The 72,089-nt window shown below is 40.2% G+C and overlaps 1 protein-coding gene across 2 annotated transcripts; it reads right to left on the bottom strand.

Moving 5' to 3' along the window:
• Positions 1-20,268: 20,268 nt before the first annotated feature.
• insyn1 (inhibitory synaptic factor 1) lies at positions 20,269-67,371 on the bottom strand. Of its 2 annotated transcripts, XM_019278909.2 has the most exons (4): positions 66,570-67,371; positions 65,441-66,076; positions 64,434-64,809; positions 20,269-23,077 (listed from the first exon to the last, which is right to left on the bottom strand). In XM_019278909.2, the coding sequence occupies exons 3-4, from the start codon at positions 64,575-64,577 to the stop codon at positions 22,256-22,258; spliced, it is 966 nt and encodes a 321-aa protein (XP_019134454.1). In that variant the 5' UTR covers positions 64,578-64,809; positions 65,441-66,076; positions 66,570-67,371; the 3' UTR covers positions 20,269-22,255. The 2 variants fall into 2 exon arrangements, with proteins under 2 accessions (XP_019134454.1, XP_019134453.1); XM_019278908.2 differs by lacking the exon at positions 66,570-67,371 and adding an exon at positions 66,338-66,534 and having other exon boundaries at positions 64,434-66,076.
• Positions 67,372-72,089: the final 4,718 nt, after the last annotated feature.

Here is a 72,089-nt window from a genome sequence, read left to right as displayed (position 1 = left end):
GCCATTATTTTAATGCACACTTTGTGTTGAGAGCCAAAGACATATGATCATATTTAATGATATTTTGAAGCTGAAGATTTACTCTTTGTTTTATTAATGGGATGCTTCTTTCACCTGGGATTTTCTATAGGGGTGTAGTGATAATTGATGAAGGTCTAATGTACTTATTTATTTGTCCAGTCCCCTCGGAGGAGGTAAAAGCTATGCCTAGGATACAAGTGTATTGTCGGGAGAAGCAAAGCCCTGCCTAATCCCTGTCAACATCACACAGAACTGTATTCTTCTATTAATCCCTGCACCTAGAACACATCAAAATGTAATGTCAGCTGCATTACATTTTGAGCTTAATTTAAAGTGTGGCGATGCTGAACTGATTACCTGTAACCTTCCTGAACACTGTCAAAGAATTTGCAATGATATTAATTCTGATTATTGTAATATTTGTTGAATAATTTTGGTGTATATGATGTAGGTTGTGCATATGAACATGGGCACACAGTTGTGTTGTTTCTCCCTTAGCCTCCTTTCTGAAATAGCAGGCAATAAATGTGTCACTCTGAGACCAAGGCATGACTCTAAGAGGAATCCAAGAGACAGTGTAGATCCCTCTCAACTCATCCGTTACAGACAAAGAGAGACAGAGAGAGGCCATTGAATACACACCTTTTTTTTTTTGCCTGCCCCTCACTTACCTACATTCATCTGCCCAATGGCCCAGCCCACTTAACCCAAACTAAAAGGCTCTAGGAGGAGGGGTGGGCCCCCAAGTTGTAGGGGTCAAGCTGAGGCCTTTTAGTATTATCAAGAGCCCTTTGGTTTTATTGCCAACTTGTGATTCTCAGCTGAGGGATGGGCTCAGATTCTTCATCTATGATACTCCCTTCATGTAAAAAAAAAAGTACTTCTGTAACACGGGACTCACACAGAAGGCGGAACGGCAGCGGAGCGGTCCTTTGCCCGGCGCTAACTCACACCGGACGCGGATCAGCCGTGGAACGGCAGCGGAGCGAGTTGGCTGTATTCACGCGAGATCACGAGAGAATCCTGGACATACCCAAGACCCCGCGATAAACAGTGTATAAAGAAAACAACAACAACAACAGCTGACTTTGCTTCTCCGACGTGGAGGAGATTATAAAAAACATCTGTTGTGTCATAAATGATTGTGTGTTGTTCCACGTCAACAATTAGTCTCTCGTTGAGACCCTTTGATCGATCTTTGATCACCTGGTGCCACCGGTCATGGCGCAACGTTGATGTGAAGTTGTAAAAAGCTACATGAACTGCGTATTGTGTTTTATTTTGAAAGGGGGCGGAAGTTTATTACGTTGATTCTGTGTCGGATTTCCTGTCTGGTGCACAGTGCTCTGTTGAAATTTACGAGGTTTAGCCGCGGCTTGCGGAAAAAATAGAAATCCTGCGGAAAGCTCGCGCCATGGCGCGGAGAGCCGCTTCTGGGACGCTTTTGAGCCGCGCCTGAGCCGCGCCCTGTGTGAGTGCTCTCATTGATTAGACTGGCTTCTATTTGCTACGGTGACCGCGGCGGTGCCGTTCCGCTTCTGTTCCGCGGCCGGTGTGAGTTGGCCTTAACATTGCAAGACTGTCAATGGACAGTTTAAACAAAAAAGGATGCAGCAGGACTAAAAATATTGTCTCCACATTCTTCTTTGTTGTGGAAGCCTGCCGCATATATTCCCCATAATGCTACTTGACCACCAAAAGTTTGGAGATTTGGTGTGTTATGCCAAAAGCAACATATGTAGCCTTGAGCTGCCAGCCACGACGAAAGATGAGGAATCACACATTTAAAAAAAAAAAAATTCCAGTTTACCTTATCTGAGTCACCTCTTTGAATGGGAAGCCTGGGATTGACTACTTACTGCTAAAAAGTCCAAAATGCGGTGTGGTGTTTAGCTCAGTTGGTAGAGCAGTCGCCCCGTGTGTGAAGACTCAGTCTTTGCTGCGGAAACCCAGGGTTCAAATCCAACCGGTGGCTCTTCCCCACATTTCATTCCCCGTCTCTCTCTCCCCACATTTCATGTCACTCTTCAGATGTCTCTATCAAAATAAAGCTTGAAAAGGCCAAAAATAATCTTAAAAAAAAAAAAAAACATATCCAGAAAGCTCTGAGACTACATGCTTTCTCCAAGACTACAGAATCTGAATTTATTTTAATATTTGGTGTTCAAAAGTTTCATCATCTAGCTGGATATATATGTCACAAAATACAAACAGTAGCAAACATTTCTGGATATATATGTCACAAAATACAAACAGTAGCAAACATTTCTGTAATAAAAGTTAAAATAAAAGGCAAATAAACACATCAAATTGTGATATTTGAGCTGGAACTATCAGTTAATTTACTAAAATTATTAATTGACCATCAAAATAGTTGCTGATTTTGATTTTTCTGTGGATTGACTTATTGTTTAATCAACTAATTATTGTAGCTCTAACACTGGGAGGGGGGTGTAACATTCAGCCTGTTGTAAATGAAAGCTCACTGATGTCTTTCTACAAACAAAGTCTGAATTTTGCCTTTGGGTACTTGGCATAATTAAGTCAATACCTCATATCAGCATTCACATGACATTTCACAACCAATACGAGGCAGTTCAGTAAACACCAATTATTGGCTGTAGCTTTTGTTTGATTACAATCACCTACAGTGTGATTACAGACATCTTTTTGTTTGCCACACAACATTTGCATGACGAGGTAATCAAATCCAATAAACAAGAAATAATATGAAAATGTCTAAGATAGGTCTTTATGATTTTTAAAGCTTTGTTTTGCCAGGATGCCAGGGAATTTGTGGCACTTAGTTTTGCTCTCAGGTCTCGCTTCAAAGGGCACCAGGTCTCTGAGATCCAAGTCTGTCTGAATGTTGGGCCACGTGGGTCATGACAAATGCACCCTTCTGGAACACACTGAAATAGCAACACATATGTCGTACACGGCTCCCGCTACATTGTAGCTTGTCTGGCTCAGGCCCAGTCCTGTCAGCCCATACGACTCAAATGTATTTGCTTCATTTCCCACCGTTTTGATTTGGTTCCATCTGTTCACACTCAGCGTGGGGCTGCAGATATTGCTGGACACCCAAGGTTGAAGAAGCAAGCAGGCTGGCGACCTTTGTAAAATGCTGGATGTGTGTCTTCCAAATATCAAAAGCGAAAATGCAGGAGATTTAACAACAAAAGCAGATTAAAGACTGGAGTAGTTTAGAGAAATGGTAAGCTTCAGTTTCCTACAGGCTCCTTAAAAGAAGGGTTACAAGAAAGCTTATGACTTTGAATCCAAATTTAATGATATTTGCCAGGGCGGTGTACCAGATAAGGCTGTGTTCTTTGTTGTTACATGTTATTACTGCCATGAAGGCCTATGATATCAAATATTCAAGATGATCAAATGGCTCTTTCAAGATAACAACCTCTAATGCTTCACAAACAAGATAATCACAAGTGTTTCACTGAAAACACATCAAAGTAAGTGGCAATCCCTTGATGAGTTGGAGTTGGAGTTCAGAATGTCAAGAAACGACATAGTACTTTGTAAATATATATCAGTGGGTGCACAATACCTGCAATCTGCTCATCTCTTATTACCAGGTTGGTGGGAAGGTAATCACAGTTGATGATGCAAGTAAAATGCACCACTTATTGGACTTCTGTGTCAAAGTGGTGTCCAATCAGACAGGATAATGAGCAGCACGATTTCCAGAGGGATCTCCCCCCCATGCTGTGCCGATGTGTGTTCAAAGGAAACATCTGGCCTTTATCAACGCTCAGACCCCCTGCGAGACTGTCGCTTCACACACCCTCGTGTCACTAAATGGGAGGAATATCGCAGCAGAAATCAAAGCGCTCTCGGGAATCCATTTTGCGCTTGTAAACGCGCATCAAGAAAGCCTGGAAGAGCAATATTTTAACTTTGTTTACTAAAGTGTGTAGGCACATGATTCTCTAATATCAAAAGCCCTGAAAAGCTCAGTACAAAAGTGAGACGTGTTGTAAATCCACTGAACTGAAGGGAAATCATAAAATAAACTAAGCAGGCGGTGGGGTTACTACTGCATTCAGAGTCTAAGGGCTTAAGTCCTGAAGAATTAAGAGATAAAAGTTTTCATTTGACAGCAGAAGAATGCCTCTGGCCTCTCATGCCATTCTGCGCATTAGCTCCGTGGTGAAACGAAACAGCGAAATCAAAACGGTGTCTTTATGTGAAGGCACGACTTGGGATTCCATAATCGTAAGTTTTTCTCTCTCTCTCTCTCTCTCTCTCTCTCTCTTTTTTTTTTTTTTTTTTTCTCCGGCTCCCAGTCTTCTACAAAATACATGTTGACAAACAAAAATGGAGCTGCTACACTGGGACACTGGGAGGAAACATGATGCATGATGAAGACCTTGAAAAGAAGTAAATATCTACTTAAGTGCTTCCTCCTTGCGTGCCACGCTCTCACTGGCTGTGTAGCTCAGGTGCCGCGAGCAGTTAGTGTCGCTCTGAACAAAGGTTGAAGTGTGTGGGAGAGCCTCCATGAAAGGCTTGTGGATCCATTTTTTTTTTCAGTTTATTCTGGATCTCAGCCAGAAATAGTCCTGTCTCTAATTTCATTAGCAGTCTTTAGTACATCTGTTTATTTAGTGACATCAGCGGCGGAGTTTGCTCACCGTGCAAGCGAGCGATGTCGCCACTAACTGTGATTTTTAATAAGATGTGTACTTAGTTCCTGTTCTAATTAGCATCATGCAGAAGCCGACTAATGCACATCTGAGTCGACATTGCTTATATAATTTAACATTACAGGTTTTAATAAAACACCCTCTTCATGCTTCATTTCCACTGATCACCAGCTGCTGGGTCAATTGAATAATTAAGAATTTAATTAAGCTTCGGTTTGGATCACAATCTTGTAACGCAGACAATCCTTGTACTCTAAGCATCAGTAGCAGAGATCAAATAGGGAAGGGATGATGTGGCAAGCAAGAATTTAGAGATGTGAGCTCTATCATGCGCTGAAATGGAAAGGTCTGAAGTGGCTTATCTATTTGATCTCTGAATCCTCCTGTTCCACTCCACGAAGTGGGGCTGTTATTTTTCTGCTTGCCCATATTATACTGCAGATTCCAGTGCAACCCTCTAAGGTATGCAGCATTTCAGTCTGTATTATCCCTTTGGACTGCTCCCCTCATCATTGCCAGCATGTAATACAATACATTCTATTGACTTCTTGGGAAGCGGCTCTCACAGTGAATTGACTGTGTTGCTATGGCCTAAAGTAGGCTAATTTCACTCAATGGTGCATGAGTAAAGGTTAAATGAAGCTACTGAGCCCTGCAATATGAGAATATTGTTGCCCTCACTGTGTGTCTCCATATGTTTAACACACATGTTTTGATCTGTTTAATCTGTGTGTGTGTGTGTGTGTGTGTGTGTGTGTGTGAATTATAATTGGCTTTACCAGCTGAGTCCCAGCACAGATCTACTGTATGTCCAACTTGAACACCAAGCCATATATCATCCAGTGTTACAAAAAATCAATGCTGCATCTTACAGTTCTGTGTTATTTGAATATATAATCAAAGAGCCGAGCACACAGTGAGTTCTGAGAAGACCTCAAGTGTTGGACAGTGTTAGACTGTATTATGTGACGGTAACTTTGGAGGACTCATATTTGATACAGTATTAGGAACAGTGTGAACTGACATCAGCATCTTAGTGTCTCTATTAAGGCTACATGCTTAAAAGCACTTCATCATCATTATTCTGAAGCCTGTTTATTGGGTAAAAGGCCATAATTAAATTACATTAAAAAAAATATAATATATGAGAGAGCCAAGAATAATTACAGCAGTAATGTGAGGTGTTGTGTTATCAACCGTTCATGTGTCGATAAGGTTTTGTAAATATATGTCTAGTTCAGTGCTTTTGATGAGTAATATGACTCTTCTGTAATAGGATATCTTACTATCTCTATTGGTCACCAATCTATTTACATTGATATTTAAGTAAAGTAATAATGGGTGGATAAGCTCATCAAAACAAATAAATAAATGCCACATTGTGTTATTATTCTAAACTCCATTATACACAAAACAAAAACATAAGCTAATTCATGTGGCTCTTAAGACTTGATTTGTTCACTTAGGAATGGTTTTGGAAGTGCACCCACTTTCTAACCGAATACCATTAACACTCACGAGTGAAGGAAACAACAAAGCAGCGTTTAATCAATCGTAATCGCATTGCCTCTTTCAACTTGATGTCAGCGGTGGCTCCTGTCAGTGCACAGTATGAATACACTCTTCAGACACACGCACACCACACATGCATATATAAAGCCTATCTGATTTACTGCTTTATACACACTGTGCTGACACTGAAAATCACACTAAGCATCACAGCACCTGATGAATAGACCCAGTGTGAAGTTATAGTTGCGTTGTAATCCTATGATATATGCAGGTTACAAAGCCGTATGAAGACTGCTTACGCATAAAGTAGTATTTCTCGAGCATTGATAAAACTTGGGCAACACCAGCTGCTTTAAGCTCTGCTAGTGGTAGCCTGACTCTTCTCAGCATCCATATGCTCAGTATGTTCCAAACCAACACATGGTGCCAAAATGCAGCTACATTTAAAGCTTCTGTTTGTCACACTTAGTAGTTTACATTTGTCCCATGTAACTATTTTGTTTGTGTTGGTCATTGACAACAAAAGTAACATATAATATTTTAGTTAAACGTGCTGTTTGTGCCCCATTTAATTTAAAACATCATAACATACCTAGTCAACATAAGTTAGAATTAGTTAAGTAGTTATTGCTTTGCTGAATTATGGTAGTGCTGTATGAAAAGAAAAACTAAAGTACATTAAAACATAAAAATGTTTTGACAAATTTTCATTGGTTATTTATAACTTGTTAAAAACGATTTATGGAGTAATTAGTTTAGTGTTTGAAATATCACAACAGGCCTGCTTCAGGTGGGTTTCTGCACAACAACAGTATTTGACATTTTGATAATGCATCATTGAATGAAATGAGAATGCCTGAAATGAAAATTAAAAATGGATGTATGGATATATATCACAAAGCCAACATTTAAAGCTTTAAAGTGTAAAAGAGTTAAGTTTCACTGTGTGCTTAAAGAGAAATATAACTGATTATCTATTGAATCATGAACGCACTCAAACGACAAGATTAGAAAATAGCAGTGCATTGCGTACTGCAGAATATTATTAAGATTATCTTTGCAGCGGGGCGTACGCGTCACCTAACTTTCTCTGACAAGCATACTGATCTGTCTTTCTTTCTGTATCTGTCACATACGCACGCACACATATACGCACACATGCTAGCTCTCTTTATCACTTTACATTCTTGTGCACCCATATTCTTTCTCACCTGCAGGTATCCATCTTCTCTTTATCTGTATACTGAAGACAAGCTGAAACAATTTTGGCCACAATTCTGTCAGCCTCTTCCTCAACGTATAGATGCCCTTCAAAGCACAGGTTACAACAACAGCCTTGTTGTTTCCATATCTAACATTATTTCTTGTCCTTATTTATCTCTGTTGATGGTCCACTTAAGTCTGCTAAGACGTTAGTCCAGATTGTGTAAATATGGAACAGGTACTTAATGGCTGTGATAGTGTGTAGCAGTTCAGGAGGTGAAAATGTAGTATCTTGTACTCTGAGCTCAGTTTAAGTCAAAGAATATTACTAAACTAAGAGAAAGGACATGTGGTATAACTAATTTAAAAAGAAAAGGAACTAATAACATTTGTGTATGTCGAGGAGAGGCCATACTCTCTTGTAGCTCCAAAATGTTGGTTTTGTCCCAGTAAATATACATTATTTATTGGGAGGTATGAGTGTGCCTGGCTTCACTTTCCATTTGATTTAACAGATTTCTTTGCAAGCTAGCACCTCGCCAACCTGACTTTGCTTCACTTTTTCAGCCTGCTCATTGTAGCATCGCTTGAAATTATGATCACAAATTGTATCCTACAATTTTTTGATTAAAGAAACATGGTAATAGAAACTATGAAATGGGGTATCAGGCTATACTGTAGCATAATTTAAGAGTGGGGGAGGAAGAACAGGGCGTCTTCCCACTCCTTACTGGAGGATGGCTGTAATGTAAAAATGTGTTGTTGGCTATGTGAAAGAGGAGAAAGCAGTTGTTTTAAATAACTGGTAGGTAAGGCCAGCGCAGCTATTTAATATTTTTAACATGTTTTTTGTGCTCATGGTTTAACTGTGCATCACATTTCTAAGTAATATTGTGGTAGCTCTATTTTCTTGTTCTGAATAACAATGTAAAATTATTGTATTGGCGCAGTCATAGATGGAGAAATTATCCTAGACAAAATTTGCCATCACAAGCTTATTCTGTGTCTTTTAACAAAGCTCGTTGTAATTCCAAACCAAATGTTCCCATTTTCAGATCATTCACACTGTGCATGCATGTTTTTGGATCAATATTAAACTGTCGGCAACACTAACGATAGCTCGGCAGCTGTCTTAAATCCTGAACGAGATGTGTTATTTAAAAAAAACAGTTGATAAGTGATTTCTCTCACATGTCTGAAAGCAAGAACAAATATGCATCAGTATTTTAGATGAGTTAGGACTAATTTCCTACTCAGAGATGCTGTATAAATACAAGCCCTGGTTTTGTTTATTTAGGTGCAGCTGCAAGTTGGAAAACAAGCTGAAATAACACATATCATAACCCATTTCCTCGCGATTAGGCATGCTTCTCAGCTGCTAAAGGGATTTAAGACACGATAATAAAGATAAAAAAGGAGACATTAATAATTTTGTTATGTTAATTAAAGGCAAGAGGATTAACAACAACACAGGAGCCTTGTAAAGCAATAAACAGACAGGGGCTTTGACATTTTTCCAAAACCATTAATAATAAATGTATTCTGTCCCTGTTGCGATCAAACAAATCATATGGGAGGAAAACAAAACACTTTACATTCTCACTTCACTTGAGAGACACTTTGAATTCCAGGGTCTAAAAGATCTAGTAGCAGTGTATACACTCAGGTTTTTGATATATTTTGTCCAGCTTGAGCCCTTGCTGCATCTGTGCCAGTTTACTTCAGGTATTCTACCTTAATGCATATGTATTTGAAAATGCTGTCTCTTTTTCTATTATTATTCTTTCAAATCAACACATTCCGTGTGAAGATGGAAAGCCAGTAAGTTATGGATCTGTGCCATTAAAAAACAGCAGATTAAAAGCACACTGCCATATTTCAAACAGTGTAAACATACAGTAGAAATACATATTACATGGTTGGAGTAGTTCCAGGCAAATCATTCCAGCCTATAAATGAGGCTACTCATACACCGGTTTTACACTTTGTGGAACAACTTGGTTATTTATATCATTTGTTTTGGTCTGCGTGAATGAAGACTGATTTTGAGTTGTGGAGGTTCAGGTTTAGCTTGTACTTTGAAAGATCCCATTGTACTGTAATGTACTTCATCATAATGTACAAATATTCTGTACAAGACGACTTCTGTGTGAAGACCACTGTCCAACCGGTGAATCATCTGATTACCTACTTTTGTTTTTAACACTTATTTTTCGACAGTGGCAATTTTCCTGTTTTTGTTTTGTTTCCTATTTGTCAGATCAATGTAATACTGTTTGTCATTTAATACCATGTTGTTTTTCTCAAATACATAATAATCTAGAAACCGCCTTGACACCTTTGTTGTAAACAGACTTTTCAAATATAAGACATTTTGACACATTCGTTGATGTTTGCTGTTCATTTAGGGGTGTCCATGAGTGTCTTGGTGCTCACTGGCGTGGCTTACTCATTTCGATATCCAGTAACAGAGCCTTCATTAATTCTAATATAATAGTTAGTTACACCTGTGCTATTCCTGCAGGTCAAATTGTCTGCCAAGAGAAAAGGTCTGTTGGGTGTTTAAAGGTTAATGATGAGTGGCGAGTGATGCCTTTGTAGTAATGCCACCTGTGGCTTTTACTGCTGCACACTGCTGGTCATGGTCTCTGATTTTAGACGGATGTCAAAGAGAAATGTGGACAATTTGAAATGCTGGCTGAATTACAGACGTGTGTGTGAAATAGATGGAGCTGTGAGGAATGAACAATATTAGTGTAACTGCTCCAGTCACTGCAGGTGGCACAAAAAGAGATGTGACGTTAGCACCAGTGACACAAGCTTGATACATGAGACTTTCTCATATGATCGGCTAAGAGATGACCTCAGCGTTCTTGGGGTTAATGGCTCAGGATCTGGAGTCAAAGCATTGGCTTGTTTGAAGCTGATTGATATGTTGAGATTGATTTTGCAATAGTTGGCATAATGAAATTGCCTGACTGAAATTATCTTGGGTGGTTTAGTTACTGAGAGTAAAAGACTTTAACAAATGCAGCAATGTTTGCTGACGGCCAGCAGACAGAGGGGGGGATTACATGTGGGTTTTCAAAACCTGTAGCTGGTGACAAAGCTCTTGTCTTGTCATGCAAGAGCCTTATTTATTGAGCAACATGTACATGGTTATATCAGTAAGGTGTAGAGACCTCAGTTTATTTGCCAGTGCTCACACTTACTTTAGATGCTTTTCATTTATTGTTTTTCAGCTACTCGAAAGAAAAAGACTGCTCCAAACCTCAATCACTGAACCGAGGCAGTGTCCATACTTGGTCCTGCCGTTGAAACAGCTGCATCAGGTTGGGGACCCTGCCATTCTGCGGGTATTGTCACCCCGGTAAGCCCACATACACGCTCCTCTTTTTGGTCTAGCCAAATACCCACACGCTGCTTTCCACCACCATCTCATCTTTGTGTGTCTGGTCTGGGCACGTAACACATGTTTTTCATGAATATAGAGTACTTAGCTGATTTAAATTCCCAAACGGATGTTGGAGTTGGCTGCGAAGATGTGGACTTTTTGTTTAATTGATTTTATCTTTAGCCTCTGCTTCTGTAGGCGGTTAAAGCTTATTACCGGGGGCAAGATAAAAGCTATCACTGGTGTGTTCAGCTATTTTAATCTATAGTCTTTCAGAAAAAAAGAATGACATGTGCTGCACCATGTTTTGAATTCAAAATCCTGGCTGTGTGTCTGAACAGCTGTGCTTATTTAGAGAATAGAAAGCATTATTGAAATCATATTTACACCTGGGCAGTGGGCGGCTCTCGCCATTTAAACGATTCTAATTTCCCAACCATTTGAATAAATGTCACAAACGCTGTATTCAGCTCTGGGATTGGCTGCCTGCAACAGCTGGCACCCGCTGCTAGTCAGTGTGCCATAGTTGATTGTGCCCAGCTCCCACTCTCATTTCATTTTTTTTCCTCCCTTTTCATATTGGGGAAAATGCTGTCTACATCACCACATTGTGTCTAGCTGCCCAACATTGAGGAAACACAAGACTGTCTGCAGTGCTATCAGAAGCAGGTGGTCAGATCTGGAAGTAAGGACTACTAAGGTTTGGTTATTTGATCACAGAGCATGACATGTTTAAAGACAAATTGGCTGAGAAGAAAGGAAATTACTTAATCCCGCATGGAGTTGGGAGCTGTGAAAAGGGCGTGGAATAAGTGAGGTGGCTAGTGGGGTGACCCTCCAGGGAGCACACCCCGCCCTGGACATACCCATAAAATGTATGAAAAATGATTAGGCTGTGACTAATTACCCGTTTAGTGTCGCCGAAAGTTGTTAAACAGACCATTGCCTTTTAATACCTAAAGTAAGGAATGGGATTAATTAAGCAGAAATGTATTCTTCTACTCTGCCAAGTCTCTTTCTCACAGTCTCTAAAAACACTGTGTGATGGGGTTTGCACCTCAGGGAAATAGTTGGTAATGGCCTGAGAAAGGAATCTCCTTTTCTTAACTCACTACTTCTTTTTTGGTGGATGAATGAATGAATAAGTACATGAGCAGCTGCCTCTATAAAACTGAAGGCAGAGGCAGGAAAAATGGAAGTGTAGAAGACAAAGGATTTATGACTCTACAACTGTTCGAAAAGCATGATCTTTAAAGGTGAAATCCATAATGGTTTTTAATAAAGATATCATTATTAATATCCATCTGTATGGTAAAGAGTAGTGAAACGCTAAAAATGGGACATATATACTGTAGTTTGGGGACAGTTTTATGTGTTTTGGGACCTTTTTTTTATTCTGCTGCAGAGAAATGTTGATTTTGTTTGTCGGTTTACACCTATCAGGTTGACAGTAGCAATGCTGTCTAACTTTGTCACTTTAGTAAACACCTTCATCAGTCAGTGGCCGCATTCTAACAGAAAAACATTAAAAGTTCACAAACACAAAGCTGGTTGCCTCATCATCCTTCTTGTAGTATGAAATATAAAAAAACAGATTGTAGCTTTAATTACTCCAACATTTCAGGAGATATTGCTTATTTGAAAAATGCAAAAGAAAGAAAAATTACAATGACTCGATACATTTTTTTTTCTAAATTCATAGCATTTTAGAAATATCATTTATATACTACTATTAAGAGCAAATATTTTAGAAAGGAATGAAATTACACTCATTCTGTTTTCTATCAACATAAAGAGGACATTTTGATACTGAACTGTAGCACTTACACTTAGTTTCTTTTTAGTTAGACTGCCTTGTATGTTTGTGTGGAATCCAACTATACATGTCCATATGTGTGACTTTGCTCTACTGAATGATATTTAGATTCCTACCATAATGTGTCAGTGGCCACCTCTCTACAATTTTCAGTTTCTCTGGTCTTTAGTCAACTCATGAACCCAGTTGCCAAATCCCTGCTTTATATTCCGATCCCACATGATCAATAGCTGTACAGTAGGTAGCTTGATTACATGGTTCGCATATACAGTAGCCTTAATAAAAATGGATCAAAAAACGAACTAAAGGAATATTCAATCCAGTTATTCAGGCAGTGGTTGCATTAGGCAACGCTGAACCATGTCAGTATGTGTGTGAAACAGGATCAAAACGAGGACAGTTGTGCTGGTATCATACTGTGAATAATGTGTCTGCCCCTCATTAAAATTGAGTAAAACCTAAGCAGTGACCACACTCATTATTTGACTGTTTCTCCAGCAGTGCCCGGAGCATTGTACTTTTAATTGCAGTACAAATAGGCCGGTGACTATGGCAAATGTGATGTGGTGCAAGAATATCACTGCAATAAATCACTTATCATATAAAATTATGTAAGAAATTCAGTAATTATAGGGAGTATTAAAAAAAAAAAAAAAGAAAAAAAGCTTTAAACCAGATTCAGTACCCAGTGCCTCACAGTCCATATTTAAATTGTAGCTTATATGATGCAGCTTAATCCAACCATGATATGACTGATGGGGGAATGGGTCGCTGTATGTAGTTCAGGGTTTTACACTCATGGTTTACCAACTGTCTTATCACTGGTGACATGTGCATGGAAATGTACTGTAGCCCAATGTGACTAATTGGCCTTTTTCATGGCAGATATTTTGACGTGTCAATGCAGGGAAAGCACAGGTGTGACTAATAACATTAATTATGGTTACAATATATTTAAATCTCCTTATAGGTCATGTCAGAAAGCTAACTTTCACAATACCTGAACCCTGGCTATTTGCACACTTAAATGGGATGTAGCCGTTATTCATGTTATTAGTTACACGTGCGTTCGGCCATTAAAAAATGTCCTCCTTTGTCCTGGATGCATCTAGAAGAACGAGACCAGAGCTACCTCCTGGAGGAAGCTGGTCTGGACCTCCTGCTGCTGTCAGTGTGTATCGCTCACGGCTTTTAGAAGAGAAGGAGATGAAAGGAGCTCAGATCTCCCGTCAACAAAAATATAAACTCAACAATTTTGTTTTTGCTCCCATTTTTTCACGAGTAGAACTGAAATATCTAAGACTTTTTCTAGGTACACAAAAGGTTTATTTTTTGCCCAAATTTTGTTCACAAATTTGTTAAAATACGTGTTCTCCGACCTGCCTCTGATTGGCTTACCCTGATACTCCACATAGACAACAAGTACTAGCCAGTAAAAGACAGCCTCAGTGTCTGGAGCACAGTCCTCTGGTTCCTACGGTGTAAAACACTCTGCAAGTGTATAGCCATAGGTGAACAGTGTAACTGGGTGAAATTAGCAACATTCATTTACCATACATTATCAGTGGGGGTGTTTAGTAGGTGGTACTGTATGTATTGACTGTAGGTAAGGCAATAGCGAGTCCAGACTGGATTTTCCTCAGCACAAATTAATATTATTGTTGAGACAAGAGCATCAATATGAGATGATTCTGCAAAACTTTATTTTATTTCTGCCAACGTTTATAAAATTCTCACTTTCTATAATATCTGCACATTGCAAGTCAGTGAAAAATTGTAATTATAGTTTCCTGCGTGAAAATCATACACACCCAGTCTCTACACCCTTGTTTTCTACTGTACCTTGCAACAAATGGCACACCTCTTTCCCTCTGTTAGCACTATTTAAACAAGCATTCATTAACAGCAGATGGTGGTAAAACTATATACTCGTTTATACATAATGCTTTGATAGCATTATTGTCATAATAGGATCAAAACTGCATCTGTGCAGTTTTTGTACCTATACTGGTCGAGGAATGTACAATCAAATAATACAAAAACAAGCGTGACATATGCCACATGGTTGTGTAGTTTGCAGCTGGGTCTATTATTACTATTATGATGTATAAAAATAAAATTATAGTTTAATAAAAAAATTATAGTTTTGCACCTTTTTCTGCACCAGTTTTCTGTCACCCTGACTCATGCAGGTGAGAAGCCGTCAGCACCAAAACTGCAGTGTATTAATTAAACACACCTACTGCACATACTGATACCAAAATACCAAAAGTAAAGAAAAAATAGCACCACACCTCACAAAGTTCACTGGATGCCTGCTACTGGTAATTGCACTTTTAATGTTACTTTTTTTGTCTTCATGGAATATTTTCATCATGCAAATTATATAGACTCAGGGATTATGAATTGTCACTGTTGTCAGTGTCCATGAAAAGATTTCTGTAATGTGTCCTTTATCCGTATAATAGCATGTTGCTACAGCTGGCCTCTTACAGCTCTGTGCAAGATGGTAAATCCAGAAGGGAGGCAGCAGAGATCAGTCTGTCAGCTGGGAGATTTACACTTTACATGCTCTTAAAGTCCTGGTCTGACACTGAAGGTGCCAGAAACCCTTGCCAGATTGCCAGACACAAGGCTAGCAAAGGGCCCACACAGCCATTTAACGGCTGTGCTTTCCAGGCTTTATAGCCCATGCTGATGCACTGAGGACACAAGCAAAAGAGAACATTGATTGACCACTTGGACAAGGCCAAGATGCTATAACTTAAAACTGTGGTCTGATTGCTTTTTATCCAAGCTACATTACAGGCCTTTTGCTGCCTTTGGATCAATTTTAAAGGAAATGCACTGATGTTTGTTTGTGACACAACTTGGCATCTGAACAACTGTAATATATCCCACACTGAGCACTGCTTAATACCTTTGTTATCTGTAGCAATGGCTTTCATTGAAAATTTAAAAAAATAGTTGCATTCTTAATAAAATGATCATTAATGTGTCTTAATAACACGTATTAATGATGATAATAAATTATAACAATAATATTTCCATTCACAATTGCTGATGGAGGAAACCTAGCATTTAGTCTGAGAGCAAATATGTTGCAAATTAGTATCAAAAGTTAGAGGCCTTCACAGGTTCACTGGGTTCTGGAGAACTAAGCTCCGACACAAGTGACTTTTCTTGTTCATTCAGGAGGTGAAAATTGGACTTTAAATTTTATCATTTGTTGTTGCTTTGGTGTTGCACTGTTCATGCTTTGGTGTCTATGGTGTCTGTTTGTATCTTCGAAGTTTATTTATGCATGCCAGTGGTCGAGCAAAAATTAAGAAATATTTTTTGACCCCTGTATGACTGGATTTAGACAAGCAGACACGTTTTCCAAACATTCATCATGTTTTCCAAACATTTATCATGTTTTCCAAACATTCATCATGTTTTCCAAACATGCATCATGTTTTCCTTTAGTTCATTTCTAGTTCGAATGGTTGGAATGACATTAATTATGAATTACATATAAGTTTTACAGGTCAGGCAAAGTTTGACATTTTTCCGAAATTATTTGTGTTCCATCATTCATGTTGATAGTTTACTGAAAATATTATTTATTAATACATATTATATTATTCATATTCTATTACTGAATATATTATTATTATTATTATTATTATTATTATTATTATTATTATTATTAGTTAAGAAATTAACTGGCATGCTAAGAGTAGTAAAGTGCTACTGTCAGCTGTGATATACACTATATGTGGGCCAGATCAATGCCTGAGCTTATTGACAGATGTATCTTTATCACCTGTGCCTAATTATGGACTAAACAAGGGAATGCACGAAAGTTTGAATGAATTTGTGTTTATCCCTCCTGTTTCTTTCAAGCACCCGACTTAATGAAATCCCACCGCTATTAATCTTTTGACATACCTCTGAGCTACTTTGTCAGCAAGCCACCGTGAGAGCGCAAACCGAGCCTGACATTTGACTAATTGCAGTCATTTGAGAATGATCACTTCTATAATGTATTGGAAATGCACAGCAGCGTAACACAACATTCAGGCACTCCTCTCTGTTTGCTGACCCAATTTATTAAGAATGAGGAAGAAGCTGATGAACCACTAAAAAAAACCCTGACTAATAGGTATTGCAATCAGAGGCACCCCCCCCCCCAGGTCCAGTCTGATTTTTGTCAGAATCACCAAAGACAGGAATCAATCTGTGGCACAATCAATCATCCAGTGCAGCCGCATAGCCAAACTACTGTACAGCTTGTTTCCCTCCCTTCTGTTTCATAGAAGAGTGACTCTTACCTGTCCTTGGCACCTTGCGAATTGCTGTGTGTTTGATGAAGACCTCAGTCACAGCCTCCTGGGCTAGAGTGGAGAGCTCATTATAGCCAGAGGAGACAAGTGCATAGAAAAGAGTGAATAGAGGTGAGAGAGAGAGAGAGAGAGAGAGAGAGAGAGAGAGAGAGAGAGGTGAAGACTGTAGAGAAAGTAGTAAATATGAGCAATGGGGAAAGCCCCTTGTAAGGTGAAATAAGGGGCACTTGGGGACTCGCCTTGTACATTGCACCTGTCTTATCATCATTTAACTCTTATTTGTTGGTCTTACTAAACTGTCAGCAATTCCCTGCCTTCTTGGCCTTTACCTGTAAAATGCCATGGAAATGCTGACAGGCTGCCAAACTAGAGCTGTCTGGAAAAGACTGCTGCTGGCTTTTCTTTGACTTGTACCGTGTATTGTCAGAATTAGAGGTGCCCGCATAGAGCTGCACTTAGCTGAATTTATATTCCACAGTCCACCTTTGAAATACAAATTAATTTAACTACTGTTTCTCCAATTGGTCCTTTCTTTTCACAACTCACCAGTAACTTAGTAATATACATTTCCTGATTGTGATGAAGCATGCTTCACCCAATCCTGCGGTCTGTGTCAGTGATGTTTCGCATAATTGTGTATTTTTCTGGACCGATTCAATTGTCTCTTGATGTATTCCTCGCTCAGCTGAGCATGTCATTACACACATCATTTGTGTGCAATTTAATGTGCTATGCAACAAGGTTACATTTCTATGGTGGTTCAATTTGAGGACTCGCAGCATTTCAGCTGCAATCATTTCTGTGTCTCTTTTTGACACTCTCTCATAAATTGCTTCAACAATGATTATGCTCTCTCCTGCCTTGTTCGGTCATGGCACATTTTAAGTCCACATTGGGAGATATTCCAATTATCAGTCAGGTAATGTGATAAAAATGGTAACTCTCTCTCTTTAGCCTGGGCGTGCTGATCAATTTTTTTTATTTCTCAAGTGGACTGTATTATAAACTTATCTGTCTGTTGATGTACTTTCCACTAGATGTAGCAGTTGTAGGATTTATATGCTCTAATTGGCTCTTAAATGGTGTTTGTATTTAAATGTTTCTGGTAATCTTAAATACTAAGGATTGCAGTTGTGTCTGTGTCAGTTAGTATTAGCCCCTACATTTTCCATTTCCATTATCTGAACTAGCACTAATATAGGTTTCCCTAGCCAATGTCCAGAACAAACACTAAAAATGATTTTGGAGCTTTATTTGATCAAGGCCGTATGGTTGCCTTCTCTTTGACCTATCATAGAATAATTATCACCTCCTATTACCTTTCTTTGTTTTGCTTGGCACACTGTTCAATCACAACGCCACTGTGTATGTGAAAGTGACAGGGTTCTCATTAACTTTAATTACTGTATGCCAAGTCATCTGAAGGCAGTGTTTTGTCCCGGAACCGCCCAGCCCCCCACTTGCAGCGACAGGCCCTGTCCTTCATCACCTGCGAAGGTCTAATCTTATCTGCGGCTGTTGCATGGCTCTTCATTAATCACTCCCCCGGCCCAATCAAACGGTGACTGATGGTTGACGTGGCCTTGTCTGGCCATCCCTCAGGTGCAGGGAGTCTGTCTCGGATTGGCCGGGGCACAATGCATTTGGTGTGTGCATAAATCTGGCAGTGTCCTCTACATGGGGTACGCAGCGTGCCATGTAACCCTGTGCCAACCGTCCAGCGTACCAGAAGTTCAGCACATTGTTCCGCTGCTGCTGACCTTGTCTCGTCAGGAGCAGTGAGCTGTTAGCCTGACTTTGATTTGGAAGAGTTCAAACTGTGATCTGGGTACAGACTGGCTCAATGACACAAAACTTTCTACGTGTTTGCCCCAAACTGAGACATTACATGTTCATCCCATCTCTTGGTGTGTGGTAAGAGAAGGTTGCAGGTAGGAGAAGGAGGAGACGGAATAGAAATAGTTTGTTCTAGTAGTGGCAGGATATAAATAGCACAAAGATGAAACAAATCAACCTTAGGTAGCCCTGGCCGTTAGCTAATCCATAGTAATCAGTGAAACTGCATTGGGCTCTCCGCTTCATGGACTCTTACCAATCAGCAGAGAAACCAGAGATCTGTCATCTGTTTTCCTCTTACTGATAGGGGGCAAGGGGCCGTGAGAGTGAAGTATGGTAATTACATATGAAGGGTAGGTATAGAAGAGGTTGGGGGTGTATGCTTCTCTGTTTTAGTGTCATAATCACCTTTTTCAAAGTGTTTTTTTTTACTCTACACTATTTGTCAGTCACTCAACAGAAAGTTTCCTGCTGGCAGTGATTAGTGGTTTGAGATAATACATGCCCACTGCTGATGTCAAAACACAGATGGCATGACTTACTTTGCAGCCTTCTAAAAGAGATTTTATTTAATCTTGTCTTATGGACAAGTCTGACCAAATGACTTCCAGTGGGATGTGCTGCGTCTATTTGTATTGATCTCCATTAATTGCTGTGACAGTGAAATATGAAATTAAACATGAGGCGATGTATAATTCAGAAAGTGTCACTTATCTCCTCACACATTGTGCAGGCACAAAGGCAGTAAACATACAGACAAGAGACAGACGCACATACTGTATGCACACGTACACAAACACACAACATCTGTTTTGTATGCAGTGGCGTCACAAAATGATCTTCCTGGCAGGCTGATGATTTGGCATCCGTGTGCTCAGGTTTCCATAACCTCTGGATGCCTCCCATCCTTGTCCTACAGAGAACTGAGGACAAAGCTCTGCCCTATTAGAGATGAATAATGAGCCTGTTGGCAAAAGAGACGTTGCTAATGTTTTGTCCAAATATCTCAAATCTGTCCCCAATGATAATGTATTCTGCACCAGCGCCAAACAGCTCTATATTTGAAGAGGTGATTCCATCGCAGATATGACTTATAAAATCTTTAGAGTGGAAAAGGCAAAAAAAAAAAAAATCACCTCACATTGTAATGTCTGGCGGGTGTATAGGCATCACAATAGGGGCTTAGTTTGTTTTCCTGTAATTGATGCTTTGCCTGTGTGGCGGTATAGCTTTGTTTGTTTATGCTAATGGATGTGATGACCTGTTGGTCCCCAATCTAGCAGGGAAATGGCAGCCAATGCTTTGGGGAGTGAGCCATTGATCTCTCTTCAGTGCCTCTTTCTTCACAGGTACTTGGGATTAACTGAGCCAGAGCAAGACAAAAGGAAAACATTACAAAACCAGAAAATAAAGAAAAGAAAAAAAAAACCTCACCAAATTACTTCTGGTATATGTATGTATGTCACATCAGCTTCAGGCTAATTGATGCTTATGCGACTTCTACCAAGCTGCCTGGTGTAAAAGTGCTCACTCTGCCTCCCTTATATCGGTCTCTTGAGGCTTGATGGTGCCTAAACAGCACAGCTGTAATTCCCCTAAGCAGTGCACTATGCAATAAGTGAACACACAAACAAAAACAAAGCGGTGGGCTGTTATGGATGTGCTTCTCCAGAGCACCTGCGAATCTACAGTGTTGAGGTGGCCAGTGGTATAAAACTGGACACATCAGAAACCTTGATCAAATCAGAGATTCACTGAAATACAGCACACGCAGGGTATCAGTGCTGGCATTGGAACATCACAACAGAATTACTATGTAATTAGTTGAATAGTAACCAAGCTTATTTTGAGTTACATTCGCGACTGTTATTGCTTTTTCCAGTTTACCAAAATTGTAAAACCTGCCCTTCTGTGTGCATTGCAAGGAGATTTGAATTATCTGGTTTACAGTAGCATGATATTTTCATTTATACTTTATTAGTCTAGAGTTATGGTTGTTGATTCCAATATATTGCTTTGACCAGCTGTAGATAATTTGAGAACATTTCTGCAGACTAAAATGGTCTAATCTACATGAATTTAGTAAAATATTTTAGTGATAAACTGACTTCTTGGTTCCACTAAAAGGAAAAAACACATCAGAAGTAGGTTCAACAACAAAAATCCTGCGATGTGGAGGTAAAAACAAGATGGCTTGCTTGCACATACATTTCACATGGAAGCATTAAATATATACGTAAATGTCTTTCTACAGTATGTAAATGATTAAGATTGAAACGCACACAAACACAACATTAGGAATGCAAGAGTGAAGGAACCGGGGTAGCAGACTTTCAAAGCCATTCCCCAGGGTAGATTATTGCTCTGTAAAAACACTCTTATCACCATCGGCTCTCACTCCTGGACGCACATTTTTTGAAATGTCAGTTCTTTAGGGCCGCAGTTCTAATTTTTGTTCCACTCAGTGTAAGTAAATAGGTCTGACTGTGAGTTTTTGTTCAGATCCCAAGAGAGTGGCATGCAGGCTCAGCAGAGAGACCTCTCGCTGCAACCTCCCTCTAACATATTGATCAGGAATGGCTATTGGCGTTAGCCCTGTGAATAAAATGCTGTTCTGCTGAGTTCAATTCCCCACTGAGCAACTGAATAGAGAGACAAAACCTTTAGCACTTTTTTTTTTTTGTGGACTGCTATTTAGCTCCTAGGTCCAATGACGTCACGGCCAGTCACGGACAAAGTGAGAAGAAAAGTGTAAATGTCACTTTTGTGGACTGCACATTCTTAAATTAGTTTACGTGTGTGTTTTTCTGCCTGCCGCTGTTATGTTTGAGCTTCTGCAGCGGACCAAGAGGAGATCACATGGAGATGATTTATAAACTCAAGGGCAGGTAAATAGTGTTGTTTTCTGGTTCTTCGCTCGAAGTCGTTTGTTGACATCAAAGAGAGGGAGAGGCTTGACATGTGCATACTAAAAAGGACAATCCCCTTGGCATTTGAAATAACTGGAACATGGAAAAAGACAATGTTTATACAGATTCAGAATACAGAATGTGCAGTGCTTTGGATCCACATTATAGGAACAAGCATGTTCTTTTCTTTTTTGTGTCTTATGCGGAGGGGAAGGAACCTCTTCATACCTCACTCCAATTTTGTACACTTGAAATGTTCTAGTAAAAAGATTGCTTTTATAATTAATTGTTTCAAATGATTAAACATAGGGAATCCATTCAGTGTATCTTAACATTAGAACAGGCACTAACCTTTTGGTCCACCATTAACGTTCATCTTAATGACCTGCTTTGCTTCATTTCATCCTGTTTTCCCTGAGCCTCAGAATAACTTTAGGTAGTCGAGTGATTTCCCATATATCATTTATTTATTTAGTAATTAATTTATTTGTGTATTAATCTATGAGCTATGTATTTAATATTAAATAATGCACAGTCCTCTTCATGAGATTTATGATAAACTTAGGGCTTTCTCAGTGGTCCTTTGTTTTCTGTTTGGTTGGAATATAGGGCAGTACAGTTTGGGTGCTCTTGTCAGAGACAGTTTGTGTGCTGCTATTTCGTAACAGTTTTTTGCGGCAGCCGGGGTTTAAGAGACCTTTCCTGGGTAGTGTATGAGCTCCCGTTGTCCCCTTCACTGGCGACGAGACATAGGAAGGGTCCAGACAGTTATGAAGGAGGGAGTGCTCAGAGGAAGAACGTTTGGGGGTGACTGAGCTTGTGAGGAGACTGGGTTCACTATCACTCTCTGGTGTAGCACAGCCACTCTTGTCCTCCTGTAATTCCTCTTGCTCCTCCTCCTCCTCGTCATCATCACAGCACAATGCATGGTACAGAATTTTATCACTGAAGCGGACTCTTTCTCTTGTGCCAGAGGTACGGGAAGTCTTGTGGCTGTGTGTGGAGCTGCTGGCCTCTTCGCTGGATGAATCTGGAGTAATAATGCGGGGCCCATTAGGAATGGGCAGCCCACCGTTCATCTGGGAGTAGACCGAGGCAGTGGTGGGGGGCGGGGTGGGGGTCTGAGTCTGGGTGGGGATGGTCCCGCGTCCCATCTCCGATCGCAGATCTCCTGGTTGCTCACCAGGCCTGCGGGCGGCTGCGCCAGCTGCCTCCAAGTAGCTGCAAAACTCCCAACTATCAGAAAGCACATCTGCATTGAGAAAGTCCAGCCTGAAGGCCTCTCCCAAGCCTCGCTCACTGCTGGACGTGCTGCTGGCTGTGGCCACTGTCCAGTCATCTGGCTCCAGGTCAAAGTCAAAGTCTGACGTTAGTTTATCGATCTGACCCACCACCTGCAATAGAAAAGGGAGAGCACGAGAGAGAAAACTGATGAGATACTGTATAGATGTAAATTACAGGCCAAAAATGGAATAGAAAGAGATTTCATTCAAACTATAGATCGCCATAATATTTTGCACATTCATGTTTCCCAAAAGATAATTAATTAGAAATATTATTGTAGCTGCTTATCCAGGTACAATTGACATACATTTTCAAGCAGGTATCAGGTAAAGATCAGCCTGAGCCTGAGTGCTGGTATTAGTCTCCAAATCATCTGACAGATTACAGATGTGTGTTACAGCCTGGTGGGATAAGCGCACAAGTAGCTCTGTTTCCTCAGCAGAAAACCGCCCATTTGGCGCCAGGTGCAGGCGCACCTGGTTTCAGAGGGAATAGAAGGTGACAAGCTGATTGGTTTAATTCATGCCCAAAACACACCTACAATTAATGGAGAGACCAAATACAAACCCTTTGCACATTGCATCCAGATTATGTGCTGTTTAACTAGAAAAAGTGAGTTAGGCACACCCTAAATGAGTTCATGCAGGGCCCTTAACGGCTCTTGTTTGTTTCTAACATGACAATCGCACATTGTAGAGCCATCACACTTGATACAGCATATCCAGAAGTATAAACGTATATCCAAAATTCTATGAGACAGGGTTGAAAAACCAGCCTGGTGCTGTAACTGGATGCATTAGATGGCTGTCCACCATGAGCTGGGTATTGCTTTCTACCTCTTAAAGGACATTTTTCCTTGCTACTGTCGCCAAGGGCTTGCTCATGGTGGGAAGTTTATTAAAAAAATACAGTCTAAAATCTGCTCTGTATGAAAAATGTCTGTATAAAATATTTCTTCAGCTGAGAGTCTATCTCACTCATAGATCTGTTGTCGGGAAAATAATTATGCTTTTTACAGCCAATTTAAATCTGAAACTCCAGGGTAGGTTAGGTGTGCAGCACAAGTTACCATGGTGATCTAGCCAGGTTAAAAGAGAGCCACCTTTGACACACTGGAAACAGTGGCATTAGACTCAACATACCTCGCCAATACATTAACCTCACAAAACCAGAACAACAAAACAATGGCTCTTTGCACCACTACTGCATTATTTAAACGTCCTCTCTGAAGTTTTATACCTCTGGTAGTGTGATTGAGCTGTGTGCCTCCGTGTTGTTTATTTTGTGAATGTGTGAGTGATACACTATGCTACTGATGGTGTCATACTATCCCACTCATCAACAGTGGTAACACGCCAAGATGATGACGATGATGATGAAGAAGCTGTGATGTGCCTGCTAAGGCAGGGAAGAGAAGACTGCTGGTAAACATGAATGTAAATGATGCAGGATTTAAAATGGCTTTGCACAACTGCAAATATTTTATTTGGAAGGAAATGCATTCAGCATGTTTGTTTAGACCTTCAGGAGCCACACACGTTTTGGTGAATGTAAACTTAATTTTTGTTTGTTTACAACAAATCTCCACAGGGCCCCTTTTAAACACAGGGGGTTTATTATTACTCATATTATGGTAGTTTTAGAAGCATTGCAAATGCAGAATGCATACTTCCTTTTCACGCATAAATAAACTAAATAGAAAAGTAAAATTAAGAATTAACTTAACCAAAAGTATTAATTGTGAAGCTCACCTTTAAAATAAATCTGGTGACAGCTCATTAGACACAACATTACATGAAATTTCCAGATGCTTTACATCCCACAGATTTACCTCCCACAGGTCTTAACAAAAGCTAGGATTTATTTTTGGCTGCTTATCGATCTGTGTGCCTTTACAGCTTGCCGTATCACCACTTTTCATTCATAAATTCTGAAATTTTTTCTTCATGGTTTCTGAAATTGTTTTTATTTCTGACAAGGTGCTGTAAATTAGCTCAATACTTCGAGACATGCACAGAGACAAAATGAAATGCCCACTGGAAGAAGAGAGGTTGTAGCATTTAAGACGTGTCACGACTCATCAAAGAACCATCTTCAGCTCTTAGAGAGGAGACACAAGAGAAGAGCTGGAGAAGCATCCTCTGAAGAAGACGAGTGGTAAAAGCGGTACATCCTCAGTCCAGTGGCTGATTCATTTTGCCTTGATGTTGTATTGTAGCTACCTGGATGAATGAGATAAACCTACACAGGCATACAGCTTTATGATACAAGCACTTAACCCAGGGCTTTTGACGTTTCTACATTGACGTGTATTTTAATTTAATGTCCATGTCAAACAAAATAAACTCAAATTTTCAACTACTGCATGGAAATATAACACATAAAAGCATTTAATTTGTGATTACCTCAAAATTAACCTCAATGCTTCTGTCATCAGCAGCCACAGCGTTGAGTGTTTGATGAATAGAAAGCACTTCAGCTGAAATCACACTGGTTTGCTGTCAACACCTAAAATCCAAGCACTGTATACTTGACATTTTAGCACCTTAAATAAGCGTTTTCTGCTCTCAACTACAATCTATTGTAAAAAATGAAAACACTCAGCATTCGCACGGCTTGCAAATCATACATTTCTCCAAACTGTGGAGCAATTAAGACTAGTTAGACGAGACTAGGTTTGTGCTCCAAGAAGGTTTTGTTTTGTTTTGTTGTACCAGTAACACAGTCTTATTTCTGTATGGATAATTAAAATCCTTCGTCATCCTCTGTCCAACTTTAAAATAACAAATTATGAGACTCAAATGCAAGTGCAACGTTGCTGATAGAGTAGCCAATCGTTCTGCCAATTTTGTTCGCCAAAAGCTCAGATGATCTCCACTACAAGCATGGCAGTTGCCATCTATTTACCATTAATTTACACACTGAAACCTTGAATCAAAAATAAGAGATAATGAGTGTGATGCTATTCTCCTCAGTGCTGGATTGAGCTCCTGAATCCTGTTCTCAGAGATATTTTATGCGATTAAGTCACACAACCTGCATTTGAATCTAGCTGTCTATCTGCATGCATGGCACTGGATCATCTGTCAATGAGCTTCTCTGCAGATATGCTAGTTCGTGCACCTCATGACTACTCGGCATCGTGCACCTCATGACTACCTGGACCGTGCTTTTCTATTGGCAGACTGCCCGGAGGGAATTGGGTTGTATGAATCCTCTAATCCTTGAATTACTCAACGTGTTTGCTCTGCTATTTGCTGACTTTTTACTCATGGAGTTGTTAATGTAAGACATTTGTCAGGCCGGGAGGAGGCTGAATAGCTTTGTTTACTTGATTACACAACTTGAGCAAGGGGCTTAATTTAATCAATGAGTTAAGAAATTATCTGTCAAATGTATTACACAAGCTTGCCATGACACCAATACAGACTACTGGCTGTTTAGCAGTTATTGCAATGAGCAGAAAGTCATTTTAAAACATTTAATTTAGATTCGTATTTAAAACAGTTTAAACATGTGCTGTGCTGTGACATGTTAAGCTAAAGGGAATTGTAAGAATAAAGTTTCTTGTTGAAACATCACCTTTGGTGATTGCTGTCTGCAGGGGATCGTGATCCTGCTTATATTCTATTTAAAATGCATTCTCAAATGTTAACGGTAAGCTGTGCCAGCTTCCGCCGCTGGTTAGCCCGACCCCTGCCTGCGGTATGTAGGCTAATTTAGCTTGATAAGTGTCTCAGCTCAAAGGTTTCTGTTGAATCTTTCTAGGTCACAATGCAGCACATGCTCATTGCAGCAACAATGAACGGTAGTCTCTGCTTTTTATTCCAGTCAGAGAATGTGTGATGAAGGAGCTATGAAGTGAATTGGAGGAGCAGATTGCTTTAGCGCAAAGGATGAATGAACACATCAGGAACTAGTCATTAACAATGGGCACAATGTGTTTAAAATAGAAAATGCATTATGAAAATGAGTCAAAGATAGAAGGCAAAAGTAATTATGTGACTTTACAATGAAAGATTTCACAGTGGAACAGCATCATATCTGTAGATCAGTGAAGAAGATACCAAATGTCTATTTGAGATTATCTAGTCATTTGTCCCATAGTGTGACTATGGAATAAAAGGTCTCTTCTAAGAGTAGGAAAGAAGCCAAACATTGTGCGAGTAAACAGAATTAGTCCAGTGCTCATCTCCTGTGCAATAACCAGCTCATGTTTACTGTACCAGCACTTAATGGTCCTGTGCACATGAGTCTAATCATCCAGAATGATTGTGTGTGGGTGGCCAACACACACAGTTACATGTGCCTTATGTTGTTATGATCGCTTCTAACAATGCCTGAAATATAAGCCTGTTGGCTAAATAGTAGTGAACAGTAAATATAGTAAGTATAAGTATTTTTGACTTCTCATTTGTTTTTGCTTCTTAAAAATTCTGGATATACAGCTTGAGGATGTCATAAACCTCTGAAGTTAGGCTGTGTATCCCCCGTGGACTTTATGGCACACTCTACAAAGTTTATGATGCAGTGATGGCATATCCTTGTGACTGAAAAGACATTTGCAACACAGTTAAGCAGTAATGTATAGTATAAGCGTGGATATAAGTGCTGGGGATTTGAGCTTATCTTTAGTCTTTAATTTTCTCTCAGTGCTTCCACTCACAGCTGAACGCATCTTCTTTACTGTAAAGGGTGTCTGGTGGAAGCTACTAAAAACTTAAATGATGAATATAACGATATCTGTGATTCTGTTTTTGAATTATTAGCACACAAATTACAGCAATAAACCATTTTCTTAAACAGGATTGTCTCTAGCTAACACTAACCACATCTGATCTTGTTTATACTGTCCAATATACGAACCAGTAAGTGGTATTGTACTTTTTTTTTTCTTTTTCATTGCACACTATCAGGCTGCAGCCATGAGTCAACTGTGGTCACAGGACCTGATCAACACCGAGTTCAGTCATTTCAGAGCTCTCAGAGGTGCTTTAAAAGAGAGGCTGCCTCGGCAGCATCAGGCGAGGGTTTATTACTGTACCTCAACACCTGTCTGAGATGATTGTGTCGGGTAATTGAGGGTCAGAGTGAAAGAGGGCACTTGCAGCCTTGTCTGTGACAGAAAGGTACGGTGATGGAAAAGACAGGCAAGGATAATCTAACACAGAGTGATGGTCAGTAATGTAAAAACTCTCCGAAGAGCCTCTTCTCGGTTGGAGTGGTGATTTGGGAAATAGATTCCGCACTGTCCACTATCATTACAAGAGTCCTTCTCTCTAATATTCAGCTCCACCTGGTATCATGATTTATTTATCATGAGTGGGTACCCGTTTATTTTTTCCCAAGTGAGTGCCTGTCCTCTGTTAATGCTTATTCAAAATATCCTAGAACATCAGCACTGGAATAATTTATTCCATGACTGATGTTTAACGTGCTGTTTAAAAATACAGGCTGAGGTCAAAATCAGAAAGTGTGAAAATTTTGGTATAAAATGGTCTCTGATGAGAGGGGGAGGATTTACCACATGTTCTAATCACTCTGTTGATCTTTAAACAGATGTTTAATGGAGTTAGCTTGTTTTGATGTGCATTGATGGCTTTCCGTATGAGATGATTTCTGTTATCTGTCAAGTAAACATATGGGGATTGCCATCCTTTGCAAGTGTTATATATCTACGTAAATGATGTCAACGTGCATCTTGAACATGTTACTAATGACCCGAATATCATGTTTTCTAAAGGTTGTGCCGTCTTACATAGTCCAGTATTCATCAGTGAATAAAAGCAGCAAGTGTTGCATTTGTAGCAGTGCAGTCTAATCATATGTTTAAAAAAAAAAAAAAAAAATCCATCAGGTGTGAGTTACCAAAATAAATGAGACATAACACCCTCACTGGGTTCATTTGAAATGCACGCTGTATGAGTGAATTTTCTGTGGATCGCTTCATTACGCTGTGTTCAAGTGGTCTCTCTCCATCTGTTCCTGTGCCACCCGTTCTTCCAGGAGTCATTTTCAGAGTAGAAGTTTGCAGTGCTTGTTTGTTAATTATGCAGCATCTAGCATGGCTTTTCTGAAAACCTGAAATGTTTTCAGTGGAGCCATTCAAACACATCTAAGTGTTATTTCTTTCTCAACATGTCACAATAAATTTCCAGCCTGCCCCCATGCAGCACTTCCAGTGCTGGAAGCAGTTTATGCCAGTTAGGAAGTCTCAGCAATTATCACAATAGCCTGGCATGCTGATTTCGTAAGTAAACCATTCTCAAATATTGTTTCAATGCAGTTACCTCCTGCAGTTGTGCAGTTCCTACTTTCCTCTTTACCCCATGCTTATTTACCCTCAATTTAATTCTCCTCAAGACGTGAAGAGGAGAGGGGAGCATCCAAGCCACTCACATTGTGGTGATATGGTTTATCTTATCCCCCAGAAGCTAATTTATCATCCCCGACTTACTCTGAAAGAACATATTTACTGGATTCACTATGAAAAATTGTCCAGTGACTCATAAATGTGCGCAATCTCTTCCAGACATCATATTCATTATGGAGTATTTTGAATTTCTTGTTACATACTTAATATTACCCAGCTTTATGTGGACAACATGCAGATTGTGGAAAATATATGCACAACACTGTGGGCTCAAAGCTTGGGCCACATCACACAGTGCAGATTTGTGAAGCAGGAAACCGGTGCTCTCACTGATGCACACAGACTATTGCACATGCACATCCCTTGTAATCTAAACAAGGTCAAGACTGAGACAGAAGTATTTAGATATATTTTGTTATATATATGAATGTTTAGGGAAATATTGAGTATATGGATAGACATCGCTGGAAAAATGAAGAAATGAAAAATCCCATTTCATGTAAAAGACGAGGCTTAACTGATGGCATGCACAGTGCGACTCAGATGATGGGTGTTTGCACACACTCACTGCTACTATGTGTTTGCTCTCCTCAAAAATGCTCCACATGACCGTTATCCTTTTAACATACTACAGGACTAACTTGTCCATACATTTCTGCAGCAACATCAGAGAGACTAATTCCTGTATGCTTTTTGTCCTCCTCTAATACATGGAGTGTAATGCTGTTGACTCTGCACGTCCAGTGGGTCTGTGGGCGGGGGACAAGCCAGAGAGACCTGATTTAGGTCAGGCCATCTTGATTGTTAAGATGTGTTGCATGGTGTTGGCACAGGGATGAAGTGTCCTTTGAAGTGTTCGCTGGAAGCATTTGGTGTAATTATCCTGTCATGAGAGGAGCTATAAGCCTGAGACTTCATTAAGCACATGCCCCCTGCTTTTTCATCTTTTTCTCAAAAAAAAAAAAAAAACACTCATCTTTATAGAGCCTTAAAGTGCTAAACAAGGCTGTGATGAGCATAGGGCCAATACCTACTGACAACTCACTATTTAAAAGCATCATTTGAAACTTCACCACGTAATGGGCCACTTTAGCAGAGGTGGGCTTGTACAATCCTTGAGGCCTGGGCTATCAACCACTTCCTTTTCCAAATTTAGGTCATTGGACTGGGTTGAGAAATCAACCTGCTGTATGGCAATGCTGTTATGTTGGGAAGGGTTATGGGTTGTTCAATCAGTGAGGGAGCAAGATCTGAACTCTGTTTTTCAACTACAGGGAGGCAGCAGATGCAGCATGTGTTGGTGCTGGCAGAGCACACTGATCATTTATTGAGGTTCTCCTTCATTGCTTCTATCCATGTTGAGAGGCCTAGTGCCGGTAATGACCAGAAAAAGATGGTAGTGCCACGCTACGGGGCTCCTCAGTCTGTCTGCTTCCCTGAGATAGCACTCGGATTAGACCTGAACACCGTCAGCTCACGGTGGTCACATGCAAGGAAAAAAGGTGTGCATACGAGCTCGGCCAGGCCACACTGACCTATTTTAATGTAGAGTAGAGGGTTCAATAACAACATGGTGTCTTTCTGTAAAATACTCTAAATTAATCGCAGTTTGTTAGAGCACTGCAAATCTGTATCTGTTTATGTGTTTGCATGGTGGGTTAGAGAGGATACATAGTTGACCCATACTGGAAAAAGGGGAGAATCTCTCTGGTGGGAGAGAATACAACTCCACAGGAAGCGTCTCAGCTCAATCCAGCAGTAAATCCCTCACCCTGACACTTCACACTGCCAGTTTGTCTACAGGCCAAACCAGTAAGCATATCAGCAGCAAGTCTACCCTGGAAAAAAAAAGAAGTACAATTCCATGGATACATGGCTGTCCCATTTTGTGGCACAGTATGTGTGTATATGCCTGTTTACATCAGATACTATGTATATTCAAGTACTAAATTTGTTTTTATTTATTAATTAAACATATCAGACTACATGTCTTGTTACACACTAGTTATTATCTTTGATAGTTTGAGAGCTTCTTCTTTGGGTTGTTTATGACCCTGTATTGTTGTGAAGAAACACTGACCTATAAAAGCAGCAGTAGTAGTAGTAGTAGTAGTTCAAATAATCAGTCAATTTACAATTGACAAGTATTGGTTGGTTAAAAATAAAATGATAGAAAGTTGTGTGCCATGTTTCAGGCTTTTATGATGGTAGTAGTGACAAGAATGTGAGCCTACATTTATACAGCTGTAGATCTGCACACATTGTTTAAAAATGGATTACGTGCAGAGTTGCGATCAATTTTTGATCACAACTTCTAACAGTCACAACTTCTTTCAAAGTTATTCAAAGAAGGATGGATGAAGGGACAAAAGACTGATGGGCAGGAAAATAATCTTCATCCAAACTTACTTTCACTTTTAACTTATGCAGCTTTTTAAGATTTCATTGTCAGCTTTGTTCCACTTTTGTATCTGTGAAGAACATATTGATATCTTTGAAAAATATAGCCTGCAGTAAAACGTCTTGAAAACATCAGAGTGATTTGCACCTAACTCACACATTATCACTCATACAGTATACAGTCACTCAGCCATCAGTGCCTTTATCATAAGTGAGGATGAAACTACAAACCCTCCACTCAGCAAAATATTTTGCAGTATCCGCTCCCTTCAGCCAGCAAGACTGAGACTTCTATTTATGGTTGTGTGAGAAGTGATCCATGCCTAGATTTACCATGCAAAAGCTATCAACTGCTCTTGTTTCATAATTAAAATTCCTTCTTTCCAAATTACTATTATGGCTCCTATGAGTAGCTGTCTTTTTGTGCTTGGCACAGATGATATTGCCATGCAGCAGTACTGGGTGTTATTTCACAATTCCAGGGGTGTAAATGGATTTACACACCCCCAAAAATCTGAAATAACACACCGAGGTGCAAAAACACTACCCCGAAGGCTTACATTTTTAACAGAGGAGAACATGTTTTTAGTGTTTTCCCTACAAGATTCTGCAGTTAGATCTATCAGCTCTGTTGGCGGTAAAGAAAAAAAAGAGATGTGAATACACTTTTGCTGGAGGATCATGTACCTGGATGTGTACAATTGACCAACTGTGCCATGCAGTGTAGTGTTTATCACTTAGGTATCATCCATGACAGCTGCCAGACTTTTTGGGTTGTTGCCATTACTGTCACTTAAGTCACAAGCCACAATTGATGCAAATGCACTAGTTCTACTGTAGGTAAGTAAATGAAGGCATTGTTTTGTTACTCTGTGTGTTTAAAACATTACAGATGGTTTCTTAATTGACAAAATTTGTGTCAAGTTCAGTGTCTTCTTCATACTGTCAACTGTCAATACTGTCACTGTTTGTCTAAAGCAAGCAGAAGTCACCATTGCTACACAGTGCACAAGTTTCTAAAGCTGCTAGAAAACTAATTCCACTGAAGAAAAGAAGTAAAACCATCAATCAGTAAATATTAATGTTAAATTTACTGGTTTTACTTCTTTTCTTCAGTAGAGTTAGTTTTCTAGCAAATATGTCAAATAATTTTCAAAGTGCATCAATTATTTTTTTTTTCAAAATAGTATTTTTTTCAGCACACTCATAAAACAAAACAATACAACGATTTTAGAAATGTCTTACAATGCCGTTTGTCTTTTCCGTGTGGTTTCATACTACAATAAACAGTCCTTGAGCAGCTACTGCTGTTAAATATACAGAAACAATGAACAACTGGCTTATCTGTTCACAGCACAGCCAAACAAACTCATTATAATAAGGCCATAATTAGTAATAATTGCAATCACAGAACAGCAAGTGTGCATTTTGCATTAGCAGTAAAAAATTGTGGTGAAAAAATACAGCTCTGATACAGCATGAAGAGTGTAAGCAGCAAGTCTGTCATCAATGACATAAAATTAGGCTGAATTACTTGTACCGTTTCCTGTGAATTGTTCACGTGTGCGAAGGCAATTTCAAAACAGCGTGGAAATAGCTGACTTGCTACGAAAAATTTAAAATTACTATATATTGAGATCGAATGTAAATACATCGAATGGCTGTTGAAGAAAAAAATGCCAACCATGAACTATAGTGAAACAATGAAGTGAAAAAAATAATTTCTGCAAATTCAAAACCACCTGTATGTTTAAAAACCCAACACTGACTGTTGGTAAAAGACTGGATATAAAATGTGGTCTAAAAGTCATGTACTGTGTAAACTATCCCCTCCGACTGTCTTCTAAACCTTTTTCTGGTGGTATAACAACTTCTGTCTTAGAGAGAAGGCAGTCGTTACTCCCATAACCTCAAAAGGTCACCTGTCAGGAAAACATGGACAGAGGTTGTTTTAAGCATTTGAACAACCAATGCTGTTGGTTTCCTGGTCAGGATAGTCTTTGCATATTATTTTACAAAGAAATTTGTGAACAACATGTTATGTACAAAAATATATACACGTCGTGTGCAATGAATGAGTACAGAGAACGTACAAAGAACTTGGAGTCAGCTGTTGGCATGATATCTTACCTAAACTATTCAACATACAGGCCACATCTGCTGCTCTGCTCCATATGCAATAATGTATCAGGTTGTCATGAATTATGTGAGCATGTCCCACTTTTCATTCAAACGTCAACCATCAATCTGCTCTGCCTGGCTGTAACTTGTCTAACACTGCACTGGTTTATTGTGTAGCATCTGTACTTATTCACACACACTCATATACTCTGATGAAGTAAGACATATCCATCAACAACATGCCAGCAACAGAAAGTATAAATCCTGCGCTAAAATGTAAATGAACTGCTCTTGTGAGGGGGAAAAAAAAAACTGTTCCTGCTTGTACCAGACTGGAAAGCTAACGTGCTCCAGGCTCTGGGGCTTGCTTTGCTATTGCTCATTGTATTAACACGGTTATAGCTGGTGATGCTAATTAACTGGCACATAGGAATATGCTGGAGGTATATCTGATTATTGATCCGTAATCAGTGTTGATTGCAAATCATCGCACCTGCCACAATTTATTCATTTTTGGCTGCTTGTGGATTTTCATTGTATGCTTCAATACTGTGCAGTTACAACCATGAATGTACTCTAGAACTGCAAACAGAACCCAAAGATGGCACCTATTCAATCCAATGAAAATGCTCGCCAGTAACTACACTAGTTAAATCACAGGTCTAAGACAATGTTCGACTTCATCAGTGGACTACAACTATGTTTTCAGGTTCACAGCACTTTTTCAGTTGGTTAACACTTGGGGTTAGTTTTGAATGCTGCTCACTGTTGTCAGGCCACGACTTTGGATGAAATGTCCAGGCTGAGAGAGCAGCAGCTAACCCTACTATTAATATAAGGCATGCAATCAATATGCCACTGGCATTTCTAGGTTTCCTTGGCCGGCAGCGCTTATCTTAATGGGAGTGTGCTCCCATTTTCTTTTATTGTGTGAACCCATATATCATTACCCACCAAATATAGCCGAATGCACCATGCTGTAGTAAAAACACTGAGGCTCAGAGAAAAAAAAGAAGCATTTTATGCAATTTATTTTTATTTTAACCTCTTTGCTGCATACAGTGGTGGTGGTAGATTTCAGGAATTTGTCTATAGCTACTAGATAACTATCTTTAAATGATACATGCTTAGTCGCGTGGTGTGTTATCTTGAAATACCATAAGAGAAGATGAATCTGATCAGCAGTAAGGTTGTATGATACATCAGGACATTGAAAAAAATTCTCTGCTAAAAAAAACATTTTATGCCAGTCCATCGCCTCCATCTTTTACTGATGCTGGCACTGCCCTATCTCCATGTCACAGCAAACCCTGAGATTCTGTAATTCGTCTATTTAATGATATGGTGATCACAAGCCCATAGAGGCCTAATCCTGCAGTTGGGTAGCAAAAGTCGAATCTAGCAAGGTTTACAACAGTTGCAGGTCATCTGCCATCTTCCAACATTTGATGGCCAATATTTATTCTTAGATGCCTCTTTTCACACCGTTGTTGCACTGAGCACTTATTTGTGGCCACTGTTAGCTTGAACAAGTCTCCTCTGACCTCTCATCAACAAAGCTTTTTCGCCCTCAGGCCTGTGACTGTGACTCACTATCTGGAGGAGTGAGCTGTTTAAAATAAGTCTATTTTACCATACCATAGCAACTGATATGCTATGATAGGGTCCCATTTACAGTGATGCGTTATCCCAAGGCATCAAGTAAAAAAAACTAATCCCAAAACAATTCTAACAATAGAAACAACAACAACAAAAAGATATTTCCTCATGAAGACACGCGTCATTTAGTAATAACAAACTTCCACAGTAAATTTGTAATGTTTGAAAAATACAAAAACATTAATCCTATGATCTTGTTTCTTCTGAACTACAGATGGGAGGACAAGACAAACCTAAGTAGTGAAGACTTCAAGAGATAAAAACCTGGAGCTGCTCTATTAAAAAATAATTGGAGATTGAATTTGTGTACTCATAAAATGTTTGTTTGAGCTTTTACACCCAAATGAGCTTTATCTGGTGTGATGCTAGCAGTTACGAACCAGAAAATGTGCCCATATCTCCGTGAAATCACCCTGGCTTCTGTTACTGTGTTCACAATGTCGTACTCGCGCTCATTCAGTGGAGCAGATCAAGGATTGCTCTCTTGATGACATGAAGAGAATCTTGACTTCATCTATTTTTTATTATAATAGAATTGTTCATGTGCACATTAGGACTGTCCCCGGATTGTGATGTTCAGAGTCGCCTCAGTCGTCATTTTAGAGCGATACATCAACCAGACTCACCAGCTCAGTAAGGGTCAGTTCAACTCACCACCACATACTAAACTCCTGTGTCAGCCTACATGAGTCTGAGGTTTTACCTTTTAAGATTTACATGTTGTTAGATTTTGACATCTGAGATGTGAGAATGTTTGTTTTGGTCGTAGTTCGGTCATAAAATTCTCTCCTGTGAAAATGTACTAGTGCTGGCTCAAAAGTAGTATAGCCGACTCCACTAGCAGTCACCACCAGAGCTGAAAATGTTGCAGCAGCCAACAGACACAAGTCATGCTGTTTGGCATCACACTGCCCTTTGTTTACATTCGCATTCTCTACTTCCACCAGTTAGTTTTGTGGCGAGTTCAATTTGAGCCATGACTCGGTTTGTAAACCTTACAGCTTGTCACCCTTTGCTGCTGCGTTACTCATTGCTTTGTGCACAGTGACACAGATAAAAAAAGTGCAGTGAGCTGACTGATAAAATTGTGAGTCGACTTCTGTGTTTCTCGGCTGTTGACTGCACAGCGCAGATTGTCAGGATACCAACTTTTAAAATTTTGGTACAGTACTTGTATTAAAAAAATATACCAAAATTCCTAGGTGCACAAAATAGACAACATTTTTTGCTAGTACAGAAAAAGTCACTGAACTCATATTGAGGACCAGTTGCACTGTTTTTCACAGAAAAAGTAACTGGGCTGTGCATTATATTTTATTTATTTATTTTTACTCTATCTTTAGTATTTGTAGTTATTTCTTACTGTTGTTACTGTCTGTTACTGCACACACACGCTGGCTTGTCCCACCTCTCTCACTGTATCATACAGCAACAGCAGTATTTTTATAAAAGCACAAGTCACATTTTTTTTTTTTTTTTCACCTGCTATTCCATTTTCACAGCAGCTGGGGAGTCGAGTGTGGAGGAGACTTGCTGTTAATGACGTAGCCAGTCTAAACCAATGTGATACCAAATGGCACAAACCACGTGTGTTCACCGTTTACTGTGCCTAAAAAAGATAAACACTGTGTTTGCAACAAAGTGTTGATAATTTTGACAACCCTTGTGCACATGTATATGTAACTGTAACGCTGAAAACATTAAAGGTTATAGAATCACAGGGAGAAAATCAGACAACTTAATGTTTTTAGTGAATGTTCTGTAAAATCTGAGGTTGTTAAAATCCTCACATTTAAATTATGTTCCAAATGTGTCCATTTAAATTAATATTAAACTGGATTCTATTTAACTATTAATCATATCAAAGTGGATATAATAGGGGGTGTCACAGAGGATGTCACAATATTTTCACACAACACACTCCCAATGTTTTGTTGCATGTCTACATGGAGTGGCAAAAGCTGGATGTTCCAACATTTCTGCCTACTTTTAGCTAGTTATTTCAATTACTTTTAGTCAACAATGTCATTTCTTGCTTGTGAACTAGTTCATTCACTCTTAATTGCACTAACACCTAAATTGGTAGTTGTGTCTGTATGTGGATGTGTTTTTAATTACGTTTTTCAAATTATTGAGCTTCTCTGTAACCTTTTCTTCATTATCTCTGGCAACAGCAGAAGTACACCTTGGGGTATAAGTACCCTCTGGTTGGGAATCACCACCTTAGGGTACATATAGATTGCTTAGTTAAATATCCTGTGCATGGGAACAGAATCTTTCTTAATGATTAGCTCTTTAAGTATTACAGACATATTACTGATCTGCAGTTATTTCTATCTGCAGAGAGAAGCCCATTCATAAAGGGTCGTGACACCTACACATAAGGCTATGGGATGTAAAAACAAGGATCTTGTGTGGTAGCACACTCCTGTCCTTCTTTTTCAAAACAATTTGTCATTGCTACCAGGGTTCTGCCATTTCTATCTGTGACAATCTGTAGGGAGGTCGCCTCAGAGAGTGACAAAACCTGTCACCGTGCGTCACTTTCACTCTCTCTCCGGCAAGCGGCAGGACATCTTTGAGTCTCCGGCACCTTTATCAGATATGGCAGTTCCTAAAGCTCTGCCTATAACAGCAGGCAAGTTGGAGGAGAAGAGCCGACGACTTTACAGAGACCTATTTGCAAACAAAATCACTGGGAGACATTCCCCACAAGGCACCATCTGGCTGCCACACATACCTGCCTCTTTCACTCCCTCGCCATCACCAGTTTCTCTATTTATAGACACTCTCCTGTCCACCCACCCACACATTGCATCTTGTAAAACAGCAACCAAAATGTTGCAAACTGAAGAATCTCCTTCAGGCAATCAATCATCAGGGTGACAGATGTCAACACATCTCCCTGTAATGTGTGGATAACGTCTTCCTAACAGTCTGACATCCCTAACAATAGAAATGAACAATCAGCTCCTTGCCAGACCTTGCGGAGATAGCAAGGAATGACCTTCTTTGTCATTATCTGAACTCTTTGTCTATTTTCAGCTTGGCTGTACTTAGAGTAAGTAATGAGATAAGCTATGAAACAGAATGAAGCCACGTAAGTGTGAGGTAAAAACTTATTACGGTGACTGGTAGAAACAGGTGATGAGGGTATTGGGCATGATCTAACCTTTTCCAGGTATTCCAGGTTGATACAAGCAGAATTTGTTATGATGTGCAATGTCAGCCATCCATCACCAGTGGGCTATCAGAGTTATCAATAAAGTAATTAGTGTCTGATCTCTGAGCGGAGTAAGCTGAATTCTGATCACTGGTATTATGTTATTGAACAAGCATTCCCCAGTGAAGGAAGGATATTGAGGGTCCTAACACAGAATGTGCAGTTAAAAGCTAGTCAGGCATTTGATTATATGCGACTATATTTTAAGAACCCTATAGGAAATGTACTACATTACATATAATTAAACTAAAAAAATGCTTAATTAATAGATTTCAATAAGTTCTCTTTGCATCAAAACACAAATTCTGCTATTTATGTTTGTACATTTAAGATATTCTCTATTCATGCTCAATCCAAGGTTCTATCCTCTCCTAGCAAGAATGAACTTTAACAAAAAAAAAAAAAAAAAACGCAAAATACCACCTTTGAATGTGAAATTAGTCATCAAAATCCCAGATGTGCTGGCGCAGCTCCCCATTAGAAAGCTGCCACAGCCTTCTTCTCTTTCTTCTTCTTCTTTTTTTTTTTGGATGGATTTCATCAGCCATCTTATAGCGAGAACAATTAAGTCAATGTGCATGGATCAGCTCATTTAATTACATATTGAAATATTACTCATAAGTTCAAAAACATATTGATTACTTGCCTGAAAAGTGCAGAGAATACATATATGTTCCCCTCAGAGTAATACCACAACATATTTTCCTCCTAACAATTCTTCTCTTGATTTGCATTCTTGTTTGTGTGTGTGTGTGTGTGTGTGTGTGTGTGTGTGTGCATGCCTATGTGTGTGTGCGTATGTGTGCATGTGAGAGAGAGAGAGAGAGAGAGAGAGAGTTTTGATAATTATAGGTTGCAGAGTTGGCAGGAAAGGATGTTAGTGTATGGAGAAGCGCTACCTCACTCACAGAAGCCCTTCCGGCAAGAAGAGCCTGGTAAACAAATCTCACCAAAGTGAGAGAAAAAAAATGTTTAACTAGGGCAGTATTTTTGTGCACTATTAATATTTTAATATTTCTACTACTTTTTGGACTCATGGACTTATACCACCAGATAACTGTGTCCTTCTTCTTCATGCATAATCAAAGAAAAGAAAATCATGGTTTGCTCAGTTCATTTGCATTTAACTAAAGCCAGTTGTCAAATGTCTGTCCAGTGATAGGGAAACAATGCAACCCCACAATGGCTTAATCTGGACTGTCAAGTTCACATATAGTCGATGTTTATGGAAAAGTCCATGGTGGCCAACCAGGAATATAGTCCATTGTAACACGCATCATCCATCAGATTTTCTCCTGTCTACATTCTGCTCTGCTGTCTTGTTAGAAAAAAAACACAACACAGTAGGGTTCTCTACCTGCATTCTCCGGGAACATTAAAAGGGCCAATTACCACAGACAAATAACCAATGTACAGTGAAGGTGAAGGACAGGAGAGGCAGCAATTTTCTATCCTTTTCTCCTCTCACTTCATCTCTTGCTTTCACGCTTTAAATTGCCAGTCCATAAACAGTGGGTCCATTGTACTGTGCTGTTGACACAAATTGGAAGGAGTGAAGAATGGAGATGTATTGTTCCATGTAAAGCATATTCATCTTTTCAATAAAGTTGGCATTGGTAAGGAAGAGAAAGTGTGAAGTCAGGCGCAGCATGTAATTAGCAGGTAGAGGTATAGTACGGATGCTTCATCGAGCCATCTGTGGGCAACATTTGTGAGGATCTCTGCGACTGTGCCTCCCTCGCTTCTGGTTTTATCTGCGTTTCTCCGTGACCTTCTTCCCTATACTCACACAGCCTTCCAGCAGTTCACGTCCTCCAAACCGACTGTAGTGCCTGTTTGCGAGTGTGCATGACGCAATAACCGGTGTTTGCCAAGGCACCTTCGGATGCAAGCTTCTTGCTTTTCACACACCATTCTACAAGGCATTAATACTCCATAGACTCTGTGTCCGTGCGTAAATGCGGCGCCAACCTACAAGTGCAAGTCCTTAGTTGGCCACTGTTTTGACACCTTTCAGGGTTTCTCTCTCTCTCTCTGGCAGCCAGGCTTTGATTGATGACAACAAAAGGAGTGGTGAAATCTGAGGGCTGGATGGAGAGATAACTGACTGGCTTAGAATGACTCAGTCTGTAGCAGAGAGTCAGTCTGCTGCAGCCTGGAGGAAGAGAGTGAGACAGGAGTGGGAGAGAGAGTGAGGAAGGGAGAAGGTATCACGAGGTAAATGAGGCCTTGCAGTTTGGTACTGCACATAGCTTCATCATCCTTAGCTCATGTTTCGGAGGCAAACATGGCCGGGATCATGTTACTTTATTTGAGAAGAAAAACATCACAGACAGACAGACTAATGTGACTAAACACACAGTGGGGCCTTGCCAACAGCATTCTATCTAATCAATCTACGTATGCAAGTACGCACGCCCACAATAGGCCCCCTACAAAACTACAGTATATGAACACGCAATCCTGTACACACAGCCAATCTCATATCTTCTGGCAGATACTCTAACACCCACTCAAACACATGCATCAATCACTAGCTCTTTTTTCCATCTCAAATAAAAACACACTGTCATACACACACAGCAGATACATACAGCACACGCCAAATCAGTCTGTCTGCCAGGCTGGCTCATGCTACTTTGATCCTGATGGGAAACTGTGATTATTCTGATGGCAGCTTGCACATCTAACCTCATGGTTATAGAGTTATTTATAGGCCAACAATAACCCTTAGAAATTTGTACCGCTGCTCTGACTGCATTTATGACATCATCAAGCAAATCCCCCCTCATGTGACCTTGGCTTTTATGCAATCTACATGGATGCAGAGAACAACATGATCAGGTCAGTCACGGCAGAGGAAAATGCCTCCCCTCCCCACCCTCTTTGAAGCCATCATTTATGCTTCATGTTTTTTTTTTTGTCACAAGGTGATGGCTGCCAATGATGTCAGTGTGGCGGCGGGTGCAGTGTGGACACTGGCGTCGGGAGCTTTGGCGTGCTCTCCCTCTTTAAATAGCCCCAGATCTAATCTGCAGACAGCAGCAGAGTTCTGACAGATCCTGCCTCTGTGCCTCCTCCCACTAGGTGACACATTCTTTATTTATTTTTCCTCTCCTCCGCTCTGGTATTCACTCCATGGAGCACTGGCCCCTCAAGCTATTGTCAGTTCCGTTCTCCTTCCATGTCTGAAAAACCAAATGGATTTACAGGGTTTACTGTCAACCCCTCCCTTTTTTTGAGCGTATGATTGTGGCACAGTTCCATTTCCACTCTTTTATTTCTACACTGCCCAATCCTTTATTGTGACTTGGTCATTCTTCTTATGGGAAGCTGCTGTTTTGGCAATGACTTTATTACATCTTAACATGACTTGCACATGTGACATCATATGTCATCATATGTCATCGTTTAAGGTGGTCTCAGCATGGCATGTCAATTTCAAAGACTGATAGCAAATCTGAATACTTTAAACCAGGTATGTCCAAAGTCCGGCTCGGGGGCCAATCATGGTTGGATTTAATGCGGCCCCCAGCTTTATTTTATGATGTATTATTTATTCCGATTTTTTTGTATATCTGACTTCGGATATGAAAGAAAGGCAGAATTGTTTTTTTATTTCTTCACATCAGATTGACTTAGATTTGGTTACATTGCCATTACAAAATGATAACAGTGACAATGAAAATAATGCCACAGAAGTGTTAATTTGTATGCAACTTTTATTGGTAATTTTTCAGTTATTTTTCCCCCCCGGGCATCTTCACATTGTTAAATCTGACTCTCTTTAAAATAAGTTTGCATACCCCTGGTTTAAACCTTTAACCCCTCATTGGTTTTCAGTAAGCCTGAGAGGAAGATGGAAAACATATTGTGGTATGAGACTATACAGTACTCCCAAAAATGCTCCTAAACAACGTTTGGTTCACGTTAAAGTGACAAACGCCCCTACAAGCTCTAGTAATTATGACTCTAATTTGTTTGGAGCATATAAGGAAGTCAGATGACTTGATAGAGTGGCACAGAGGGATGAGTTTTGGGTAAATCAATTGGTTAACAACAACATTTAACACAGTAGAGTGCTGTTTGTTTCCCATTTGCTTTGAACAGTCATCGTGGCTTTCTTTCAGCAACAACTGCCTTATCAGTTTTCAATTGGAAGTTTGCTGATTCGATTTACAATCTCGAAGACACAAGCAATGACAAATAACACCTTTAATTATATGCCTTTTCTTTTCAAATACATTCGAGAAACTTACTGAATCTGCAGCTCCTTGGTAGCTCTGCCCCTGAAAGTATAAACTTATACTTTTACAGAACAGCTCCAATGTAAAGATCATGCATGCTTATGAAACCTTCTCATCCCTTTAATTAAGGTTACAAAGGTGTTATCATGCCAGAGAAATTAATTATCTGCCCCACACATTAAAACTTATGAACTGTGTGAGAATGTTCATCATCATCTTTAGTAGTAGTGCTTCAGAGATGCATTCAAACACCACTGGCACCATCACACTGACCCTAAGCCTTTCAATCAAAACCTTTATACATTACTAGTGTAACTAAATGAAATATATAATTCATGGAAAAGAAGGTAATAAAAAAATGAAGTTGACGAGCGAGTGTTTCAAAGGATTTGCTCAAGTGGTCAGCACTATAGCTGATTTAATAAATCCAGTTTGGAACTGCTTTATTCTGACACTCCAATACAGATTATATGGGAGGAGTACTCAGACTGTGATATGGCCCAAATTTGTATTTTATGATTACCAACCACAGCAGTAATCATGATAATCCACACTCAAGGCTTCATAACATCCCTAAAACCTATGAGTAACATTACAGATGTCGTAACCAAGTCTTTGACTATTTCTTAGTACGTAGATTTTTCATTATCCATTAAAAAGGCTAGACTCCCATTAATAATTCCTGACAAGTTTCACCTTGTGACTTAAGTGTTTAGGCAGAAGTAACCACTGCACCAGCAGAAGACTTCAAAGCCATGGGATAATCCTAAAGCAGCAGTCTCATAATATGTTGGCATGCATAGCCATTTCAATGTAAATGTCTTGCATATGATCCCTCTCAACACCGTGCTGACAAGCTTGGAAATTAGCTAATATGTAATGCTGCACCGTATCTGTGCACTGCATTCTGTATTCTAGTAGAGGCGGCAGCTGTGTGGACATTGCTAAGATGAAAAAGAAAAAAACAAACAAACAAAGAATATAGTTTTTACTTTATGCAGTTGTGTGATGACATGGTGAAATCCATTGCTATGAGATATTCTCTCGACTGTCCTCACTCCATGCACAATTAATTTGATACAAGCAAGAAGCATAAATCCTAGATGATTATGCTGTGTTCAGGACAACAGCAATGAATATTTTCATCTTCTCAGGACTCAGGAACAGCAGGAGACAGGGAAATTAGTTTTGTTGTATTATGTAGATGCTGGTGCATTCTGCAGCATAGACGAGAATCAGCAGTTATGGTGTGTGTTTTGTGGGGGTCAAGGTTATTAAAGTGAAAAAAAGAAAGAAAAAAAGACACAACAACATTTTTATGTTTGTTGTTTTTTTCCCCCAAAAAATTATTACATTTTAACGATGGCAGGTGTTCCGTCTATGGCTTGTTGTCAAACTGTGTCTCTTGAGCAGTGATCCTGTGAGGCGAGACGCTTTGCTAATGATCAAAATGTAAATGTAATCGTAGAAGACCCCCCTTCCTCCCCCCATCCCCCCCAGAGCACAAGCACAATTAAAAGCACAGTCGTTCAACCTGGAAAGTGGCCAGCTGTTCTGGGTTAATAGATGGGCTTGGCCAGACGTCTGCGAGGTGACCGCTAGCTGGCAGCCTGCTGGATAAGGTTGCAGATTGTAAGTGGACATGTACTTTGCTTCCCTCTGTGTGCAGTTGTCACTGGAGATGATGAAGCACCCTGATTCTGCCTCTTTCTCCGTCTTTAGTTCCCTTCCCTTGCCCTTATTCTGACCTTCCTAACCCTTCTTTCTCCCTCCAAGGCCGGAGCAAATGTAGTGCTGACACGTGGGTATCATCTCCCTTGCCCCATGACTTTAGACCTGCGATTGAAGTGTCTCTATTGACTCAGGTGAGTTCAAGGACTAAGAGAGCATGATAGACAGAAAGACAGAGCCAGAGCCCCAGCCCCATCTCTCAGAAGAACAACACACATTGTCAACAGTGCTTACTTGGCACCACTGTACTGTACTTATACTTGCCCTCAAACCTGAAGTTAAATTAGTACAGGCACAGGCGAGATCCGCTTTGACCTGGAATGACATGAAATAGCATGCTAAAATATGAACATTGCTCTAAATATTCACCCAGTGTGTCCCGGTTACAGCTATTTTTTATTTCAGTACTGCTCTGCTTAGTGGTTTCATTTGGCATCTGCTCTCATTTTCAGAGCAAAAAAAAAAAAAAAAGGAAGGAGACTGAACAAGATGGGGGTTGGTGTGCTCGGTCAGCCACAAATGTTACTCCAGCTTTTCCTTTAATCTTTGGAGTAGAGCCGTGTTATCGATGTTGAAAAGAAATGTTGGTCAGGAACGTGTAGTAAAAGTCTCACGGACATGCTCCCATATATGTAGCCAGGAAAGCTCCCCATGCAAGCACTTAAGGGAGCGTGAATTATCCATGTGTTGCTGTATGTTATTAAAAATCAAAGACTGGAACATGCTATATTTGATTGACAATATGAGAGCCACCAGATCACGACTAAAATCTCTGTTCACGACTAAAATCTCTTTTATAATGTTGCAAAAAAATGTGTCTACATCAGCAATGTAAATATTGGAATAAAACAGTCCATATTCTGAAATATGATTGATTATGAGATACACAAAATGCTGATTTTTCCATCTACAGCTCTTCAATTATGTATGTGAATATACTGTACCCACTCAATAATTTACAGTAGATAGTCAAACAAATGACAAAAGCATTGACTCTCTAATGTGAAATGGAAGGGAATCAGAGTATATCAGCAGGGCAATAAATAACAGGTAATGTTTGCAGAGTCTCACATAGATCCCATCAAAATGCATATGAAATATTCATTTAATGGGTCACACTTTATTTGGATAGTCCAGTGGCGTCCCATTAAATGACTTCAATGTGTTACTAAAATGCCTTGGGTGCAAATGCTGCTCATAATTGTGTGAGAAGTAGTCAATATATCTCTCGGCTACGGTTAAACTTATTGCTTGGCTTACTTCAGTTGTACACTGTCCTGAAAGCCTGATAGCTTTAATGCAGTAGAAATGGAGGAGGAATACAGGAGTGGAGTCTCTTGCAGCTCTCTCGTTGGCTTGGCACTGGCCTGATTAGTATTCTATCTGCAGCGTAGGACACTGGTCTAAATTTAACCAATAAAAAATAAGGAACTGGACTCACCCATCCGACAGAGCTGAGCAGACCTGAACTGCTCCTTATACCTGCTGGAGGACCAATGTTTATGTTTTTTTGCCTCTGGCCACAGTTCTGGCACTTTGGCAACAGTCCTGCGTGTGGGGTTGATTGGGTGCTTCTAATGACATGCCTCAGTGCTGCTGGCAGGGTGCTTTGGGCCCACACTCACACCAGCACTGCCCTGTTACTGTAGTGCAGGGATCCAGCTTCGTGAATGCACATCAATAAAATGTACTATCTCAAGTTGCATGGCATTAGGGAGTTTTTATTTTATTTTTATTTTTTTAAATCAGTGATATAAATAAACATCTAATCAAACACATATCTCAAGAGCTCTCATATGTATATGCCTCAATATGTAGCTGTACGATTATAATTTGGTCTCTTAATAGAAAATAAACTGGGATAAATTCAAGACTTATCTGTCTGCTTTGTAATAAGTCAGGCAGCAGTAGCTTTTAGTTCCTCATCTCTCTGTTGTCACTCTGAACATGTCACTAAGTGTCCTTAGATAGCCAAGGCAGATGCTCCTGCAATCACTTGCAGTCCACCCAATTCATTAGCCACCAGATACCCAGCACTGATCTCAGAAACTCACCGCTCTGCTCCGAGTAATGAAAGTGGCAATAAATGGATAGCTTTGTGGTTGAGCGGGAGAGAGTGAAAAAAGAAAGAGCGTGCATCTATCAATTAAATGACAGGGGCAGAGTGTGTGCGGTGAATTAAGAGAATCTGATGGCCTATTTTTACTCCCTCATTGGAAATCATCAATGCTAAATACAGCGATAGCATATGAAGGAAGGAAATCCAATGAAATATAAAATGGATGTAAAAATATAGCTACTGGCTGTCACAAAATTTTACAGTGATTTTTGTCGGTAGAAAAATTCTCCATTGCTTCAACATGGAGTCTCACTGTTAAGAATTGCTAAGGCTTGCTGTGTTGCACCGTTCATCAAATAAATGATATTTCTAAATTGAACTGTTAAGCTTGATTGTTTCTTTCTTTATTATCCTCAATATCATGAGCAAACAGCACCTCCCACAAAGTCCAACATTTTCTCCAACAGTTTCTGAGGCACACTTCTGACAGTTATTTTGACAATGTTGTGTGAAAGGAGGGTAAGGAGTGGGTGGGTGAGCTGAGTGACAAAGTTGTCCTTACTTCGTTGTTGCTTGTTTTTGCCTTTAATGGCTCATTGCCCTCCAAAGAGATGATACTGTTTGTTCTCTCTTTCTTTCCTTTTTTCTTTTCTTTTTAAGATGATCAGTCTGAAATTATTAGGCTGCTTTTTTATCCAAGATAAAGGACGTGTATACTGAGAGATGTATACATGAATACAAGATAAAAAACAATTTATGAATCTTCATGGATCAGAGATTTTAGTATCCAGAGCATTTGAAGCCAGTCATTCCAAGATAACATGGTGGTATGCAGATTTACCTCTGCACACCTCATTACAATGCAAAAGTGTTGACATTGCAGTACTCGAACTTTATTTAATTATTTGTTTCCTCAAGGATGTAAGGCTTGGTTGCATCACATCTTAGCGTGCCTCTAATACGACTGTGTTTTGATATACTAGATGATAACCAAAGTTTAAGCAACAAAGTTTGTTGCTTTATTCCTCAAAGATAGCCACTGGTGTCCTAGGATCAGAAATCAATAGTGTATCTTCTGCCTCCACTAGTCTCACTGATAAAAAAACAAAAAAAACAACAACAATATATTTGTGAAGTGAAAGTAGCATTTATTGATCTTTGTTTTTCCCTTTTTTTCTATGTTTAAGTGCATAAAAGCGGGTTTCATTTCATTACTCAGACTGCAACCACTGTAGCAAACAGCATGACAGGCTAGGTGACTGTCGCCGTAGGTTTTTATTTTTCCAAAAAAAGCTATTAAGCCAACACTTTTTCAACAAAACTGATTAAAATGTCATATACTTGTTAAACAAGAGTCAAAGCATGTCCGTGATAGGAAACAATAGCTCTGCATTACAACCCATTACGACAACCTGTACTCAAAAATGGTTATGGCTTATGGCTTTTTTGCTACTCCTTCTCTCTTCCTGAGCTTACTCTCATACATATGTATAGTGCTGAGGCAAGCAGGCAGGAGTGGGTTGAGAACAGCATGAGGCTGTGTTTTGCACAGTGTATATCTAATTGCCTGACCACCAACGGTTACAGCCAGATTCAAATCCAGAACTAAATGTTTCCTGAGCTGTTTTCTACTTCCCAGCCCTAAAGCCAACCTCCCTGGAGCCCCGTGGAGGCGGGGCAAATGGCCTGTCTACCTGCGGCGAGTAGAGGCCACAGTCAACCTTTATCAATCTGTCAATCAGGCAGGGACTGTCAGAATGAATTTCAGAGCATCAAGCTACCTGCTACCTCTCCTGTAGAATTTGGCCTCGGAACAGTTTCCCTACTGCCAATGTTATGTCCATGCAATTAGAGTGTAGGAGAGGTAATGGTGTCACCCTCCTCCAGGTGTCCGTATGGGCTGCATCTGTTCAAGCAAAGGAGAGGGCATTCGACAGGGTGCAAATTCCCAGAGGTGCACTGGTCTAGGAGTGCCACCAAGCTTTCACATGAACATGTCAAAGCAACAGATTTTTTTTGTCTTTTTGCTGCAGGCATCAATTAGTGGAGCTGGACAGATTCGTGTGAGATTTACATTCACAGCTATGTTATGTGCAAAGGTCACACTGTCTCCTGCTTGTGTCGAAATAGTGGCAAAAGTTTTGAAACTAGAGTCCCTTGCATGTCTGTCACTCTTTTTATTATATTCCTCAAGAGAGACACAACTCTGCTGATGAACACCCTTTTTTTTATTTTTTTATTTTTTTTTTAGAAATTTTACTTCAATGAATAGCACTAAACATGAAAAATATTTTATCTTTAGTTATTAAGTTTCTATTCAACACTTTGTTTTGAAGTTCTAAAACAATCAGTTGGAGCAGCATTGACTAAAAAGGAGATGAAGCCGTGCGGGGATGAGATCCCTTTTTTGGAAGAATCAAAGTGGGGCATTATAATGGCAACTTAGCTGTGGATACAAAGCACTGTGGGACTTGCTCCCAAGCAGAAAGTAAGGGAACACTGATCTGAGAAAAGTGGTATGATAAGTAGGGAAATTAGGTTTTCATTTGCATAGAAAATGTGGGGAAATATGGCTATCGCTCACAGGCTTGCCAAGACTTTCCTTAATTGAATTGGGAATTTTATTGTCTCACAACACATAACTCTCCATAAAGAATGTACATGAAGCCTACCCAGATGGCTGTGTGTTGTTTGGTTTAAAGTGGCAACCCAGGTGTATTCACATTCATAATTGAAGTTTGTCTTAGAAATATATATTAAAAAAAATTAAAAAGCTGCACCTTTAGCCCTCTATCACATAAAAATATGTTTTCCCTCTTAACCAATATTACATTGGATTATATTTCTGAACAATGCTGCCCCATATTATGTTCTGCCCTGGTATTCTTTATTAACTGAAAATACAGAACATCAACCCAAGGAAGCTACATAAGGATGTACTGAAAACACAGATCCCTCTACAGAGTGTGTGCCACCACAAATTTAGCTACTCGCAGCCCATTTAATATTTCCTCCATTTAGGTCATAGCAGATGTCATTGACTAAATGTAGACCAAATCTATTTTTGGTTGTTACAAATGACTCTGCAAAGCAATAGTGATGCAAGACAGATGGATCTGATGCTTTTTAGGGGCAAAGGACATGTGAAATTCCAGCATCATTTATATGTCAGTACTGAAAAAAAAATGAAAAATACAAGCACACAGATGGCTAAAGAGAAATCATTTGTGCTCCTTTGTGAACTCTTGCAAATATGCTTTGGCTAACAGCCGCTCTACTCAGCTCCCAGTGCAGATGCAGGAATGACAGGTGTTAAATAGCTAGACCCACTTTTTTTATAGTCGTGCATCTGCAGCTGACGTGCAGCCATAGAATTGTGGGATGAACTGCTGACCCTCTGGCTCATACTCCCCTGAAGAGGAACATACAGATACCCCTCCCACCCATTTTGTGCACGGCTGCAGCTCTGAAAAAGAACTGTTGTCTGCAGGCCAAGAGATAAGCCTTCTCTCGCTCTGTCTGTCTGTCTGTCTGTCTGTCTGTCTGTCTGTCTGTGTCTCTCTTTTCTTTCTTTTTCTCTCTCTCTGCCTCCGTCTCTTCCTCCTTCACCACATCATCTCTTCATTCTCACTCTCTAAATATTTTCCCCACATACAGAGACACCTACACAGTCTGCGACGGACATTGGGTGCCCTGCTGTTCTGTACCCTTGTCCTATTTGTTTTATGCTGACAAAAGCCTCTCCACTCAAACCCAACAATGGATGACCTGTGTGTCTTCACCCTCACCTGACTCTGAAAGTCCTGACTGTGGGCAAACCACTTCATCAAGCTGCCCTCTTTGCCAACATGAACAGCTGATTCTAGGAGTTATAATTCCAGCTATGACCTTGATAGACACTGTAGAGGTCATCGTCGCAGCTCCACCCCCGCTTCATCTCTTTTTCCCTCCGTCTTCTAATTCATGTCAATAGCTCTAAAGCCAAACAAGGACAGGCTCTAAACATTAGGTCAATTAGTCACGTAGTTTGCCTTTTGGCAAGTCACAGATGCACACAGAATTGGTAATAAACCTCGAGCTACAGACTGGGCACTATGATTTATGTGGTATGGTGCCAGCAATGTGAAGGTCATTGCAATCATGATTAACCTGAAGTCCTTTTTTCCCCTTTTACTTCACAGTGGACCTCACATTGTATTGATCATCGCACTGTAATCGTTGACCATTAAAACTGTTAAGAAGAAGAAGGAAACTTTAAAAAACATACAGCAGCATGGGTTTATAATAGAGTATACAATTTGTTCATCCTCATTTGCCAGCACAGCAACAAAGTAAGTCATAGTAAGTTATCACTGGAAGAAAAAACAAGTCAGTCCATATCTTACCCTGTCCGAAAAAAAAAAGCCATTCTCAGTATCTCTATCAACCATCTCATTTCCACAGAATAATCTGTGCTCACTCACTGAGAGCCACAAAACTGAATGAGTCATAGTTGAATTTAGGACAGTGGAGCGGCTTTACTTGTCAGACTCTTCAGTTATTTCATACTTTCTTTACCACAGACAGCATGCAAATATGGATTATGCCATGTTGGAGTGAATGCACTTGAGGTGTGGATATTACTTGATTATAAAATGCATCACAATGCGGACCTGAAGGATTCTGCATCCATGCAGTGTCGGAACACATTTGGGAGTTTGCAGTGTTCAGAAAATGATGTAACGTCTATTAACGTTGATTGTTGATTTTCCAGCCACAGCTGGACAATAAAGTTTTTAAAGTAATGTTTTCACGTTTGTTCACATTGAACTGTGGGTGAACGTTAGGCTAACAGAGCATCTTTGGCTAACGTTACTTTTATGTTGGAGATCAGCAGTGAGTAATAAAAAAATGTGTTGAAAGTAGACATCAAAAAAATAAAAACATAAAAAATACAGCTAGCCTAGCTAATATATATAATATTTGTAGACTGTAGATTCTTCTGACTCCTGGTGTTAATTGATGAGCCATGTGCATAACTACTGTATAGACAATTGAGCAATATATTTTAATACTTTTTAAAAATCTAATTATTTTAATTCAGCAGCCACTTAAATAATAAACCACATGATTTATTTTATCATTTTTACAGCCACCTTCATATTTTACCACTTTTTACCTGGTGACTGGTGCTAACTTTACACACAGATTTCCTGAATGAGATGCATCAAGATATATTAAGAATCAAACTCACACCTCTAGAATGTACTGTATGTATGTACATTACTTACTGCTGCACATGTGAGGCAGTGTGGATGAACATGAGCATGCCTACATAACAGATTTCCTCAGATGACCATGGTTAACGATCCACTATGTCACCCTGTGTAGGCTCTGCAGGTATTTTTTGTATTTGTATACTGGCTAGGGAGAATGATGGAAGCACTACTTGCATGAAGTCAATCAAACCATATTAATTTCAGTCAGTCTTTAAGTGCATGGGAGTTGCATGCTTCAGTGGCCACAGTCAAGGTGACCACCACTAAAATCAATGGGATCTGTGATGGGAATAGCTTTTTGTGTTGATCTTTAAATTAATAAAATAAATCATGCAGTCATATATAGGCTTGTAATAATGTTACAATTAGAGGTTGAATTACTGCTGCTAGGATGACCTTTTGTTCTGCTGGCTACAGGTCACTGCTGTACATCTTTTTCTAGAAATGTCTAAATTCAAACAAACTGCAGTGTAAAATGGTAATTTATGCATTTATAACTAACATTTTTTCCCCCAATCTGTGGATCGGTGGGGTCCAACAGTCTCAGACCACATTTAAAGTTTCAGTCTAAAGTAATATTTTCATGTATACCAGGAAATAATCAGAAGGGTCAAGTATTCAGTTATAAGTGAAAGTGAAAGAAAAATTGTTATCATAAACAAAGAGGTGCTTTCTCAGCATAGCAGGGCTAGACTAAAGGGTTTCTAAGGGGGCAGTCAACTCTAAAATGCTTTGCAGAAACTGGATCAGATGTATCCAAAGCACAATCAGCCAGACCAAAAGAAACCATGTCATCAGAAGATCAATACATCAAGTTCTCTGAGAGATAGAAAAGCAACTATCTGTGTCATCACAGAATTTGCTAAATAAGGGACACACAACTCCAATTAGCAAAAGTACTGTCAAAAGAATGCCGTCTTATAGTGGTCACAGAGGACAAGTAGCAATTTCTAAACCACTTCTCAGGAGGGGAAACAAGGCCAAATAGTTGGGGTGAACTAAGAAATACCAGCATTTCTCAGTGGCTGACTAGAAAATGTCCTATTTACTGATGGATCCGAGTGTGAGAAAGATGGCAGTTATACAAGGGTGTATGTAAGCTGACAAACAGGAGCAGGAACATTTGAGATTGGCATCAGTGTCTTCGCTTTAGAAATGACATAAGCAATAAATCGATCAATACAAATAGCTGCTGATTAATGTTCAGCTGGTTGAGTAACTGATTCTACTCTGATTTAAAGTTATATTATAGGGATCCAGCTTTTCTCAATGTATTCCTCTGTTAAAAAAAAACAAAACAAAAAAAAACAGCCTAACTTTTGTATGTTGTAATACACTGTTTTACATTTATATGCCATACATATTTCAAATTAAACTCCTGTAAATGTAGAGGACCTATTTCTCCCATTGGTTTTGTTAAATCATAAAACACTGGTGTTGTCTTTTATCGTTATCGTTATTTTATATATATGTTTCTGTTGTCAAAAAGCTGCATGATCGTAAAGTAATGGTTATAAGGCTGTTAACATCTTTATCAGCTCACTCTTTATAAACATGCGGTCCTCTGACAACACGGGCCTCCCACGTGACTATTGATGATTTTATTTACTGAAGCAAAACAATAGTCAAGTAGCCACAAGTCAGACACTTTGTATTACCACATTAGATAGTAACAGACAGATATACATATTCATATCTGTAGTAAGTATCAGGAATCTATGGAATAATAAATAATGAAATATTGAACACTGTATATAGTGAACAGACCAAATAATTTTAAGCACAGGGAATTTGTTCTCTTAGCACAGTGTTTGAAACAGAGACAATCCAATAGGTTATTAACCTTGAGAATTTTCTAATGCATGTTCATCAGTAAATTCATCAGTATTTCTTTTTTCAATCTGCTTTTTCTATAATCATAATTAGGATTTTTCTTTCCTGCAGCAGCCCACATCAACCTGCAGTCTCATCCCCAGTTAATATCCTTCAGCAGACCAAAAAGTCTAATTATATTTTTCACCCTCATAGACCTTGCTGTATCGTCTACTTTGCATAAAAACAGAAATCTTAGGCTTCATCGTCTTGGGCTGATCTACCAACTGCACAGGTTACTGCGCAAATGACAAAACATATTAATCACCCAAACAGTTTGTTGTCATGTTCTGTCCCTGTCTGCTCTTATGTGTGTATCTGAATAATTAGCCTGCCCTCTCTGCTGTGCCTCCTTCATTTTGCCCTGCCCTGCATTAGATGATGCGTTGTCATGCTTTTGAGAGAGACGTTGCAACCAACCATGCCATGACACTGGCAAAGTGTGAGCCAGTGTCGGTGCAAGGCAATGAGAGGAAGAGAGAGACAGAGATTCCAGGAACACAGAGCCGTTTTTTAAAATGCTCAGCTGGATTACATTTCGTGGTTTTTACATCTTAGACTCAGCGATTGTAAAGGTGCTGTCCTTTACAGGGAATCACAGTGACTGTGGTACAACATGCACAAACATTACACCAAAGGTCACTTTGAGCAAAAAGCATTCTTTGTTCAGAAACATAACCACCACCGAATTAGTACTGGAGGAATAACTCACTATCATGGCCAGCTTATTTACCTGCAGGTTTCGCACCTGCTCCACCAACACCTCCTGGCACAAACCTTGTTTCATGTTGGATAGATGGCTTCCCCTTGGACATTATCTCCAATGAAATCTAAAACCCGTCCAATTTGCAAGCCAACAGCTAGCCACCTAGCCAAATGATTAAAGAAGTAGTGCACTTAAAATGATTTCAAAGCAAAGAAAACCACAAAAATGTAAGCAACATGCATCACTGTGTATGCACCCAACTGCCAGGATGCAAAGAGACTTCCTGAGTGAACAGGTGTTTGCTTGATACAGCACTGTGTGTCACTGTTTTACTTGGCTCATCTTCCATGCCAGTGTTTAAATTTTGTGATTCATGGGATTAGTACAGCTGTCTATGGTGAGTCCTTAGAGGATGCACCGTTTTTCTTTGCTGATTAATATCTTAGTCTCCAGCACTATCTCTGCAGTACTCAGGAGGCCATGTCACTACAGGGTATCAATATCCATCCAGCAACTGTAGACTGTAGCAGTCCCATCCATTTTTTATTTTGATAGTGAAGTGAAGAAATGAATGACATTTAAATGTTAAATGGATCTCTGTCTACTTGGCATTAATTAGGTGGATTAGAAACAAATCGAAGTAAGAAAATCTAATGTTTTGCCATTTGGAGTCTTGTTGCATTACCTGTGTATTAGCCATTATTCCCTTGAGATGTGTGTGATCTCACAATCAGAGAAATTAATGCAAATTCCAGCAGTATATTCTTTAAAGTACCTTTTAAAATTGATGACAAATTAAAAATTTAAATTGAGCAACTAAATCGATAAATTCTATTATGAGCCCAGGCCAAATTAAATTAAACTTCAGCCGCAACCAACTTACATGTAAATATATCTGAGGGGGTTGCCTCAAGTCATGTTATGCTGCTCACTCTCAGGTTGTGCATTTCCCCCAACAAGCTGCGTCAGTTTTATTCACTACACTACACAGGCTCATACAAAGCAGTTTAGTTGCACAAACTAAATTTGAGGCAAAAATAATTCAGTCTAATTCTTTTCTTAGCACCTGTTCCAAATTGGTACTACGTGGCTATGTAGAGAACAGCACAGCTACTCTCGTTTGTGCTAGTAAATGCTTTGCTACATCAACAACTTGTCGTTGAGGTAAATTTCATTACCTATATCAAAAGTGAATTTTAAAAAAAATGAAAGGAGCCTTAGTCCCTCAATGATTTCTTCAAATAATGTTGCTCTTTTACCAGGTATATTCAGCATAATGGTATAGCCATAGAAAACAAAATGAGACATAAAAATGTTAGTACCCAAATTTTAAGTAATTTAAATATTTCCCAAATTTTCAAAGACATATTGTTGACATGTCTTATTGCAAGAATGCAGCTGAGATCAAAATAGCAATGTGGAGAAAATTTTGAGTTTGTGGTTGTGCTGTCTGGACTTCACAACACAATCAATAAAACTAGGTCTAGTAGAAGTGCCAGAATTTATAGAGCTTAAAAAAATCAGTTTTCCATGGCGGTGTGTCCTTATTTTGTCTTGTGTGTGTGTTGTTGTTTTTTTAGGACACAAAGAAACTGCTTGGGGAAATGTGCTTCATAATGAATGACCAGAGTCTACGCTAATGTATAACTCTGACAACTTCCTTATAGAATCATTGGACATTTGTGTTTTTAGATTTATAACAAAACTGAAATGTTACAATGATTTTTCCTCCCTCATTATTTTAACGCAGTGACCTCATAATGAATGACAAAGATGTGTAATGTGTCAAACTATAAGCACCCATTTATTGTACAGGTTGTTAGGCTAAATGTAAGTGCATTTCTCCAATGGTTGCTGTTGCTTTGATTATGACAAATAAGCATTTTACAATAAAGAACTTTAAGGAAATAACAATCTTCCCACCATCCAAAATGCTACTGATTTACTACCTTTGTAAGTAGCCAACTAGCAAACCAATAAGCAAAATTTCATTATATTATTCATCCACTATCCTTACCACACAGAAAAAAAAACGCCAGACACAATATTATTTATCTATGGTTAAAAGGATTACAAGAAGAAACCGATGTCTAGGTATCTGAGAACATCTGCTTGAAATGATATGTCAGGGTGGACATACTCACTACATACTGTGCATCATCGTAACATTCCTAAAAAGACCTTAAAAAGTTAAGGCCAGAGGGTACAGATGCTTGGTTCTGTGCCATTTCAGTTCAGCTATTTCTGCTGGTTAAAACCGAACAATCTCATTCGAAACTGGGTTGATTTATGGTGCATCTCAGACTACGGCTAAAAATAAAAGGAAGGACAAAAAAGCCTCCTGACGATCCCTCAGTGTAACACAGTTCCAAAGATTGCAGCTGGATTAAGCTGTTATGCTGGTGAGTGGGTTGGCCCACGCTGCCCTGAGCACTTTCACAGGCTACGGAAATAGAGGAAAATATCGCATCTCTTTGTAATCAGATCACATTATTAATTTGTAGAGCTCATTATGCCTTACGTGTATCTGTACTCTGGGTAAGAAATTTGCATCGGATCCACACCTGGTAAAAGAGACAGTCAGTCTGAGGGCCGATTGGAGAGCAAGCTGTCCCTCTGCATACAGTATGCTTTGACACAATGAAATGATGTAGCTATTCTTGGAGGCTGCTTGTGCACTTCGATGGATGCCATTTTTCACACCATTAACTACAGCCTACTGGTTTTATTCACAGCACAGAGATAGGCCAAAACAATCCTAAACACGCCCACGAACGAGCACAATTGCAACAATTGATCTAAGCTGTTCCACCCAGTCTGTCGCAATTCTGTACAGCAGGAGAAACCATTATCTCCATCCACCCTTCATCTCTCTCTCTCTCTCTTTCTCTCTCTTTCTCTTTCTCTCTCTCTCTCTCTCTCTCTCCCTTATTCTTTTACATATTCTATCTTTCTTTGCTCTGACTTTAACTCACATTTGTATCCTATTGAACTCTATCCCTGCCTATGGACAAGCAAAAGGGTTTTGTGGCTGGATCTCAAAGTACAAACATGCATGGTAAAAATTTGTATTCCTTCATCTGTAACTAGCCCACAGTAGGCGTGTTAGTTGATATAAATCAATGAGCATTGTGAGCACAATTTTTGGAGTGTTTACCTCAGCAGAGGTCTAACCTAAAGCCCTCATTACAGTCTATGCTGAGTGCAGGGTTCGTGGAGAGAGGCAGAGCTCAAAGGGCCAGCTAATCCAGTGGGTCTTACAGGCATGATGGGCGAGTCAATATGCTGGGCCTGCATCCTAAAGAAGCTCGAGCTCCACAGCAGAGCTAGGTAAAAGAGGCTCAGGGGAATGCTTTGCGTGGTGCAGTTTTATTCTCTCCACAGCTGTCAAGGTTAGATGCCGCTAAAGTCTTAACCCGTTGTTTACCGCAACTCCCTGCCTTCCTTGACTCTGCTCTTCTTTCAGGCTTGAATACTGCATATTTTATAATATCAGGCTCAAGGAATTAAATATTATTCTGATGTCACTACCATTGCAAGCTAGTCATAATAGAAACATCTACTAAATGCAAGTATAGACTTTGTACTAGCAAACATGAGCCTGACTATGGCCAGGTCCAAATCTATTTAACATCAGTTCAATCAAGAGACGATGTGAGGTTTTGCTTCAAATCCCGAAGCGGTATTTCGTCAGCCCTGGGAATAATTGAGCCTCTGATTCATTCCAAGAATGGACAAATTTATGTGGAGCTCAGCTCAAGGCAGCAACACAGGTGTGGAGATGGCAGGGTGTTTTGTGTTCAGCGAAGAATAGATAAGGCTTGAGGTACCTTGTTCTTGTTGTTTTCCTGAGCAAAGAGAACTCCGCTGGAGGCACGTCACCAAGTTTAATTTAGGAATTTAATTTCCACACACAAAAGAGGTCAGGCAAGGAGGAACAAATTGACAGATACAGCAGGCGGGTACTTGTCATTTCGTCCAAATGACTTTTAATGAGACGAAACCCTTTAGCCCAGGTATGTCAGGTTGAAGGCTACTTTCCACTGTGTGTGGTTAAGCATTCATTGCGTTGCTCGCTTTGTGTTGGTAGTCTGTAAGGACAGCTGGTCAGCCTGTTCACAGATTGGAGACTGGGCCAAACCCTGTCTTAATCTGAAGTAAATGGATTCTTTGATGGAGAAACGGCTTCACTATCCTCAATGGAGATCACTGGGCTGTGGTCAACTGGGCAGTAAACCCACAACATTGGCGGCCAAGTTAAAATGGCTGCTTTGTGGGAAAAGATCCACCAGGACACAGCTTTGTGACTGATTGTAATTTCTGACTGTAGGCATTAATTTGGACAAACAGAAATAACCACAATGTCCTGCCAGGGTGATGTGATAATCAGCCATATCGAGTCATCATTAATGGATGGATTAAAATGGGTTTTTGTTTCCGAAGTAATTACTTAAGCATGTTGACACATGTGCTGTAGAAGCACAAGTGAAATGTACTTGTTTTCCCCCATATTTTCCCAAATCGGTAGCTTTGAAGACAGAACTTTTTTTTGGCCTTTAATGATAGTACAGCTGAAGATAGACAGAAAGCAGAGAGAGAGGGAGTGACACGCAGTAAATGGCCGTCCGATGCGGGATTCGAACCGGGGACAGCTGCAGCGACTGTAGCCTCCACACACGGGGCGGCCGCTTAACCCACTACGCTACCGATCGCCCCAAGATAGAACTTAATTAAATTTATTAAGATTTAACATAAGTATCCCACGGGATCATGAAATCTCCTAATATCTTTACCACGGCCCTTTTAGTTTCCCAAAATATTCCCTATAAATAGGATAAAGAATTTCATGGAATAAGAATGTCCACCAATAGCCTTTATATTGTTCTACCCCCTAAGTGAAAGTGCTAGTGATTACTGGAACCCCCTCATGGTTGAATGTTGAAGGATTCTTGCTAGGCAGTTTTCTGCTCCCTGCCCTGCTCAGCAGCATCAGCAGGGGGAAACACAGAGTGAGGAGAGGATATGGCCCCTGCAGAAAAAAATAGCTCTTTGATTTTAGTTTTGGTCTCCCTTGGGCTGCCTCTGGGTTTGGAACAGATTTGGTTCAGTGCTGAGTGCAGCAGCTTCAGCAGAGAGAGGGACAGTGGTTTCCCCTTCCCCCGCTTCAACGTTGATGTGTCATAACTGGTTTCAGTCTGGATAGAGAGATGCCGTTGGCTGGCTTGCTGGCTCGCTGATCTGAGGACCAGCTGTTTGGATACTTCACCCACCATATCAAGCTTTAACAATGTAGCATTTAAGCATAACTCATAGATGAAACACACTACACTAGGTTTTCTGATCAAATTATTCAAAAAGCAGTTTTCTTTAACAGACTCGATTGTAGCACAAAAGCCTTGATTTGACAGCCAGGCCAATGGGATCACACATCTGGTACTGGCTGATGAATAGAAATTGAATAGACCACCCCTATTTGTGCCACTGTGTCTGCCATGGTGCCCACGGATGACTGTAACTCTGAATGAGATGTGCTTGTGCGCATTTTGTGGTGGGCTAAGCTTGTCAAACACAAAGTTGACTATTCTACAACATCCTTTGTATAGTTCTAAAACTGCATGGTGGCCAGCGTCATTACTAAAGTTGTTATTAAGGACTTAATTCCTAAAAAGCTGACATTTGGAGGATGCAGTTTTTACCTGACACTGGTGGTTTCTTGCCTCTCTCCTCTGACTTCAGGCCTGTAGCTGAGTGGAAAAAGTATGCCGGTCGCATTATGATGAGGCTGACTGATGGAGGCTAGTGTCCTGGACGTGGTGTACTGTGCTACAGATAATTGCTCTTTGTCCATTCACTCTTCTCATTTAGAGCTTTAATTCTACGAGTCCTGATTGCCTTCCTGTGTTCATTTGTCTTGAGCCCTGCACAGACGTGCAGCATCGTCTGCTCATGGTACAATTCTGCATAATAACTGCAACCACATAATAACAGTCCATCATTCCTGTTTGGTTCCATATAAAGATGTGTAGCTCACTGCCATTGCCCTTCCCCCTACTCCATGCCACTGCCTCTTCTTCCTGGTTGAGATTTTTTAATTTTTTTTATTTACCCATCTGTATCTCTAATAACCAACATTTTTTTAAATTAAATTCAGTAGTTTTAGCAAATGGAGCAATTCCACATCAAACGTTCAGACTGTGCTTTGCATTCTGTTTGGTGACATTTCTTCCCCTGTTTATCCTCAGACTTCTAAATTCAAGGTTGACCTGATACCTAAATGAATTATTTCCTCTAGAGTTGCCACTCCTGCCAGTATTATTATTACAAATGGTGTAGTTTATCAGTACGTTACCTTCCGATGTCCTTCTTTTAGATCCTTCTCATTTTACCTGTCATGCATCCTGTAATGGGATTCACAAGTAAGACAGGCTGCATTTGACTGTAATAGGCCTTTGAAGGGCGCAATCTTGAAAAACTGTGCATGCTCTTGTGTAGCATTTATCTTTGACATGTAAAGAGGATTTACTCTGCGAGACTGCACTGTAGCGTGTACGAACAATTGTGATGGTTTACATAGTTAAATCAAATTAAATCAAAATGATCTCTCTCATGAAACGGCTTTATGTACACTAATGGTATATAGCTTTCTTCCGTGTAATAAAATGCACAGCATAGAGACAGCTTATGATGGAATGTTTTCATCTGTTAGCTTTGATGTAGGTAACCACATGGCATGGTTTGCTAAATGTCTGTAGATTTTAATCCATACTAGACCATGTTATTGGCTTTTATGGTAAAACACAAAACCAGCATTAATGTAGTCGAGGACCAGAGTAATAGGATGGATAAAACTACTGTATTGTGTGAAGATTGGACTAAAAGAGCACAGGCCTTACATACTTAAATGGAAATTTCCTTGGTATTGCTTTTTAATTTAACATTCATTATTGCTCATTTATCAGGTTCCCTCAAAATGGCTGTTTCCTGAGTGCTAAAATTCCAATAGAAATAAGCATACAGAATATGAGACAATTGAAGGCCAGGTTTTGTTATGGTGCTGTCCACAGTGTTTTAATATTACAAATTTCTGAGTGCCATACATTTGCCACACAGGAAGCAATCCCCATTTACACGACAGTGATTAAAGTTTAATGGTACCTACACTGCAGAGTTCGATTAGACTGCACTTAGTGTTGTTTCTAATTCCAAACTCTCTGGTAGAAATTGTGAACCTGTTTTTGCCAGTATTTAAGATGTAAGGTTGGCACGTTCTCCAGGGAAGGGATGATGAGGATGATGAATTCTGGCAGACAAGAAAGTAAGACCCATTGGGTGACCCCTTTTTAAGACTTCTGTGCCTTTATGAGGAAAACAAGCCACTTTAGAGTGGAATCGGTGGACGTGAATGTCTTTCTTAAAGGACAATTCTGTTTACTTTTATCCTTCATTGAATTTGTCTACTTTATACCATCATGTTGACTGTGTTCAGATTTTAGTGGTTATTGGTCCTTGCTAATATCAGTTGTCTAACACCACATTGAGCTGAAGTCATTTGGGATGTATAATTATTATGTTTGATAGATCCCAAATCTGAAACAGCACCTCTAGTTGCCTTCTCCCAGACTTCTCACAATCCAAGCCAAGTGTTGGCAAATCGGTCTATAAAATGTATTCAAATATTGTTCTGTGTCACCTACTTTTGTGGATGTGAGATTCCCCTTGGGCCTTGTTATTTTTTTTCCTTTGGGCATGATATATTTATTCAATTAAAAACTAAAACTTTGTAAATCATGATTTAAAATTTAGTAAAGTATTATTTCTGCTAAAAAACTAACCTAATGGTTTATGCATAAGGTAATGGACAAATGGCCAATTCTATTGCCGTGTGACTAATAAAAGGGGTTGAAATTAGGTGTTTTTGGATTCAGCTTTTGTCAAATGGGCACAGCTACACTGTACGTATGTGATCTTGAGGTATGAAAACAATACTGTGAAGCAACTATAGTAACAGACCAGTAACTTCTTCATTTCTGGGCAGCTACGTGCTTTGGAGTGTCAGATTTAACTCCTCAGAGCACTGCAGTATCTCCAGTTCCCCAAAGACCTTGTGGGTGATAATCAGTCATTACTGCTCCTGCTCTACTGAGTTATTTATTTCACACCATACACACGGCAATTCATCATTTATTTATGTGACAGTTGTTATCTATTATGTTGTTCCTTTCATGTGGCCAAGAATGAGAGATTTTATGGAACATTAGGCTTTCATGCATCTGATGGCGCTACACTGATTCTGCTTCTTCATCTCCCTTTAATACAGCCTGCAATCTCGCAGGTCAGTTAATTGCAGGATATTGATACTAGCATTATGACCTGCCACAGCAGCTAATATGATTCCTTAGCCATTTCAATATGTGGGATTATACTCTCCCAATAAAAAATGACATTTGAGCCACTGTGCAGAGCCCTCTCTAATGGGGTCTGGGATAAGAATGGTAATATGCGTTGGAGCTGGCAGAGGCACAGGCCATGTTTTTGTTTATAAATAGCTCCAGCCAGCATTATTCCACTTGCTGTTGTCCCATAATCATCAATCACTCCCGCGCGCAGGCCGGCTTCTCCTGCTCACCAGAGAGAAGGCGCACAGTGAGCTGTGCCCTTGCACCTCCAACTGTGCAAGTACATAAAGTAGCTTGGTGAGTGGGACAGAGCTGGGAGTTAGGGAGAAGTGGGGATGATGTCACAAGGGGGGTAAGGTTTGTGTGTGGTGATGGAGTGAGTTATGGCAGCTTCAACGTGGCTGCTCAAAATCCTCCTCCTCCTCCTTCAGGTCATTACATGCACTAACATCCACCATTTCGCTTCTTCAACACGTTTCGAAACACACACACATGCACTCCCTCTGCAGCCCTGATCAGAAGCAGGTGGGAGGTTAATCATGTGATGTGCTTGGGGGATGTGGGACGGGTCAGAAACAACTGTTTGCTCAGGTTTCATTTGTCTCTGTCTCTCTATCTGCCTTCATCTCTTTCTTTGGAGGAGCTTTGTAAGAAGAGCTTGCGGCTCTCAGGACACTACATGGGGAGGATCCCGAAGAGATGATGAGGGCCATTTTGTACTCTTAGATACATGAACGGATGTACTCTTGATTGTTAGCTGTCACACATGCATTTTTTAGTTTGTACATTTGTAGATGCATATAAGAACACGCAAACACGCAAACACACACACACACACACACACACACACACACTCACGCACACAGACAGGTATCTTTCTTTGTTGATCCTTGTTCAGGCTGTGTACTGTACATACACACACAAACATCCCAGTGTTACCATGGCAGTTGCAAAAATACAGTAGGAATCCAGCTGATACTTAACAAAATGGTTATATAACTATTGCGGCGCTAAGTCTTGTATCTTATCTAAGCCTGCCTCTGTGTTTTCTTTCAGCCTTGCTTTGCTGCTTTTCAACAGCTCTTCACATCTACTGTACCTCCCACAAGACACAACTGAACACATGAAGGACATTTGTACTTGGCGATAAGCAATTGTTTGATTGGAAAAGGAAGACAGCCTTGCTGCGGTTGTAATCAACAATATCCTTCTGCTACAAACCCCCCCCCAAAAAAAAGTGAGATCTCATCACTTTCAAATCTTAATCAAAATCTCCACACTGCAAAAGGAATTTTACACTTAATTAAATGCAGCCTGCTTGAGTAGCACACCCACCCGGCACCCATATTCTCTCTGTCTCTTCCTCCCCTGTTCCTCTCTAAAGCCCCCCAAAATTCTGTTATGTATAAGCTGAACCTCACCTCCCGGAGTTCCTTGGCCACATCCTTGAGCTCTATGAGGATACCTTCCAGCTGGTTGATCACCATCTTCATGTGGCTGCGGATGCGTTCTCTCGGGCTGGGGGTCTCAGAGGTGTCCCGGGCCGGAGCTCTGCTGAGGGACATCCTTTACAGGGTGAAGTGGGGCCAGTGGCCAACAGGCTGAGGGCGTGGGGGAGCCGAGTCGGGGTCCATGTCTTTGGCTACAAGGAGCCTCAGTGCTACTGATCCGAACAGGGGCCCCGGCCACGCAGGGAGACCTCAACATCTTAAAAGCACCTGGGCAGCCAAAACACCTTGCCTCGCCCGCACACTCGGCACAGGGTCACACTCTGACATCCATGCCCTCTGGTAGACGCTTCCAAAAACAAAGAGAAAATGTGCATGGGACAAGTCAAACGCTGTAAATCCATGGAAAAGGAAGAGGCAAAATACATGGGCTAAAGCTGGTATGAAACTCTTACATAATCGTATTGAGCCAACTCATCTCATGTGTCAGTGTGTATGTTTGAAATTGTTCCCGAGGAGATACTATTTAAAACACCTGTCTATACAGGGAAAAGACCTTTTTTGTCTTCCGCTTGTCCTTAACAGTCCTTTTTACTTGTGATACACAGTGACATTATGGCAGGCTAACATACAAAAGTGAAAGCAGAAAAGGGGTTCGTATTAACTCTTTAATAGAGAAAGCTATCCAACATATATAGAAAAATAGAACTCCCAGCAGTGACTCAGTTTTCAAAATGATCGTGTTCTACATTATTGGCCAGTGGGGACGAGATTCGCCTTCTAAATATAGTCCCTCAGTGAGGGATACTGTCTTTTAAGAGAGAAAGGACAGATCCTGTTTGGGGAAAAAAAGGGATATTCCTCTGTGCAGTGTGGCGTTTCCTCCTTCAGTAAAAACAAAAAGATTGTCTGTAGAAACACACGTCAAAATAAACTTTGCTTCAGATCCATTCTTTTCTTTTTTGCAGATGACGACTTACTCATGTTGTCCTTCATTTCTCGTCCATGAAAGGGAGGAAGGTAGATGTGGGTCTTTTCACAAAAGCGTCCAATCTCCCCCCAAAGCAGAGCTTATTCCAGGTGGCGTGGGATCAGAATGAATTGATTTCCAAGCCAGCGGAACGTGACTTGTGATGAGAATTTGTGGAGGGATAACAAAAAAATCATGGTGCCAATGAGACACAGTTACAAAGGAGCTGGAGGGCAAAGGAGCACCTTCCCCTGGAATTTGGGTGGCAGCTTGATTTATGCAACAGTGCTATCAAAGTCGTCTTAGAAAACTGACCCACAGCAGTCCACAGGGGTGTGCCCAAAAAAACCAAGAGAGCAGAAAGAGAAAAGGATTCTCTTCTCTCCTTCAGTTGTTGCTAAGGGAACCCGGTCTGCCTCCTTGTGCTGTGATTGGATAATTATTTAACTTCTTATCCGTGTAGTGTATGTTTTCTCTGTGGACTTTTTTCAGAGAGGCAGAGAGCTCTTTGCCATCCAGCAGGACGGGATAAATCCTATGAATGCTTCCCAGAGGAGCCCCAGAGAATAAGCAGGGGGGAGAGCTTCTCGCCAAATCCAGGGCGATGCCACTGCCATTGGGTGCGCTGGCCAATCACACATGGCACCTGGACAGACGGGAGGGAAAGCAATCACTTATTCTCTCATGTCTCATCCCCTCTTTGTCTCCATTCACCCCTCTTTTCTCAGAATCATACCAGCATGAAAAGGAACAGAAATGAGAGTGAAGGAGCTTCAGAGGTGGACAGGAATTAACTGCGTTGACGATTTTTAGCTGCTGTTAAAATGCATCTCTTGCTCCAGCAGCAGCAGCACCTCACCTCCACACACACACACACACACACACACCAGAACACACACCTACTCACCTTTCCAGTGCATCACTTTGCTGTTGCTATGCCCAGAGCTCACTGTCCACGCACAGCAGGATCATTCAAGCTACTCACAACCTGCTGGTTCTTTAGCAGTCCCTCTGTCGCACACACTAACATCTTCTCTTCTCGCTGCCTTGCTGTTTTCTCTTTCTCTCATTCTCTTTCTGTCTCTCTCTCTCTCACTCTCACTCACACACACACTTGTCTTCCTCCCTCCCCTACTTACTGTCTTGACAGAGAAAGAAGCTTCTATCAGCAGGGTTATTTCACTCTGAGGCTGTGGCTCATCAGAGGAGGAGTAGAAGTGGAGGATGAAGCTGTGGAGGAGGAGGAGGAGGAGGAGGAGGAAGCAGGAGGCATGAGATGGGAACGATGAATGGTCCTGATAGCACTCTGAGAAGGGAGAGAGGAGGCTGAAAGATGACTAACAGCCAGAGTGGCGAGAGGAGCTCCCACTTCGGATTGTGACGCCGCCGCGGCCGCTACCATCACTCAGATAACTGTGCTGCCGAGAGCGCACCACCACCCCGTCATCCTCGTCAGCGTACGCATGCATCTGGAGGTGGCAGACAGAGCGGGCTGAGCTTCTGCTGTGATTCCTATGACAGCCTCTCCCTCTCTTGTCTATCTGCCTGTTTTCTCTCCTCCTCCCCCCCTCCCCCCTTTTCTGTCACTCCGTGCTCTTTTCCCTTCCTCCGTCCCCGTCTCTCTGCCCCTGCGCCCTCACTGTGTCCTCGCTGACTGCCGGATGAAGGGAAGCTGATGCCAGAGTTTATCGTGGGGCTCAGGCTCCTGCCAAGCACCACTCGGCTGTTCTGTTCAGCTCTGTGGAGGGAGGGGCCCGGTGCTTTAAAGGCACAGTGTAGCGCGCAGTCCCTCCTCTGCCTCGCTCCTCTCCTGTCCTTCTCCACACTCTCTCACTATCTGCTCTCACGCTGCCTATCTCGCCTTTGTCACAGTTCTATCGAGGGTGTTATCGCTCTCTTAAATCAAGATGAAGTCTTCCTCTGCCTCCAGCCAAGCAGTCTCTGGGGACAAGGGTGTCCAAAAAAAAAAAAAAAAAATCCCTGGCTGTTACATCATTAATATACAAAGCAGGTTGGTGTTTGATGACCTCATCTGACTGAGAGACAGAAATAGGGAGGGAGGGCCAGCATGACTTTTTCTCTCCCCCCGTCCTCTTCATCAGCAGTTTTTTTCTCCCCCCAACACAACAGCCGTGCATAACCCCACCAGAGGCAATTACCCTAATATGAAATTAGTTTTCTAAAGGAGATAATGTAACAGTACAGCAAATTCATAATGACAACTTCTTGAGCAATGCACGCCAGTTTCCAGAGGGTTCTGGCAGATAACTGTACTGAACAGCCAGAGGCACAGTGCAATCCTTAGCATAATTGTAAAGACAAATGCAGAGAATGTATTCAGGTTAGGTGGATCTTCCATGCAGATGAATTTGTTCTGGGGTCCACTGTGGTTTCTACTACTAGGATCACAGACGTTATGCTGATGCTGTAAGGCTAATTGGGGTGAATATTCTGCAGTATAATAAATTCTCTTTTGCATGTTTTCTTTGATTAATAAAAGATCGAGTTTGGCTTTTAAGAAATATAATAAAGAAATGCTTGATATTCTATGTTATCATTTTCTGAGTACACATTGTGTCATCTTAGGACCATCACATTTTTAATGTGTCGTCACATTCTGGAGCACATTGTGGCTCTATATGGAGTTTGGGGACTGCAATGGGATCTTGTGCCTTTCCTTTCATTTACACATGGCTGCTGCAGTGTTGCACAGACAAGATGCATCTCACAAACTGCTCCTTCCAAGAAACAGGTGTCCTTGAGCATGTTCCCTTTGTAGCTTCACTGCTTAGTCTCTCTGCACATATGGGAGGCTCCCTTCTTAAAACACAGCAACATGTTGCAGCACTTTTTTTTTTTTTTTGGCTGTCGTTTTCTTTTTCTTTTTTTGACATTGCAAAATACATTTTCTTGGATATTCATGGTCTATTTAATGGAGGTCTCTCTAAAAGATAGAATGTATACTAAATGACCTCCCAATGGAAGTGCCAAGGTGCACAGCACAGATAGCTCCATGTCAGTTATGCCTTCATTGGAAAAGAATTGGATTATTTCCCCCTGTAAAATATATTTTTTTTAATGCTAAGGTCATCCCGACTCGTGAGTTTTACTAGGAATCTGGAGTGGGTCCAGCAAAATATTGGTTCCACTTAATATTTCTGCCTTGGATTTATTGTGCCATGCCGTTTATGGAGACGGTTTATAGAACGTAATTTTTTTATTTTTTTTTTCTAGTCCGGCACAGGCTCACAAACAAGCACAAAGATACATAAACACACTAATACACACAGGCACACATAGACACAGACCCACAAACACACACATCAAATACACACACACACACACACACACACAACATCACACTTGGCATTCCTATCCAGAGGAAACTATATTGGTAATCTTGTACCATAAGAATAAAGCCTAAGAAAGATTTTATATGGCTTGCATTGTTTACCTCCCAATAAGCTATCATACTCCTACTTATTTGATACAGCAGGGATCAACAGACTTTTTTTTGGCTACCTTCCTCACACTTTCTTGGTTCACAAACACTGATAGAAAATGCACACAGGATTTATTTTTTATGATAAAGTGGAGAGGGGTGAATAACAGCAATCAATATAGATACTCTATACCCTCGCTGTCTCAACACAGCATACCCACGTATGTGTCACCACACTCTATTCGATTTAATATATAATAGAAGAGACTTGGCTGCAGGAAACACTAAATAAAACATACATAACATACATTATGAGTCACACAGAAGAGACTCCCAAACATTCAAACCCCAGAGATATAAATTAGCTCAAAAAAAGGTGGCGAATATTGCCTGTAGAGATTTACATTTTATTCAAATGTCAACACTCACACGTCTCTTCCTCTGTGACTTTCTCAGAGGATGAGTTGTGTTTAAAGCAAATCACTTGCATACAAAACAAGACGATGACCTTACTTAACACAGGTGTAAAGGAGACCACACCCGAAAAGCCTGTAAATATACAAGAATACAACTACTGTAAGCTTTACGTTTTGTTTGACCTTTGTCTGCCTTTTTATTCCCAAAAATTATTAGCACATTTACTGTGTATGTATTTATTTATTTTACATAACATCTACAGGAAGTTATATGACAAGGTTCCATCCTTACCTGGACTATTGATCTTATATAATTGGTTAAATGGTTAATCAGTGAATGCACAACATCTTCATAAAACAGCATTCTGAGCACATTTTGTGGGTTAATGTTTAATGGAAAATGGGAAAATGGCTAGCCTGGCACTTTCCGAAGTCAACAAAATCTATCCAGTAACATTAATAAAACTTGCTAGCTACCACGTTATCTCCTTTGTTGTATTCCTGCTGTGACACAGCCAACAGAGCTGACTGCTGTCAGTCTAGACGATGCATGTGATTCCACCAGAACCGCTGCAGCGTGTTTCAGTAGCATCCCAGAAGCAGCTCCGCACTCCCCAGAGAACACACAGCTGGTCCATTGTTTTAATGAAGTGCTATTGAACTGCACAGAGCAGATTGAGCTGGGCAGGAGTTTGGGCACAGAAACAGCATAAAATACCCAAATCAACAAAATCTGAGCATGTCAACAAATTTGGTAGGCCAAAATGCTCCACTTCTAAAACTCTGATAAGGTATAAAGCCGCGTGGAGGATGGAACGAAATAGCATCGCAGATGGAATCGAGGCGTTACTGTCCTTAGGACTCACTGAGGCCACCTGTTTTCCCGTTTCCAGTCTCTATGCTAAGCTAAGTTTACAGTAAATACATTCACGACATTTAACAAAATGTCTAACAAATGGCAAAATGTCTATAACTATTTAAACTATACGCTTTGAAGGGATCTTTTTATTTAACATTAATAATTGTTTGTCAAGTGTATGTATTTACACCTACAGGCTTAAAATTACAGTATTTCCAGAAAGACATATTGATTCTAATAAAAGAGCATGCAATCTTATATAATTAAAGAGCTTAACATTAAAAAACAAATTTACATTGTGAAAGATCTTTGTGGGACCATATTGCCTCCAGCTTCAAGAGTACAAGCCACCCTCCTCCAGCAATACATCACTCTTTCCTCTTCGCTAATTAGCTCTCATTCAGTCCTCAATACTTTCGATTCCCTTCAGTGCTCAAAAAGCTGCAAACACAGAACCTTCTGTCTTTTACAAGGGATTTTGCTCTTTCGTGCTTTAAACAAAACTGCGTTTATCAGTTCATATACATCAGTTTAAAGATGGATGTGAAGGTGACTTAAAATTGTTGTCAAAGTACCAAAGGCCAACAATGCAGAGAAACACGCAGCCTCCATTACAGTGAATGCTTGGGTGCACTGTTTATTCTCATAGTCAGTTGATTTCTTGGCCAAGCATTGTCTTTCTTGTGAATTTCAGCCATATTTGTTAGTCAGATATTTATCAAACAAGACAGGATAGAAATCACAACCTTCTTCTTGTTATGTTAAGAGATAAACTACACTTTTTGGGAATGATTCCTTTAATTAATCTGCTACCATTATGCTTTTCTTTTCCTGGCCATTGTGTGGCACTGTGGTGTAGTTGTGACGTGTTGCCTTTTCTCTGCATCTGACTGAGGACAGACAGAGAAAAGTTGTGTGTTCTTGGATTAAGCTGATGCACTGAAATATTAATTGTTACATGACACTGTGTGAAGAAATCACACAGCATCAAAGGGAAATTAATTGCAGTTTGTTTTGCACATTCAACACATATTTATGAATAAATCAACAGCTTCTTGGCAGTCAGTCCGTGTGTGGCATGATTTATTTAAAAGTATGTATAGTCAAATGATATCAAATGGAAAAACTGAATGATGATCATGAACCAAAGGAATTGGAAGGCACATCTGGCATCCACAATATGCATGGCCAAACACAGACACCGTGCCCTGTTTACGATTTCCACTTGTGTCCTTGATTTCACACAGACAAACACTAAGGGACAGAGAGCTCAGAGGCCCAGCCTGTCTTACAACGACTCCAGTCTCTCCTTTTGCCTGTCTACTGACCTTTTGATATTTCAGTCTGCATCGTGTGTGTGTGTGTGTGTGTGTGTGTGTGTGTGTGTGTTTTCAATAGTTCTGCAGCATGCAGAGGAGCAGAGGCTGTTTCAGACCATAACACCCTGTGATGGATCAGAGCTCTTACACAATGAAATGAAGCTTAAGTGTTTGATTGATTTCTCATTTACCTTCCTGACCAGTGTGGAAATATAGTCAGTGCGTGCATCTGCACTGGGGGCATCTGGTCTTAAGAGGGTCTGTGGTCTCATTGTGATGAGTGTCTGTGTCATACACATGACATGTTTTTGAGCTGAAATTACCCAACAGATGTGGATCAATATGAGCCTCTAGAGTATGACATGATGGAGTAGCCTGTTTGAGTGTATGTGTGTGTGTGTGTGTGTGTGTGTGTGTGTGTGTGTGTGTGTGTGTGTGAGAGAGAGAGAGAGAGATAATTGTTCACATATATGGAAAATCAAACCTGATGTTCAAATATAAATGCTTTATGTCAGAAAAAAAGTATTATATACATAAAAATGAAAGGAACCACATACATGTGAGGAGAGAAGTCAGTGTGTTCAGTTTGAGATGAATGAAGTTTGCAGAACAACTCTGAATCT

Source organism: Larimichthys crocea, chromosome VIII, assembly GCF_000972845.2.
Source record: "Larimichthys crocea isolate SSNF chromosome VIII, L_crocea_2.0, whole genome shotgun sequence".
Lineage (NCBI taxonomy): Eukaryota > Metazoa > Chordata > Actinopteri > Sciaenidae > Larimichthys > Larimichthys crocea.
The sequence above is the reverse complement of the archived record's forward strand: the minus strand, read 5'-3'. Positions and strand labels throughout refer to the sequence as shown.

Coding starts and splice junctions, on each gene's coding strand:
- insyn1 (XM_019278909.2), bottom strand. CDS start 64,577: ATGTCCCTCAGCAGAGCTCCGGCCCGGGACACCTCTGAGACCCCCAGC. Junction 23,078..64,433: donor TGGCCAAGGAACTCCGGGAG/GTGAGGTTCAGC, acceptor TTTCTATTGCAG/GTGGTGGGTCAGATCGATAA.